A 70,724-nucleotide genomic window follows, 5' to 3' on the forward strand; every position below is an offset into this window, starting at 1 on the left:
TGGACGAGTCGAGAGGATAACTGGTAGTAGGTCCATTCACTCTTTAACAGTTGTGTTGTCCAAGCACAGATTTCCGGTGTTTGCCATTTTAACATGCTTGGTTTTGGCGTCCCCTGTCAGAATAGCGCCCGGTTCCTTTGTTCCTTTGTCTCTTCTGGATCTCCATCTAGCAGTGGTTTCGGGGCTGTTTCTCTTGCTTCGATTAGCCTCATTGCTGTTGGTGTAATTACCAGTTTCCACATACTTAGTGTCTTCGCACACTTCGCTCTGAGTCGGTGGCTCGTACCTGGTGTTCAGAGTTCCAGTGGTGGAGTGAGCGTTGGAGCTGTGTTCTTCATGTGTTCCTCATATGTTCTTCATGTGTTCCTCATGTGTTCTTCATGTGTTCCTCATATGTTCTTCATGTGTTCCTCATGTGTTCTTCATGTGTTCCTCATGTGTTCCTCATGTGTTCCTCATGTGTTCCTCATGTGTTCTTCATGTGTTCCTCATGTGTTCTTCATGTGTTCTTCATGTGTTCTTCATGTGTTCCTCATATGTTCTTCATGTGTTCCTCATGTGTTCTTCATGTGTTCTTCATGTGTTCTTCATGTGTTCCTCGTGTTCTTCATGTGTTCCTCATGTGTTCTTCATGTGTTCCTCATGTGTTCCTCATGTGTTCTTCATGTGTTCCTCATATGTTCCTCATGTGTTCCTCATGTGTTCCTCATGTGTTCCTCATGTGTTCCTCATGTGTTCTTCATGTGTTCCTCATGTGTTCCTCATGTGTTCCTCATGTGTTCTTCATGTGTTCATGTGTTCTTCATGTGTCATGTGTTCTTCATGTGTTCTTCATGTGTTCTTCATGTGTTCTTCATGTGTTCCTCATGTGTTCTTCATGTGTTCCTCATGTGTTCTTCATGTGTTCCTCATGTGTTCCTCATGTGTTCCTCATGTGTTCCTCATGTGTTCTTCATGTGTTCCTCATGTGTTCTTCATGTGTTCCTCATGTGTTCTTCATGTGTTCCTTATGTGTTCCTCATGTGTTCTTCATGTGTTCCTCATGTGTTCCTCATGTGTTCTTCATGTGTTCTTCATGTGTTCCTCATGTGTTCTTCATGTGTTCTTCATGTGTTCTTCATGTGTTCCTCATGTGTTCCTCATATGTTCTTCATGTGTTCCTCATGTGTTCCTCATGTGTTCTTCATGTGTTCCTCATGTGTTCCTCATGTGTTCTTCATGTGTTCCTCGTGTGTTCCTCATGTGTTCCTCGTGTTCCTCATGTGTTCCTCATGTGTTCCTCGTGTTCCTCATGTGTTCCTCATATGTTCCTCATGTATTCCTCGTGTTCCTCATGTGTTCCTCGTGTTCCTCATGTGTTCCTCGTGTGTTCCTCGTGTGTTCCTCGTGTGTTCCTCATGTGTTCCTCGTGTGTTCCTCGTGTGTTCCTCGTGTGTTCCTCATGTGTTCCTCATGTGTTCCTCGTGTTCTTCATGTGTTCCTCATGTATTCCTCATGTTTTCTTCATCTGTTCTCATGCATCTAATTTCTTTTCTATATTTTTAAATGTTCTTTATATCTTGTTTTTATGTCAAACACTGCATGTCTTGCTGTATGAAAGGTGCTATAAAAATAAAATGTATTAATATTATTATTATTATTATTATGAATATGTGACTGATGATGTTACTGTGGTTCCCGTCGTTGCAGCTGTGGGATGACAATGGCCTGGATGTCACTCCGTTGCCGCTGCATCCCGTGGAGCCACCAGAAATCCAGGCCATACCAGACAGATATTTTTTGGTTGACATGTTCTCCAGCACACTATCGGACAACCTGTCATCCACTTCAAGCTTTAGTTTGCACTCTTCCAGGTATCATTCTCACACACTGGCTGATTTGATCAAACAGCAGGTCTGGAACTGATTTACGAAGGGATGAGTGTAAGACGTGCGACCTGTTTGTAGCGTCACAACTTTGTGATTGGGATAGGGATGATGGCAAGGGAAATAATAAATATATGATGTGTGTGTGTGTGTGTGTGTGTTTTTGCAGCTTGTTTATCGATAGCCCCCGTCCATCCAGCCTGTACATCAAAGACACATGGAACAAGAAGACCGAGGATAGTTTTGCTGAGAGGGACATAAACCTTTCAGCTCTATGTAGTTATTATTCATTTTTCAAATTCACATTCGCATTATGTTTATCATTAAAACCTTCGCCTCCTGAAGGATGTACTACGAAGCGAGATTAGTGTGTTGGCGAGGTATGTTGAGACTAAAGCCAGGATTCTCAATGTCACGAAGGTGGCTCTCTTTTAACCTGGCTAGATCACCGCGGCAACTGACTGAAGCACTAAAGCATTGCACTTCTTATACTCATAAGATATGATGTAACCGCTTTGAATTATGCTTTTATATTCATTATGATTTGCTCCTCAGTCCGTTTGACACCTCCGGAGTTTAACTTCCTCATATTTTGAGAAAATGATAATGTGCTCCTTGTTTGTAAAATAAGTCGCTTTGCCGCCACTACACTTGTCCATGCTTGTGATTGGTCAGAGGCTATGAACACCTCCCCCTTTTATGTAAACGCACTCAGAAACTAAAAGTTGAAGACCACCGTCGTAGTAGCGATTATCTCCGTGAGTTTCCGCTTTGTTGATCCAGCTCAGACAAAGAACGCCTGGGTGTGTTGAACTTGCTTCGTGGTACACCCTTCTACTGATCATTATTTTTCATATGAAAGAGTATGATAAATCATCTACATTATAGATTTTCATTCCATTCTTGCGTGGTATTTTACATGTGCATATCTTGTACCTTTCTTTTTTGCGTTTTGTTAACTGCCAGACATGCCGAAGAAAACACATGACGTGAAACAACGTGTGACAGACCGGACGCTGGATGAGGCCGGATGCATCTTGCTTGAGACGGATGCCATTTTACTGCTGGACATGCCCTGCACCCTCATAGCAGAGGATGCCGAGGATGCAGAAGCAACTAGGTGAGTGAGTGGCTCTGCTGACAGGTTAACGGTTGTCGTAAGAGGCTGTTGAGATGTTTCACCTTCTTGCAGAGAGAGAAACCTCCACTATGTTGATCTTTGCAAGAACCGGATGGGCAATGAAAAGTATGTAGAGAGATCGATGCAGACGTTCAATGGAGTACCAAAGACCAAACAGATCCAGAGTGACAAATTAATCATGATTGATAAAGGTAAGGCTTCATTTTCCACAGCTGGTGTCACATGATAATGTTTCCGTGAAGAGTCAGTCCAAACTTCACAAACATGATAATCAATGGTGATCAGTTCAGTCGAAGTTATGTTGTTGCCCCTCAAACTTAACCCCAACAGACAGCCAGTGCATGCAGGAGAAACATTATTCTGAAATGACATCCGATTACTCAGTTATATCTGCGTAGAGGTCTGTGTCTATCTCCACACCTGCTCATGTTTTGAACTACTCCTCATTGCACAGCTATCAGCTTGGTAATGATGTTGGTCGCTTATTTGTTGAAATATTTGCATTATTAAGATATCTTAAGTAAAAGTCCTCCTATTTTCACGCTCCTGTTTCTTGGTTGATTAAAGTCCTGATCGCTTCACATTGTACCGTATATCACAACGAACAGCAGAACTGACCCTTTCTGATGATACTAGTTGTTTCTGTGTGCGATAAAGCATTGTCAAGTAGTGTAAGTACACCAATTCACACAAACACATGGGGATGAGGCAAATGCAAGAACTTAACACCTGAACATTAGTAGGAATACGAGGTGGAGGCAGCGGAAAACAAACGCAGCGAAAAGCAGAGTCAAAAAAACAAAGTATAGATTCCAGGAAATAAGACTTGAACCGATTACTTAACAGAGTTTAAATTACAAGCCGGGAAAGAGTGTGGACACACTGAGAAAATATAAACTGAGTAGCTGGTTACTGAGTGAGTGCAGGTGGAGGTGGTCAGGACCCAGGAAGAGGTGAAGTGGGTGGAAGATGGCAAGAATGCAGCCCAGGGAAACTCGTGAGCTCGTAGATACGACACAACACATGTTTTGTGCACCGTATGCTTGGCGTTCAAGTGGTTAAGTTGTAAGCACATTGTTGCTGGGCAACAGCAACATGGACGGTGTGTAAAAGCCACAGAGGCTAACAGTTTAACAAAATAACAGGCAGGCAACCTAATTCAGGAAATGCAAAGGCACAGAGAGGAAAAAAATGAGGTCAGACGTAGGCGATTATTATAGTTATGAAGAAAAACTCTCCGTGACTAAAATTACTATATATTAGCTCCACGTTCAACAACAAATGAACTTTCATGGCCTTCTGCCATTTTAGTTAATGTCAGCCAACACATCCCAACTCGTGAACGTATAAAAAACACACAGGGAACCTCTGGTGGGTGGGGAGTGATGCAAAAATAAAGGAAAATAAGACCAAAACCATGACATTTAAAGACTAATATAAGACATTTTCAAGTATTATTATATGAAATGATGGGAGATCTGAATAGCCCAGACTGTTCTGGAAAAAAAAAGAAGAAAATACAGCATGTATGGCTCACCATCATAATGACCAAGATGAGAGCTAAAGTAACCGAGGTCTAAAACTATTTCTCACAATCCATCACTTTTGGTACACTATCTAAATATTAGCTAAAGTGTGATGCTTTTTTGTTGTTGTTGTTTGCAGTTTTTAAAAGTGAACGGTTGAAATTGTCTCATGTCCACAGACACATTGGCTTCTGTGAGGGACATGTACGAGTCGTTCTGTCAGCAGGATGAAACCACTGAAAGAAAGAAAGCTGAACAGGCACAGCTTTCCATGAGCGCCGGGAAACAAAAAAGAAAAGAGAAGAGCATGAGCAGCTTCACAGGTAACAGCACCTGCAGAATCTGAAGTCCTGCCGACTGGAGAATTAACGTCTGTTGTCAAACAGATTTGAACTATTTGTGCTGTTTGCGAAGAACAACTTTGAAACAGTTATCGTGTATCGTTTTGTCCCGGTTCATTTCTCCAGGAAGTACCGTCAGCTCGTTAGACATGGAGATGTTGGGCATCAGCTTAAATGCGGAGCCAGACTTGCAGGAAATCCTGCAGTTGGAGTCGTTCAAGAACAGCTTGTTAGTAACAGAGAGGAGCCTTGTGGCCAACATGTTCCAGCCCAAGCTGGCTGCTTACAGGGAGCTGCCCGTACTGGAAGGTAAACTCACTTCGTCACGGCTTTCTCCGGTGGTCCACTTTAGTTTAAAGCCTGTGGATTTAAACTCCTGCTTCTTTTTCTTCTTCTTTCAACTACAGCTACAAATGTGATCAGTAAAATTTCTTATTGCTGCGTTGTGTAATAATGTCGCTTGTGTCAGACCCTGACAGCACAGCGAAGCCTGACTTTGAGGAACCGAGCGAGGAGGACAAGGAGAGCTCTTTAACTCCACATCTGGAATGTCTCTGGGTGTTCAGTTGCGAGCTCACCAAAGGATACAGCGTTACCTGCATGACCTGGAACAAGGAGAACCCGGTAACACGAGACAAAAACCATGAACCAAAAACTCAAACGGCAGCTGCGGCTTGGGAGCAAAAGAGTTTCTGCACACCAGCATTATTCTCATTTTTACGGTTGTTGTTTTTTGTTCTGAAGCTTCTTCCCAAGCAACATTTGACACATATTTTTATAATGTTACTTTTACTTTTCCAAGCGTATCGAGACTTTGTGAAGGATTGCAGAAGTGGTAGCGCTGTACCATTTAGAGTTAGAGTGGGTAAACATTTACTTTGTTGAATGAATGCTTCTTGTACAGGAGACAAGACTCACGCTTTAACCACTGTTTGTGCTGTGTAAGGATTACCTGGCAGTAGGCTACCGTGACTGCGACTCTGGTTTGATCTGCTACTGGTCCCTCAACAACGTCACGGTACGTTAATACATTGTGTGCTTCATCTTATGTTGCAGCCATCATCTTCCTCTGTCCTATCGTCTCTCAACTCACTTGCAAAACAACAATTGTGTGTTAATCCTCTTTTCCACTGCCAGCAATGACTCAGCTCAACTTTACATGCTTTTTTTGTGACTTTCAGTTGGGAAAAAGTTTTGTATAGCACTTGGCAGTATTTTTGCTCTGCTTCCAAGGGAGCCGAGCCGACACTGAAAGGTGCCGCATTTGATCAAATTCACTGGACTACTCGATCAATGGCAGCCCTCTAAATCACACCGTGGTCAATTGAGGAGGTGTGCCGTTGCTGACAAACAAATTCTGCGAGTGTGTGTTTCGCCTTGAAGTCGACGTCACGGCGGTTTCATGCCGCGTCGCTTCAGTAACGAAGCCGCATTGATGTGCCACCATCTGCAGCGGAAAACGAAATCCGGAGAAGCACCTGGTTCCAAAGAGAGTAGAGCCGAGTGGAGCAGAGAGTGGAACTGGACTGGGAGTGGAAAAGGGACTTTAAAAAGGCACATCTAAAATGATTTTGCCTGTCTTATGTGTTCTGAGTAAATTTTGAATTTAAAGGGCAGGTTTAACTTAGTTTCATTGTTCCTGTCACTATGACGGTGCTGGGAGTAAAGCGATATGCAAAGTAAGTCCGTTTAAATCTGTGTCCTCTGTTCAGTTGCCGCAGCGCGTCTTCCACTGTCATGACATTGTGACGTCCTTGGATTTCTCTGCCAACAAGCCCGACCAGCTGGCTGTGGGGATGCGCGATGGCACCATCGCCATCTACAACGTCCAGTTTCAAGGCAGCGCTGCGCTGCTCGCCAACAACAGGTGAGCACTACACACCGCGCACACGCGTGTGTGTGTGTGTGTGTGTGTGTGTGTGTGTGTGTGTGTGTGTGTGTGTGTGTGTGTGTGTGTGTGTGTGTGTGTGTGTGTGTGTGTGGACGGAGGAGCTTGGAAATAAGCTGTCACATCATATTTTCAGAAAAAAGTTTCAACACTCTGCTTTCTCATTGTTTTTGTTTTGTAGTAATTGTACCAAAAAGCACGTGCGCCCGGTGTGGCAGATCACCTGGACTAAACAAGAGCTGAGATCAGTTTGGGAGGACAGAGATGAAGTGCTCATCTCTGTGTCAGCAGATGGCAGGGTTACCAAGTGGTTCTTCGCCAGCTTCAGCAACAGTCTTGACTGTTTGGGTAACGTAGTCTGCAGCAGCCTTTGGTTTTAACCCTGTAATTACAACATAATGATAAAGTCTCTTAAAGAGTGAAGCTAGATAAAACATCTTTGATCATTTCAGAGCAAAACATGTTAAGAAGATCAACCTTTGAGTTACTTCACCTTAAAGATAATTGAATCACTTGATACCAATTAATGTATCATTTTTATATCATAACTTATTCAATAGGGGTGGAATGGTTCACAAAATTTACAGTTTGGTTCATATAATGGTTTTGTGGCCAGTTTTTGGTTCAGTTTGGTAAATTTTATGGTTGTGGGGGCGATTTGATTTCATAGTCAATTCTTAATTAAAGGAATACAAATGGCCACATTAAACACACAAAGAGCACCAACATTAAGTGCATCACAGGGATGCTTGCTTGTGTGTGTTTCTTGAGAGAGGTGTGTCTGCAAAATGGATCTTGTTTTCTCCCACTCTGAAGTGATGCAGTGAACTTTCAGCAGCCCTGCAGGTCCATCTGTCTGCAGTCAGAGCTGTGAAGGCGGTGTTGGACAATTCTTTAACAATTCCTCATCTAGTGTGTTCCTAAAGTACAATAATTACTGTGCATCTGAAGTGTCTTGGGGAGGGGGGTTACTTTAGCATGTACTTCATCATATGTTGATCCTGCATCCTCCACAACAGCATGTGGCCACTTATCTTCTGCTATAAACACCCACAGTGCTTTAGATCTGGAGTTGCCTTGTGTGAACCAGCATGGAGAGGATGTTTAAATGCTGCAGGAAGTAGGAGTTGCTCTTTCCTACCCGACTCCCTCCTCCTCTCACTGTCGGGAATACACCGTGGTGACACGTGATGAACAGTGCTTACACACAGTTGCCGTTTTATCCACCACTATTTCCATTATCGTCAGAGGCAACACTAAACCTGTAACGCTCCCAGACAGCAGACCGAAACGATGCAGGTGGATGTTTCACTGTTTTATTGGTGTAAGGCTTGTTTTTTTTCTAATAACTATCTGATTTTTTTTGTTTTTTTCGGCGTATGGCTCACAGCCTATTTCAAACAAACAAAACAATACAAACATGACCCGAACCGTGACCGGCGACTCTTAACGTTCCACCCTTTTGATCCAACAATTTAAAAAGATGGAAATTGTTTCATACCTCTTTGGAATTTTAAAGGTAGTTGGGAACACATAATACCTCTCTGTAAATTATTTACAGGCTGACCTGTACACAGTAGCGCTTTAACACAAAAATAATAATCATCATGATATCTGTATGCTCTCTAAAATCACGTGTTCTTAGACCTGATGAAGCTAAAGAGGGTTAAAGAACAAAAGAAGAAGACTGAATGGAACAAGAAGAAGAATGTCATGTCAAAAGTGACTCCGGTTCTTTGTGTGGACTTCCATCCAACAGTAAGTTTGTCCCCAGAAAATGAAAGTGTGCCAAGTCCTTGGGCTGAAAAATGTCTGTCCATGGAAATCAGATTTTGTTTTTCCTTTCATCAAGACAGTCGGGATTCAAAATGACAATTCTTCAGATTGTGTTGCTCTCAAAATGACTTTGAAACACTTGTTTTGCAGGACTCAGGTATCTATCTGGTTGGCACATGGGAGGGCTCCATCCACAAGTGCCACTATTCCAACAATCAGCGTGTTCTGGAAACGTACCAAAAACACTTTGTAAGTCTGTTCGGGTAAAACCTTTGACTCTGTCATATTGGAAATGTGAGTACAGCAGTTTTTAGCATCATATGTAAGACAGAAAAGACTAGAAGCTGCAGCAGCAAGATAACAAGCGATGTCTTATCGCATTACAGACTCTTCAGTCTCATGGAAGACGCTTTAACTTCCAGCTTTAGACCAAACCTGCGATGATCATGATAAATACGAGAACTGCTCCGCACTTGTCTTGTTGTCTTTGATGCTGTTTTACTACCACTTATACTGTAATTCAAAAGAATTGTAAAAAGAGAGCGATAGATCAGTTGCTGCATCATTCTGCCTCCACACCATATCTCGCTCTCCCTCAGTGCCCCGTGAACCACGTTGAATGGTCACCATTTAGTCCAGATGTGTTCCTGAGCTGCTCCTCCGACTGGACCGTCCAGCTGTGGAAGCAGGACAGCTCTAACCCTGTGTTGAGCTTCACATCGATCAAGAGCGACGTGTACACCGCCACGTGGTCCCCTAAATGGCCCACAGTGTTTGGAGTCATTAACAGACAACAGGTGGAGATCTGGGACCTGAATTCGAGCATGTGAGTCACCCTATCTGGTTCGAGCTCTGTCTCGTTCACCATCACTTACTGGTTTTTTTTTTCGAGCCAGAAATAACCCAGTAGCTATACACCTCTCCTTTCAGCGTGCTCCCAACCATCGTCCACCACACTATGCCTTTTGTGAAGCTGACGTGCCTGCTGTTTGCCAAAGGGACAGACTGCATCTTGGTAGGAGACACTAGCGGCCAAGTGTCCGTCTACAAGCTCAACAACCTCAATGTGGGAGAAGGCAATAAGGTAAAACTATTCTACATGTAGAACGGGACGGGACTTTCAAGGAAAAATACTCTTCAAAATTTGCTCCAAACTATGAGATTATTTATTGACTATTGTCCCCTCCCCTTTTCCCCCGTCCCCACCCGGCCATGAATACACACACACACACACACACACACACACACACACACACACACACACACACACACACACACACACACACACACAATGAGAAGGAGATTCACTTGCGCTGTTAACTCAGGCTCAACAAATGTCATCCAACACTCTCCCCCTCTAAACTGCTGACAGCTAAAGATTGTAACCATAATGTGTAATGTCATTGTCTTTTTCTTAGAATGGATTTCAGAAAATTGGTTGAGAATAAAGTATTGATCAGGAATCAGTATTGAAGTCAAGGTATCAGTACTAGTATTGAGAATGTTTGGAAAATTGCCGGCCTTATTATTAAGCCAGTCTTGTTACAGTGAGTTCGGTATTAGATTTGTAGTTAGATTTAGAGATGAATGAAGAGCCGTGTGAAACATGTAGGACACTGAATGAGATCAAACCACCTCTGGGCTTTTTTTTTCTTTCAGGTGGACAGTCTGGATGACATCATTCAATCTGCAGTTGCCAGGTGTATTTAGAGTTGAAAAACCACAGTGTCACAGTTTTAATCTATTTTAATGTGTCAAAGATTTTGTTCTCGTAAAAGTTTCAAGTCTGGCTTCTGTTTCAGAGTCACTTTATGTTTGTGTTACCACAGTTTGTACTCTGAAGTTCATTTAATGTTCGCCAAGAAAATGTTGAAAAGCATGAAATAAAGATTTTATTCACTGTTCCATGCAGTGTAGTTTATCTTTATTAGGAAAACAGATCAAGAAATGCAAAAGATAAAAGATAATCCATGTTAAAAGCTAGTGGGAAAGGGAGAGGCGATCTCAGCATTTCACAGATTTTGTGCTTCATGTCTTGATTGAGTTTCTCAGGAGCATCAATTCAAGTCGAACACTTTCCAAAATGAACTTTCTGAAAAGGTTCTGCGACACAGACAGGAAGTCCGTGCACGGTAATGAGTACATGAAATATCACTAAGCTTCAACTAATACCATCAGCGAAATCACAGCACAAAGAGAACCGACTGGAGCAATAAAATATCATTAAGTCATAAAACCTGTGGACATGTGTTACTTCTGTGTTGCTTTTCTTTCAAACAAACGCTTAAAACGGTGTAAACAAATCTGTAAACAGTTCAAATGAAGTACTGTTTCATAGTGTTACTGCATATTTATTTCATTTTGGATAACTATTTTGCTATTTTCAGATGTGGATGAGTTGTGGATGACCTACAGTGACCTGCAGGTTGCAGCAGTAAACAGCTTTCGGTCCGTCAGTGTGAAGACCTCCAGAATGCGTCAGCTAACACAGTTATTCTGGATGACAGTGCTTTCTTTCATTCACTCACTGGTTCCGACAAATTGCATCACGCTCCCAAGACCAGCTGGTATGTATATCAGCGACGGACTCCAGTCTGTCAAGTTGTGCAGACTCGCCTTCACATTGCAGCACAAAGACTTTCAAAGGGGAGAATTTAAATGTCAAAATACATGCATGTACAACTTTTTCAAGATCAATTTACAACTTTAATTTATGCCGCAATCCGCCTGAAAGAGTTTATAGCAACCGATATTTTATTAAGTTTAAGTTGTGGCATTTCCCGATACGAGTTAATGTGTGAAAATCTTTAACATTATATATTTAACATTATTTAAATATATGATAAATGTAAAAGCTATAAATTATTTTGAGTGTGAGAACTAGAATCCTCCTTACTGAGGTTGCAAGATGATTAATCAGATAGGAAAGCAGTAAGAAATATTTAGATTAAACAAAGAAAAAAAAATCTAAATTTAATCTAAGTATTACTGAGAATATTGTAACACTGGTGTGGCGAAACTGACCACGACTCAGACTGGAAGTTCAATAAAACAGAGTGTCTGCTCAACAGGTGGTTGGTACACAAGAGGTCTGGCAGGTTAGAGACAAACTCTGATACAGAGGGAGAGACACAGACTAAATACTGGACACTACAAGGTGAAGGCTGACGAGACACAGGTGGAACACATCAAGGCCGGGCAGGTAATCACCGGGACAGGGAACACACGAGGGCAGCGAGTGAAGACTCTGAAACAACAAAATAAAAATCCAAACAGGCTAAAAAAGGAGTGAAGCAGACAGGCAGGCCAAAACAGGAAGTCTAGAGTCTGGTGAAGCAAGGTAGAATACTCAGTTGGTAAAGAAAAGTACAGGGAGGAAATGGTTGTATCTTTACGAAACGTTCCTCCAGTAAATCATTTGTGGAAGCACCTTGTTATGATCCATATTCATTTTATTGTGCGGCCATCTCTAGCTGTCATGTGAGACTGCGTCAGTCGTTTTAGCAAAAATGCCAATTGACATGTTCAGGTGACATCGCCCTCTAGTGGCCATAATAATGATCACAGGATCAAACGATGTGAGGTGTTGAGTTAAAGGTTGTTGGCAGTCTGCTTAGGGAGGAGGTTGGGGTGGATGGATGGGTCGACAAAACATCACACTGTTCAGGTCCATTTCAAAGTGAAAGTCAGCGTTGTCCCTTTCAACCATGACTTTAACTAAAAGTTTAGTGCTGTAACCATGACGATGAAGGTCCTCTAAGTTTGAACCCAAATCACAGTCTTTCCCAGAACTCAACCAACTTATTTTTGTGCCTAAATTGAACAGAACCGTTACCACAGCTTTGTCACATAGTTGTGTTGTTTCGTGGACCATATCAGAGGGTGGGGACGAACAGAATATGTTGGTGTCTAGGTTGTTGAGAGTATTATAGTATTGATATTCTCATCTCGCTCTACAGTGAAAGAGTGTATTTCCCCACACTATTAATTTCATTAAACATCACCCAGTTTCTAACCTAACATAGCATTTCAAAATAGATCAATTATACTCACAACTCTTTACACTTTTTTTTATTGTGTGTAAAATTCTCTCTTTAACTCTTATCGAATCTAAAATAAGTAGAAGAAAAGGCACCCAACAGCGTCAAAATGTTTTTAATGAGAATTTTAATGAGTTTTTAATTATGTCTTATAATCCAGCAAGAGAATCATGAAAATTGTTTCCATGCATTAGGATCAAAATAGAAATGAATTAGGCTTTAGATGTCAAGTGAATGTGGTGTTACAGCTGAAATGACTAACTTCCTTTTTGTTAATGTGTATCTGCTGACACTGCAAGTTAAGGCACAATGAGTGTTCACCAGCAGGGCAAAGACTCACATGAGCCGTAGTAAAACACTGATAACAGTCAGACGAGCAAATCGCTGTTATATTTTTACCCTGCTGTGGTCTGTGACTGTAAGGTCACATATCCTCGCACGGGGTTGCTGAAGTCAGCTCTTCTGCCTGCTTAAATTAAAACATAGTGAGCAACAACAGGGATGGGAAGAAATAAATCCCATGACGACAGGTCAAAGGCAGAGCGAGCATGTGAGTCTGGTGGAGATCAGCTATCTGTCCGTGGTGGAAAAACAGCTGAGAATTGTCTTTCATTTCAGCACGTTGTGGAAAAAGTGGTTTCAGGGTGCAACTTGGTGCCTTTCATTTGAGTTTTCCCACATTTAACAAAGTCTGGTTTAAAGGTTTGGGTCGTGATCCTCAGAGGATGTGAGTACATTTGAGTGATATGTGGTCTGGGCTTACATCCCTTTTAAAGGGCTTACATCCCAGTTGTTTTACTTTTTCTTTCAAGCACAACAGGAACTGAAGCTGAATTTAAAAGTGACGTGAAGGCTGTTGAGTCAATCCAGTGTTACACCCAGAAAATGCAATGTGCCCACCTCCAGGCTGTTATTAAAGTGATTCGTATCAGATAAACTAAAGTTTAATGTGAATGGAAAAAACATTTTGTGTAAAAGTTTGACAAAAATGTTTTTAACTCAAGCTCCTCTTACTGACTTTTACCAGTTAAACCACAGACAAACTCTCATGTATCCTCCCAGAGATTTACTGAGGGTTTTATGTCCGCCAACTTTACTGGTCTTATTTTTTCACTCATAAAGCTTTCCTCTGTCCTATTTACTGCAAATAAATACGCAGATGTTTTCAGCCCCCCAAAAATCTCTGAAAACACTGCAGGCTTCCCGCTCAGCCCCAAATGGCTGACAGATACAAGTTAGAGAATAGCTGGAAATGTGTGCAACTGGCAGTCACTGCTTCTTTCGGGAGTTTGTGGAGACCAAAACAGAGCGAGTGGGGGGGAGTGAAATTTTGATGTACATTCACCAGAAACAAAACTGCTCTGAACAGCGTGTGAATAGACAACTGCATGCTAAATCAGGATTGTGTTTTGTGGCTTTTTATGATGAATCCAGTTGGGCAAAACCTCAGTGAATAAAGCTTTATTGGTTACTTTGCAGATTTAAATTTAACATAAAAAGCTCAAATAAAATGTGGTTAAGCTACACAGAAATGTTGAAGGAGCCACAGCTGGGCCTCCTGCAGGACTATCTTAGAATACAGCCAATAAGCACTTAGCTGAAGCTAATGCAGTCCGATGTAACAGACCTGCTGTTAATCCTGCCTTCATCAACGCAATGACCTTCAGGTTTTTTGTTTAAACTGTTGATTTAGCTGCAGGTCTGTTGACTTTTTTCACAGCAGACATTTTGACTTGCCACAGTAGTGTAGTAATGTTGGCTGAGTTCCATTAAGTGTCCCAGTAAAACATGAAATAGAACCAAAATTAATAAATCAAGAATGGAAACGCATCCATTATTAATACACTTGTGTTTTTCCCACAATGGCAGATCAAAACCTGCCGTGGAAAAGGTTTATCTGCAGATGTACAGAGAGGTGTTACTATTATTTTGCCTAACCCACATATATTAATGAAGGTAATACCTTTCTTTATAACCCAACAGCAGAACAAACTACATCCTCCGAAATGATCATGATCAAAAGGATCTCTCTAAAACGTGTGCCTATTAAATAAAAGTGGAGAACAGTGTGGAAATGTACTGTACTCATGCTTCTGTACCAAAGTACATTGTATGCATAACTTTTAAATGTATAGAGGGGAAATTTCACATATCAACAGCTGTCAATGGTAACAGTAGGCCACAATAGACTATAAAGTAGTGATAAATACATAAATGTATTAAATTAATTATGAAGACAAAAGATCAAAGGTGGTTTAATAGGACTTGTGGGGGTCATTATTTGTCTCCTATTTTATTTTTGATTTTTTTTACTGCAGTGGGTTCTCAGTTTATTGGCGCATTACGCTTTTAAAATCTTGTTTCTTTAAAACGTTTTAACACGTTTCCAACATTGTTAAAGACAAAATATGTGACTGCAAATAAGCAGTAAAAACCAAGCGCCGCATCAGCGTGTGTGGAAGTCACGCTGTATGCCAACTGAACGCCCTTTGTATTGTGATTAACTAGCAGTCACGATATTTTCTGCAGCAGTGACAGAAGTCCAAGCTGCTGCTCAGGTGTCTTTCCCAAATGTTGGACTGCACCTTTAATGTGCCTGGATGCGCTGGCGGCTGGGCTTGTCCAATTAGTCCGTAGGTGGGGCGCAGGAGGAAACCGAGCGGAGAACAACACACACACGGACACGGGTTGTTTTTTTTTGTGTGTTTTTTTCAGTTCCCGGATGCGGAGAAAAGCGTGTGAAGTTATCTAACAGCCGCTGAAGAAAGTAAATCTGCCAGCTGAAGAGTTTGATGGTGCTGCAGGAAGATTTCACCATGATTGAAGTGTCGATACCATCGATGGAGAGGGAGGTGGATGAGTCGGGAAAGTCCAGAAAGGTGAGGACGCCGCTGTTTTATCCACTCGGTATAACCCTTGTCTTGTTTTTCCCACGCCACTGTAAATGCGCTGTAATACGTTATTTATACTCAAGTAGGCTCTACGGGGGTTTCGGTCGTTTTAATTACCAAAACGTTGTTGTCCGGTAGTGAAGACCGGCGACGCCAGGTGAGCCCGGTTACCTGCGTGAAGTGAAAGTGAGTCCCGCGCAGGCTCTCCGCTTCTATCACAGGTTGCCAGAAGTACTTCGATCCCGAGTCCTACTTTTAAATTTGACTCCCAAAAATTAAAGTAGATACTTCAAGTAAAAGTAGTTGGTATAAGTTAGAGAATGTATTCGGATCATGTACAAAGTAAAAGTAGGAAATAAATTACAAATAAAATCCCTGCATTTCAAAATGTATTCACGTGAAACGGGCTACTGACAACAACATGTGCTTAAAGTACTCCGTGACAGTGTTACAGTCTAACATGACGTCATGTTTTTAACTTTAACCTGACATTTAATGTTTTGGTTTGTTGAGGTGGAGTTACTGTTACCAGCTTTATATGCTCTTGCATATAAACTATAAACTCTTCCAAGCTCATGCCTTGTGACTAAAATTGAAACCCCAAATTAAGGAGGCCGATATAGTTTTAAGAAAGTGGCGTAGTAAGAAGTAGAATTCTTCTTATTTTCCTCTGAAATGTGGAGCAGTAAAGCTGCTATGTTTGCTTAATCTGAAGTGTGTTTGCTTTTCACCTGCAGGACCTCAATTATACTCACTCACTTCACCTCAGCTGAGCAGCTCTCAAAAGTCTTAACATGTGGTGGAAGAAGTATTCTTTTTCTTAATACAGCAGTTTTAAAATACCCAGTTACTAGTAGAAGTACTGCATGGTGAGAAGAAGAGTATGTGTTATGCAGACATACAGGACAGTAGCTATATTATTTCACTGGATTAATGTAACCGATGGTTCAATGTGGAGGCAGCATTGTACCGTTGTAGCTGTTCGAAGTCGTCCTAATTGTCACGTTGGCTGGTTTAATTTATAAGTCTGCATCATAGTTGATTAACTGAAGCTGCATAATAAGTGTGGCGGAGTTAAAGTATAAAAGAGCATAAAATGGACGATCTTAAGTGAAGTACAAGTACTTCAACATTGTATTTAAGCACAGAACTTGAGTAAATGTACTTCCATGGTCTCAACCTGAAGGAGCTACTTTCATGTTGTCGGTCAGATTAATTCAACACTGAGCCACATGAAATGAGCTCATGGTGTGTTGAAACCCTCATAAGGAAAGTAGCACAACCACCGAATCATTCTTTGTCATCAAACACTGAGTAGCAAAGATGAATGAAACATTCAGATCCTTTATTTAACTCAAAGTAACACAACCTAACTCTAAAAATACTCCTTCACAATAAAGGTCTTGAATTAAAAATGATACAGTCAAAGTAGGTCAGCATTCATATCAAAATGCTCTTAAAGTATTAAAATTAAAAAGAGCTCAGCGCAGAAAAATGGCCTCTCTGGGTGTTGCACATTATACATCTTATTATTCCTGATGTGTTTGTGTGAATGTAGCATTTTACTGTTGTTGTTAGTTAAAGCTGAATCGAATCACTTTGGGATCTAGTTTAAACTGAGATGAGATATTACAAAAACTTTAGATGACCTTAGATAGATATTATAGCAGATATTATAGTAACTATAGGTGTCAAACAAATGTAATGGGCTGAAAAATATATTTCCATCTGAATTATGGTGAAGTATAAAGCAGCCTACACAAAAAAATAAAATCATTGAAGAAGCACTGTGTAGGATTTATTGGCATCTAGTGGTGAGGTTGCAGATTGTAAGCAACTGTACACCCTTCCTTCACTCTCGCCTTACAAGCCTGCAGGAGAATGGTGGTCATGAAAAATGGTTAAAGGCCCTCTCTAGAGCCTCCTTTATGTTTGTCCCTTCTGGGCTACTGTAGTAACATGGCGGGGCAACATGGCGCACTGTGATTAGGAGGACCAGCTCGCTAGATATGAGGGGCTCACTCTAAGCTAATGAAAACGCAACTACTCTTAGTTTCAAGGGAAAATGCAGTAATTAAAACATATTCAAATTCTTCCAATAGACGCCCCCCCCTGAACCCTAAACACTGGACCTTTAAGCTGCAGTCCCTCAGTAAATCACAGGCTAGGAGGGAAAAATGAGCACACAGAATCTGTTATCTCTGTATACGTGTTACTAAACGTGAACTCAGATGGGCTGAAGTGAGACTTGGAGTTGAACAGATTTGCAGTCATGTAGTTGAGAATTCGTAATAAATCAAAGTCACACCTGCGTTTTAAAATGGTCAAAACTGACACTAGTCTGTGGAATTTGCTCCACCAGACACACAGTGAAGCAGATGAGCTGAACTTACACGTAACATCTTTTTATTTCTTCAAATCACATTACTCGCTGCAAATGCTTTTTTTATTTGCACTTCTCAGTTTTGATTCCAAATGGCTTTAGATTATAAAACCTCCTCTAGAAATGCCCTGCAACACGTTTTGTCATCCAATGAATTCACTTTCAGCACAATATATGTCTGATGTTCTCACAGCTGCCTTTTAACTTTAGATCTGCTTTAATGCATCGTTACATCACTGTGTAATATCGGGCTTATTGTTTGGCCTGAAACCATTTTCTTTATCAGTATAAATGTACAGTTCTGTTGAAAGAAATGTGTCTGGAGAAATACTTCACTATCATATCCTTTAGTTATCCAGATACTGAACTATAAAGACAAGGATCTATCTAATTTAATCACTCAGTTCAAAATCCCAGATGTTGCATATTCATTTCTGATGAATCTACATCACGGTGTTTAGTGAGTGTATCTTTTATGTGTACAGCTGCATTAAACAGACAATGCTCATCTAATCTGATGACATGCAATCGGAAGCTCTGCCCCTCTTCCTGGTGGAGAAGGAAAGTTTAAAGTGGATCTCAGGATTACAAAATTTGACTGTAAAAATTGAGCACCCTGTATCACGTTGTATTTTTCGGCAGCCATTACCTGATCATCCTTTTAAAAATCACCACAAATTTGCTGCTCTTAACTAAACCTCTATCAGTTCGCTCAAAACTGCCCGAGTGACTCAGTGAATGATTTATGAATGAATCTTGTGTGTGTCTTTTGTTTGCAGCTTTTCAGAGTTGAGGTCTTATTCAATGAGAGGAAACATTATGTGCTCCGGAGAAACAGCGAATTCCAGACTCTCCACAGAAAAGTATGTACAGCCAACCTGCCATCTCAGACTCACACACTCACACACTCACACACTCACAGCTGCTGTTCATGTGATGATACTGAGCTGAATGTAGTCTTCTATGTTGTGCTTTTGAGTGTATAATGTATTTGTTACAGTTTACATTCAGCAGTGAACTGAAACTCATAATCAGTGATGGTCTCCTGCTTCTGTACACGTGTTTACTGGGGTTTAAATCAGTAAAGGAAACTTTCCAAAGACTCTTCGGCTGAAAGAAAATGAATTTTCTTCACCTGGTTTGTAAAGTTGGATTGATTTGAGACAGTTGATGTGAGGGTTCTTGTTGTGTCTTGCGCTACCTGCAGCTCAGGAAGATCATCCAGACTCCAGATTTGCCGAGCAAAAGGAACCAACATCTGAGGACCAAACCTCTGGAGCAGAGGAGGCAGGAGCTGGAGGACTACATCCAGGTATCACCAGACACTCATTTGGAGGAATTTGCCCTCAGCTGTTGAAGTGCACATGTGCAAGTCAGATCTTCTAAGAATCTCTGTGTTTTCAAGGAAGTGATATGTGAAGCTGTTATTATTTCCTTTTTTTTTTTTTTTTTACCTTATTAAGAAATCCATCATATGTATTTGACGTTTTTAAACTGGAAGTTAAAGGTTCCCTGTAGAGACCTGCGGTAGTACCACGGAGCTGTTGCACACATTCCTGCCAAAGGCTTCACACTAGTTCTGTGGAAGCGAACGATCATATCACACATATGAATATAAAAATTAATAGTTTTATATTTATTTTACGTAGTTACTACCAAATGTTTTAATCTGCCACATGATTATTTTATCATATTGTTTCCTGATGAAACTTGGAAATGTACATTTTAAAATGAATTTTACTTTAATTCGTTTGACTTTGATTAAAGACAAATGTGCCAAATTTGTTTTAAAAAAAAATCCATCTAGACTACTATTTATCAATAAACTTTAACCAGAAGCTCACTTTTATGCTCTACAAGGTGTTTTGCCCTCTCTTATTGTTTCAAATAAAATGTTTTTTCCTGTTATTCGTTGGCCAGGATATCATCTATCAAAATGAGGACGTGCCGCAGGTGCTGCTGGACTTCCTCCACGTTAAACATTTCCACACAGGGATCAAGGTCAGCAGTATCGAGTAAGTTCTTCAGGCCACCCTCCTCTGCCTGCACCCACAGATGTTGGACACGTTGCTGTATTTAGGACCTCTATTTTTAGATTCGGGGGCAATGCAGCAACATAATAAAACTTCAGAAACATTTTTCGCAGTGGTGTGGAGCAGCAGCGCTGACTACCTCCCAAAATAGAAAATGATCAAGGGCAGGGGAATGTTCAAATTCCTGTAGTCAGACTCACTTTAGTTTTAGCTCCATTGTATTTATATATTCTATATTAATCATAAAGACTAGTGTCCTGTATGTTGGAGAGTTAAATCATTCTCCTTATAAACATATTGTACATTTATAAGTGAGAGGAAGTTACTTTCTGTGTCATAGAGCAGCGCACGTAATCTGTCTTTTAAAATCGCCAACACAAATATGAACCTATATTTTGTCAGTGTTCTTGCAGGAAATAACTAATAGTTATGTGTGCTATTTTCAGATCACTCGAAGAATTGGACAGTCAGGATTTCAAGTAAGATCTTTACTAGTATTTCATATTTACCAGTATTTGTGTTATGCATCAGACAGAAGGTGTTACCCAGATTCTCAGTGTGAATATATAAGTCTGGCCGAGCTTTCAGTTGTGACCTTCTACTGGGCACAGACTCCTTTTGAAACTATTGGAGCAGCCTTTAACCAATCACTACTGACCCACCTATGACGTATGTTGTTTACCAGAACTCACCAAGACGCTCCGCCAGTGTGATCAGAGTGTAGCTCCATGTCAGTAAATGACCATTGAAGACTTTTTTTTTTCTCAATTTTAGACATTGTTTTTTTTCTAGCTTTAATTCCTCCATATTTGCTAGCGTTGTTTGACATCAAAATCATCATACTTGGCCACGCCCACCGGTCGCTGGGCATTTTTTGCTTTATTCCTTTGTAATTGTGAGGTTCCATCCAAACAAATGTTAAAAGTCGTGTGTGAAATAAACACCAAATAAAATCACTGTAAAGAGCAAGACATGCAGTAAATCACCAGCATTTAGTTTTTTATATATGTAAGTACATATGCAACTGATTGTTATGATTTGTAATGCTCTGTATCATTTGTTAATGACTTTATCTTAACACATGTACAGTCAAATCATTTTATCTTGTTTGTAATTAGGGAGAGATGAAAATAGCAGATAAAAAAAACCCGAGTTGGAGGCAGGGAGATGATTGATTCTGGCCTATTCTGCCATGTGTTCATTCATCCACATTCACCATATAGATGATCTAATTTACTCAGATTTCGGTTTGATTTTAGCACTAGAACGCTTCCTTATTAAGATGCTATCATACCAAAGTGGTGTATTGCAGATAAAATCACAACAACGTCTGACAGAATGAACAAAAGTACAGATTCATGAAAGCAGTTTGGCTACTTATGTTTAAAATGCGTGACGACGGTGGAAGTTAGAGGCACAAAAGGTTGTCGTGTTCAACTGTAGACACAAAGCTTCTCAATAGGCTGCGATGTGTGTCGTTGTGCCGTAAAACACCTCTCTAGTATGTCAGCAAACGTGACTGCTGAAGAATAGAAATGTCCTCCTGAGAGGTTTGCAGTCATGTGGAGTTTTGGCTGGGAAATGATGCTTATCAAATGATGCCAGGCTGAGCAATACGGCCGGTGTGTGACACACTTAAGGGCCACTCTTCAGCTCAGGGCCATGCGTTGACTCCACTCCTCCCTGAAGGCTTGTCCCTGTTTTTATCAGAAAAAATGTCCATGCTTCTGGCACATCCAAACATGTTGCAACAGCACGGTTATACAGATAGAAATTTACAGTGTGTTTCACTCAAATGATGAAAGTTAATATTGGTTCACACTTATTTAGATGTTTGAAGAACTAAATCCGTTGCACGAGTTCGATCGATTATGTTTTACTTTTGTGTCCTCAGCTATCAGTTTTCTCATCAGCGAGTGTTGGGATTCTTTCATGATCCATATCTCTCCAACTGCACATCAGGTAGGAAAGAACAGACACTGAGAACACAACTTCATTTTGTAGATCAGTACTGAATTTCAATTTGAAAAGCGTTAAAAAGCACCACATCCTTAATGGCACCGAATAAACCCTGAGCTCTGTCTTGCAGGTCTCCCAGATGTTGTTGTTGATGGGGTTCTTCAGGGTTTTTACCCCCGGGACGTACACGTCAGCTTTACTGCCCCCACCCCCTCTGTGCCCGACCCCACCCCTTCTACAGAGGCCTGAAGTATTGTGCATTCAAATCCACAACACTGGCAAACATATCAGTGAAAAAGCCATGAGCATACAACGAGCTGACAAAAAGGACAGTTTTGTATGGTTGACCCAGAGGAAGTGAAACCGATCATCCAGGCTTTGTTTCTGCGGTGCTCCACTCTTTGTGCTTCTAGCATTATGAAGATCCTCTATTTACACCAAGTACAACAAAACATCTTGAAACTCAGCTGTTTTGAAGCAGTCGGACTCACTCTGTGTTTTTAGCAATGTAGAAGACAATCAGATCTTTATCAAGATGTGACATTATTATGTTGCCAAAAGCAAACATGAATCCGTACTTAATGTCTGTTATTCATCTCAGTGGTTCAATCCTAGATGTGAGTTCATTTTAAAATAAAGGGCTAGTGACAGAGATTTAACTGTAGATATAAAGTGCGGACACTTGTATTTTTATGATATTCTTGGGAAGTTTTTATTTGTCAGGGTAAATGTTTGACCAATAGAGCAGTTTGGAAATGGGCCAAAAAAATTTAAGCTGCTTTGACCTTCAGCGTACAGTTTCTAATATACAGATTTCTGAAGCAATTTTTAGCATCGTTAAATGTTTTTTCTACACTGTACAAGTGCTTTTGTATCAGGTTGTTTATATTAAAATGATAATAAAGAGTCAAACTGGACTTGGCGTGCGTCAACTTTCTATATAAACCTGAGCTATTAAATAAGAAATATGAATTCTTCTGTTTGAAAAATCAGGAAGAGATACTGTTGGTATGCAATAGTGTCACTGATCGTGCAGTACGTTTCTGCTTACCATCATGAAATGAGTTCCCACATTGAATGAGGAGATGTGATTATAACAAGCGTTAGAAGTGTTTCATGTTGGCTATTTCAGACCTTATAAACCAAAAGAAATGAATGGATTCATCACCCATCTGTAAAAAGACATAGTGTTTCACTGCTTTTCCAGTTCTCCCCACAGCTGCCACACCTCACTTTAGCTCAGACCAAAATAGTTGACAAGCAGCTACAAGCAGGTCAGGCAGGGCATATGTGCTTACTTGCCTTTAGGAGAAAAGAGAGGAAAGAGGAGTTTTGTCTTTAATTATGTTATTTAGTTGTGGTTCTATTGTCCTCCTGTTTGGTTAATTACAAGTTGTGGCTGGAGCGTCCAACCTGAATGGATGGAACAATGGAATAAAGTCAGAAAAGTACCTTTTCTTTGTGCTGTGCGAGGAACTCGAAGTAGCTTCTTGTTTCAATGGAAAGGTCCGAGTTTATCATTTGTATCTTCACAAGGGGATTACTACCTAATATGTATACCATCCAATGTACCTGCACACTGCACTGGTGGGAGTTTCAACATGTCATTGCAGGGAAATCACAGGTGTTTGTAATAATATTAAAAATGATCCTGCAATTAACAGCACTAGCATGCATAGAAACTACTCAGTAATATCAAACTTGTTGACTTGTTTTTGCAGGAAAACACGGATAAAAACCAATTTGTTACTGATAACTTCCATCAAGTGTCCCACTGAACCATCCCAGTGAGCCGGCATGCACAGGAACCTGAAACTGGCTCGGCAAATGGAACAGTTATATTTAATGTTATCAATTACACCTGTAATTTTCCTGCAAAGGCAAAATGTCTACTCTGAAAAAGGTCTAGACTAGGACCCTAAAACTGGTGCAGCTAAAAGGAATTCAGTCCTTGGAGTGAAGACTTGAAGTGTTGCATTTATATTTTTGTTGGGTGTGCTTTATTATGTCCCAAAGCAAACAGGATCAACTTTACAAGAGGAAGGTCAGGACTGACCTAAATGAAACACAGACCTTGTATCTACCTGCCCTGTTAGCACAATGTAGCTGAGGTTGCTAAAGGACCAGCCAGTGTTCCCAGTAAATTAATGTTCGCTCAGATTACAAGTAGTGGAGCTCAAACCAATAGGAGGGGAAAGTACACGTGAATGAGTGCTGAAGTCCAGTGCATCAGTGTTAGGACCCTAATCTAGACTCTTTTTTTTTTTTTTTTTAAATCATTGACGTGTTCGCTTTGCAGGAAAATCACGGGTGCAATCGACAACATTAAAATCACGCCTGTCCCATTTAGGTGAGCCAGTTTCAGATTCCTGTGCAAGCTGGCTCATGATATGGCACTGGGCCACCGTTTGCAAAATGTGTTTAACCTCTGTTTGTCTTTCTATGACAGCTCAAAATGTGTGTAACAGTGAGCCACATGGGGACAGGATCCTGTTCTTCACAGTTTGTACCAGAAATATTGCTGTGTTCACGTCTTATTGTTAAAAACCGAATTTACGGTAAGGCGTGAAGGATAAAGAGTTCACATCAGCCTACGGCTTGAACCGGTTCGGTAATCCCGGGCAGGGCAGCAGAATGGCTGCAAATGCACCACTGCTGGCAGTTATATCAACATAAAATCACATATCAACATTATTACAATCAACAGGAGCTGTACAGAGAGTGTGTCTGGTTTAACTTGCTAATGAACAACGGGATAAAGTAATTGACCCAAGACTTTTTTTTTTTATCAGGTGTGACTACAAGGTTTGTACAAAGCACTCAACGTGCAGTAACGCGTGAAGGTGAACACTCCCAAATCGGAATCGCGCTTGTTTTCCCTGCGATTCCCATTTTACGGCCAACCCGTGAATGCGCCACGCACCCTGGAGTTAGCGCATGCGCAAGGCGGTAGAAGACGGAAGCCGCTGGCGGTCTGGAGGTGCTGATGTCTTTCCCAACCAAGGCTCCTTCAATGACTTGTACCGACGCCTGACTCCTGCTGACTCTCCCTCCGACCAGCGACCCGCTCGGTGTGTGGTTGGACCCGGAAACAGGACTCCTGTTCTCCCGGACCGACCCAACGTGAAGCCTGCACGTTATCGGTACGTGCCGCTCAAACTAACTGAAGCTTTGGCTGCTTGGCTCGTCACCGAAGCGCTTATCAAAGTGAGGAGTTTACCGCGCACCGGCCGCCCCGGTCCGCCGGTCCGCCGGTCTCCACCGTTAAACCGGACCGGCTGAAGCTATTTGCTGCTGTCAGATTAGCTGTGAAAAGTGGAGCCGGAAGTGCACTCAGCGGGCTGGTGCTAGCGGGTTAGCCGAGGGGTCAGCGTGTCCACGTTAGCAGTAACTTAAGCCGTGTATACCGTCCCGTAACGTGCAGCACGGAGCTGCAGCTTAAAGGGCCGGTGCTCCCGGTGCTCCCGGTGCTCTCCCTCCCGGTGCTCCCGGTGCTCCCGGTGCTCTCCCTCCCGGTGCTCTCCCTCCCGGTGCTCCCGGTGCTCTCCCTCCCGGTGCATATCGCTGTTCAGCTCAGTATGGTTAACACGCAGACTAAAGTTTGGACCTGCACTGTCATCCTGTCGTGAGTGTCCTCATCAGCTGTCTCACTATTTAATGATGCAACATTTTATTTTATGATCTTGGGTTGCTGTGGGGTTGCTTTTATTTCATGATGTCATCCTCCGTTATTCATCTGGTAATGGAGCATGCAACAACTAGTTTCATTCATGATTGCTCTGACAATTTTTGTTTTGTTTTGGTCTGTGAATAGCTCGATCTATAAAATGTGAGAAAATAGTCAAAAGTGCCATCACAGTTTTTATCTGTGCTCAAATCTTCAGATTGCTTGTTTTGTCTGACCAACACTTGTGGATTTAAATTGCTAAGATATTACATTTCTTATCGCATTAGGCCAGTTATTGAAATAAGTGACATTTTGGCTTCTTTTTTTTTTTTAAAGACATTGAAACAGTCATCAAAATAGGTGCTGGTTATTTTCTTTTAATAGATTCATTTGCCTATTTTTCTTCCTAGGTTTATGTGCATCTCCTAATTTTACACCATCACTTGAGGTCGAGTGGTATAATGTTATACTGCATGTCACTATAAGATTTTTCCATATTGCATTTGTTTGTAGTTAATATTGGACATATTGGAGTTTTTAGTATGACTTTAGCATGATTGAATTTGTGTAGGGCTGCAGCTTGCAATTATTTTTTTATTAATAATCAATCTGTCGATTCCTTTCTTGAGTAATCGATCAGTTTTTTTTTTAAATGTCAGAAAATGGTGAAATGTAGCCCACCCTAAGTCACGTCACTAAAATGTCTTGTTTTGTCCCGACCGACTGTCCACAACCCACAGATGTTCGGTTTATTATCATGGAGGACAAAAGGAAGCAGGAAATATTTGACATAGAAGAAACTGGAATCATAGAATAATAATAATAATTTAAAAAAAAAAAAAGAGACTCAAAACCGTTATCAAAATAGTTGGCGTTTGATTTTCTGTCGATCAACTAATAGACTAACCGTTGTAGCTCCGGCATCTTGGTCCACCAGGTTCTTAATTTGCTGGATTATCCAACAGCAGTTAACATCAAATGTTAATGTATTTGAACCCTGGTCACAGCAGGGCCCTGCGATAACATGGACGACTTCTTTAAGTGAGTGGTATTCAGCTTCTTAGACACCAGCAGCTCCGTGTGGTTGATATGAGAGCGAAGGACTGACCGACCGACTCCCTTTGTTGCAGGAGTGTGTGGGAGCATCATGTGGAGGAAGGCTTCAGCGGCGGCCCTGCTGGCGTTAGCTGTCGGCTATTTCTACTGCGGCAGCCCGGACCTACCGGAGCAGATTCTGCAGTACATCAGCCTGCCGGGCTTCCAGACATCAACCGGGAGCCTGAACAGTCAGCGCAGCATGGAGCAGGTGATCTCCGCTGCCTGGGACGTTCTGATAACTTTACCAACCCGACAGTGGAGCAAAGTGGCCGTAGGGTGAGTAACGGAAGTAAACTGTTGCACAGCTTACTTTAAGAAATGGATGCACGTCTCTGTTTGGTCCTAAAGCCGTCAGCCGAAGATGATATTTAATACTGCATCTGCAGCTCTGCTGTGCCCTGTGCGCATGTTGAGAGGCTGCAGTCAGCTCTGCTAGTGGGAAGGAATGTGTTGTCATGAGTCGGCTCCAGCTCAGATCGCCCGGCCCAAAAAAGCATCAGTGAAATATACTGTATGACGGCCTATACCACGTTTATAGCCTTTAGCCTGCTTCAGAATAGCCAACAAAGTGGATCGGTGTTCAGGTGGCGGATGATGATGATTGGCTGGAGCTCACGGACCACCCACCACAGGGATGATCACGCTGCTTCTACAAAACACAGGAGTCAAGGGAAAACCTTTTAGTCCACCTGAAGTTACAGTGAAGTGGTCATCTGACAGCATCTTTATCCTCCATGATGCCAAATATTCCAAATTTGATTGGTCTTCGTGATTCAGAGCTGTGAAGGACCGATGGTCTCCGCCTGTATTAATAGATCAGAAGTTGCAGATTTTAAACTGATAAAATAGACGTCAACCTCTGACCCCATTATGTGTTGTCATTTTCACATCACATTTGATTAAATACATTCATGTGTATGTCCCCAAGATGAATATGAATTAGTTACAAATCTTTTAAAATGGTACAGGAAGAGAAAATAGCCAAAGAATTTTGAAATATATTTGACAGGTGACAGAACAAGGTCAAAGGTTAAGGACTTGTGCTTTTTATTTCACTTTCAGTGTGTCTCTAAACCAACTGTTGACTTATGAGCCCTGATGTTCCACACACAAAATAGAGAAATTTCTAATTTACCCCGAGCATCTTTTTCCGCTTTATATCCTTAAAAAAAAAAAAGTATATCGGCCATCATATGTGCCGATATCGTTACGCGATAGACCGATATATCAGCCGATAGAATATCCGGCTGATATATCGGTCCGACTTTACACCAAACTGGTTTGATTCGCGGCCTTTTAACAGAAGTTCACATCTTCAACATTTGCAGTTTTGCTTCATCCTCAGGCAACACGTGAACTGTACACTTATACTCAGGATCTGTTAAGAGAAAGCCAGAATACAGTGAGAATGAAGTTATTTACTCGTGCTCCTCTTTTGAAGAGTGAACGCCTGCGTCGACGTGGTCGTCTCCGGAGTGGGACTGCTGCAGGCGCTGGCTGTGGATCCTGGCACCGGTCTGAATCACGAAGTGTTACACTCCAAAGAGGACTTGAGGGAAGCCTTCATCCATTACATGGGACACGGAGCAGCGGCCGAGCGCTTCTTCAGCGACAAGGAGGTCTTTCAGCGGATCGCTCGGGCAGCAGCCGAGTACCCCGGCGCGAAGGCAAGGCGGCCTCCCTCCTCGCACCTCCTCGGAGAACAACTTCTGCTTGTTGTGTCCAGTCACTCTTCCAATGATCCTCCTGATGATCAACTTTGCTTGTCTTCTTCCAGCTGTATGTGGGAGGAAACGCTGCCCTCATCGGTCAGAAGCTCGCCACCTACCCTGATCTGATGGTACACCGCCATGTTTATATTTCTGTCTTCAACTCTTGTACAACATTTCATGAGGATGAATTTTTATAAAATAAAAGAGTGCTTTGGCAGCCTTCAGTATTATAGTGTAAATAAGCATTCTTCTATCTATTAAAGGACATTTCTGTCACACATCCATATGCTGTTTATAGATATGTTATATAGTAAAAAAAATTTTTTTTTTTTTTTTTAAATAAGCCAAAAATGCAATTTGTCTACTAACTGCCAGCCTAATGCAGAGCAGCATTTGAAGACGAGTGTACCAGTATCAGGATGAAGTGCTCCTATATTTTTTTTTTCCTCCCACAGGTTTTGTTATGTGGTCCAGTTGGTCCCAAACTTCATGAGATGCTGGATGAGCAGATAGTTGTTCCCCCGGAGTCTCTCCAGGAGACGGACGAGTATCACCTCATTCTGGAGTATAAAGCAGGTGAACAGAAAGAAGCAGCTGCACTTTAAAACGCCTCCTTCAGTCGCGGTGAGTCATGTAGCCGTTGTGATCGGTCGTCCTCTCGCTCTGCAGGTGAACAGTGGGGTTCAACTCGGGCACCTCAAGCCAACCGCTTCATCTTCTCCCACGACGTGTCCAACGGGGAGATGAGCTCGCTGGAGACGTTCGTGGCGAGTCTGGAGGAGTTCCAGCCGGAGCTGGTCGTCCTGTCGGGGCTCCACATGATGGAGGGTCAGGGCAGAGAGCTCTGGGAGGAGCGACTGAAGGAGGTCGGTGCCTTTTAGGGAGACTTTAACGGTTTCTCCGCCTGTTCGTTGTCATCAGTAAAGCCGAGTGTCGTCGCAGTTTATCGTCACTACATTACTGCAGATATCATCTACAGCAGTGAAACGTTTCACGGGATCTTTTTTGCTTCACGTCCAATACAATGGTGCATGATATGGACTTCCAATGGTGCAAGCTCAAATAAAGTTGATATGAATTCTTCATCATAAAACATATTTGGCTGTTCCCTGTATGTATGCATGGTTACGTGGCAACAATTTAAATGATGTGAATTATATATATATAATTTTGGAGTACTTGTTTCCCGTTGGCAGGCAGTCTCAGCCATATCTGACATTCGTAAAGATATTCCCATCCACCTGGAGCTGGCAAGCATGACCGACCGAGACTACATGAACAGCATCATGCAGGAGGTACATGTGGGGAAGAGTTGTGACAAAGTCTTTCTCAGAGAAAAGAGGAATGTGCTCAAACTTCACAGGTCCCTCAGGATTTCTGTGTATTTAATTAAAGTTGTCTTTCTGTTTCCTGTTAGCAGGTTCTGCCTATTGTCAGCTCCATTGGGCTGAACGAGCAGGAGCTGCTCTTCCTCTCTCAGGCCGGAGACGGGCCTCACGCAGACCTGGCCGCCTGGAAAGGCATCGCGGACGTGGGTCAGGTCAGCGACATCCTCCTCTGGATCCTGGAGCAGCACGGCCGCAGCGACCCCTCGTCAGAGGCAGATCTCACCCGCATTCACTTCCACACGCTGGCCTACCACGTCCTGGCCACGGTGGACGGTTACTGGGGGAACCAGGCGGCCGCCGTGATGGCTGGAGCGCGGGTGGCCAGCAGCCAGGCCTGTGGCGTCCAGTCTGTCGACGTGAGCAAAGTGGAGCTCAAAGCCCCGCTGCAGTTCTTCAGCTCTCACAGCGAGCCGCGAGAGCAGCTGTCCCTGAACGCAGCGCAGCCCGTCTCTGTGTGGCGCCGCGGAAACGTCACCTTCCACCTCACTCCAGTGCTGGTCTGCAAACGGCCGCTGCGGACAGTAGGGCTCGGGGACGCCATCTCAGCAGAGGGACTCGTATACTCGGAGTTAAAGACCCAGCAGCCCTTCTGAGGTTTCGCCTCAATCTGACGCTGTGGAAAACGTTGATGGGAGGAGCTGAGAAGACGTCTCACCTGCAGCTGGTGGTTTCTGAACCAGGTCAAACCTCCGGGTCCTGGTTCAGTCTTCTTTCCCAAAAGCTGAGTTTAAGAATGTGATGGATGGTGACAGTTTTTAAATCCTGCCTGACGACTCCTCCAGCCTGCTCCGGCATCCTCTGTTGCTCCTCCTTTTTTTATTTGCTCCAGCAGACACAGAAACTGAGGCGGAACTTTAGAGAACCGAGCTGTGAGGTGGTCTGACTCTATGCACGGGGCACAGCTCAAAGCCATCTTCACAAACTCCAAAGAGTTTCTGTAGGCTCAGCTAATTTACTTTGACCTGCATATCTTTAGTATGCTGTGCCTTGAGAAGAAAATACAAGAAACGTTATTATGAAATATTTTCTTCGTATTTCAGAGCCAAACAAACACATAGGTCACCTTCTGACACACGTACAGTAGAACGTGGAAACTTATGTGGTAGAATCGAAGTGGTAATCTGGATGTTCTTTGTTTCTTCAACTTTTGGTGTATTCACATCAAATAGTCACTAGAACACTTGAAGAGTAATCCTAGCGTAGTAACCAAACATTTCTCAGTGTCTTATGTGTAATAACTGTTATCTAGAAAAACTTGACACTTTTCTTATTTGTACTGCGAGGATGCAAATACTAGACTATGACAGCCGAAACACTCCCGCTATAAAGATCTTTTAAGTTTGGAAACTCCAGAGCAGCATCCCTATTTTTTTTTTTTTTTTTTTTCACATAATATTATGCTACACTTGTAAAAGCCAAGTTGGAAGCAGGTCCTTCTTTATGCAGTAACGCTCAGTTTACAAACAGATGCTGGCTAAATATCATAAATGTTATAAATAAATCAAGATGTAGGTCAAATTGAAATGTCAAATGGGATGTGGGTCTTATGTTTTCAGAGTTATTGTACTGTTTGGTTTTTTTTTTTTTTTTACTTTTTTTTTTATGAAATGTAATTCTGAAACACGATTGGCTGGAAATTGTAAAATCTGGCCAGTGGAACAAACTGATGCCCACTCTAGCATAGAAGTAAATCATGCTTCCTCATGGGTTGTTTGCTGTTGTTATTTGTGAACTCACTTGACACACCTGCATCGTGTCAGACGGACAGTATGAAGCCGTCAGAACAACGTGTTTGTATACCTCAGATGGCCGCTATAGGCATGCAATAAAAAGTCTTAATGCAAACATACAACAAAAATATATACGGCATCGTGTTGAACAGAACTGATTCTTTGCACTAGTTGAAGTGGCAGGTGTGGCCGCAAAAAGGTGAATGTACCCTTAACTCCGAACCCCCTTTCTGTTTTTAGCAAGTACAATCTGTTCAATCAATGAGTTTGTGTCTTGTGTTTTTAACATTTGTAAGTGTCATTAAGTTTCATTTACATGTAGTTTGTCATTAAAATGTGTACAGTGTGTTTAGGCTTGCAGATTATTTTTGTCAATGGGAAAACGGATGACAATGAAGGCTGAAATGAGTAGTTTGTAAGCAGACAGAACATTAACCACCAAAACTTTGCTGTAACAACAAGCATTGTTAAACATTTGGTGGCTCTATAATCAATTCAAAGGTAATAAATAGATTCATGATCCTACTTTGAGTAATTTGCATTTATAGCAAATCGTTTTGAGTCTCCCTGGTTTTTAACTTAATAATAATAATAATAATAATTAGACTGTCTCTTGAATTATGTCATCAAAAGGCATTTAACATCTCCATTTTGTAGCGATAGCTCTGTTGGGTGAGATGGAGGGAACATCAGAACACGCTGGGTGACACATTCCTGAGAAAACGACTGGATCCGTCACAAATCGGTTACGCGTCTGCAGCTGATAGGCTTAACGGCTCCGGTACGTGACCCAATCAGAGCGCCGTGCGTCCCAGCGCTCGGGCACAAGCCCCGCCCCCCGCGTCCCGGAGCCCGTGCAGCGGCCGCCACCACGCCGTCCTCCCCCTCCCCTCCGGCTCGTACATAGGCAGCACGACTCACAGGCCTTCCCCGGGCTGTTCATTTGCTTCTTGTTGATGGTTAGGCTGTGCGAGAGAAGGATGAAGTTCCTTGTGGCTGTCACGGTCATTGTGGGGTCGTTGATTTTTCTCGCTTTTCCAAATGGCTCATCTGCTGACGAGAAGAAGAAAGGCCCCAAAGTATCGGCGAAGGTGGGTGTCAGCGCGCCGGCGGCCCGCTAGCGGCCCGCTCGGGGATCACACACACACACACACGAATCAAAGCTCTTCCTCGATGCTAACCTTTCATGCTAGCCGGAGCTGCGGCTCGTAAAGCCACGTCACACGCGAGTTGGTCTTCAACCTTCGTTTAAAGACGGAACTTCAGGAGCTAAAGTGACGCACGTCATCGGATCAGAGCCAAACTGAACGAGACGTTCACACATTTACTCCCACTTACATTTAATGTCGGGAGTGCTCGCGGTCGTGGTCGGTGCTTTGGCCTGGTTGTCTCCAGATGCATTGATTTTTTTTTTTTTTTTTTAAATTGTCCTTCACCCCTTCGAGCTGCAGTAAACGTCGCAGGATGAACGTGTCGACGAAGCCCTGCTTTATCAAACTGGACACGCATGTCTGCAGCTCGGGGAGGCTCAGATATCTGGGGAGGCTCGGATATCTGGTCTGGCCATGTTGTGTCTGAGCTGCAGGTTTGTCCACGTCCACAGTTACAAAGGAAGCTCCGAAGTGGTCAGCAGCTGATCCACGGGCATCATGTGGGGACAGACGGGCCTACTCCGTATTAAACCTACATTTACTCTTCTCTTTATGAATAAAACGTGTCTATTAAACATGTCCATTTAACTTTGTAATGTAGTGTAAATAATAGATTATTGTTACACACGTCCTCTGTTTGTAACTACACCGATCCAACACTCTGGGTTCCTTCAAGTCTTCACTGTTAATTTGATATTTCCCTGAGTTTATTGTCTCACTTTCTCTTGGATGCATGACTCATCAAGACCAGTTCCTTGTACGTATGAGCTGAGATCCAAAAAGCTGAACATGGAAGTGGCTGGACTACTTAACCTTTTAAAACTATGAAATGAGCACATTGGACTGCTGCATATAATTGTGAAAATACGAAACAAAAATGGCTTGATGTGTTTGTCATGAGATATTGGTGTGAATAATTCCCTGACTCTCACTTCTCCAACAGGTGTTCTTCGACATTAGAATTGGAGACGAAGATGTTGGAAGGGTTGTCATCGGGGTGTTTGGAAAAACTGTTCCCAAAACGGTTGACAACTTTGTCGCCCTGGCAACAGGAGAGGTGAGAAATACGGAGCCCTTTTGTCTGTCTGTCACAGATTGAACGTAAGCTGTGCCCAAAAATCGACGGGTCTGCAGTGATGCGTTTGGCCGAGTTCTCACTGAATTCATTTCTGTGCTCTGAAAGTGTCTCTGAAACACCCGGCAGCTGACATCACTTACTGTGTTTCGAGCATTTTGTTTATGTTGTTTTTCTGTTGTTGTTTTTTTTTCTTGTCTGACAGAAAGGATTTGGTTACAAGGGCAGCAAATTCCACAGAGTCATCAAGCAGTTCATGATCCAGGGCGGAGACTTCACCAGAGGAGACGGCACCGGAGGTACGATGTCCGCCGACGGCACGTCTCCACCTTCACTTTGTACAGATTCGTCTCCGCACGAATGACCGTCTGTGTTACACGTTCAGTCATGTGAGGGATGGTTCGGCCTTCTATGTCAGGAAAAATGCTCAATTTAAACTGCATTGAATTAAAGATTCATTCTGTTGTCTTCTGCATTTATGACCCAACGGTTACATTCGAGCTATTTGACATCTGCGGAGGTGTCCGAGTGACACGAGGTGCTGGCCAGTGTTCACGAATGAGGAAATGTCATCAGATAAAGTGAAGCTACATGTTTGGTGGCACTTAGGGCATGCAAACAAGGTGCAACGGTTCCTACATGAACTAAGATATAAATGCTACAAATATATATATATATATTTATTCTTCCCTTCTCCACTTGAAGGCAAGAGCATCTACGGAGACCGTTTCCCCGACGAGAACTTCAAGCTGAAGCACTACGGCCCCGGCTGGCTCAGCATGGCCAACGCCGGCAAGGACACCAACGGCTCCCAGTTCTTCATCACCACAGTTCAGACGCCGTGGCTGGACGGCAAGCACGTCGTCTTTGGGAAAGTTCTGGAGGGCATGGTGAGCGTCAGACAGCGGTCCCGTACCAGATCATATTTGTTTTATATTTATAAAGCCCAGTGTCACAGATATGCCCCGACAGGCTTTTTACAATCTGAAGTATGCATCAAACCGGTATCCAGAAGCTCATCTTAGTCTCGCCAGATTCCTGCCGTCTTCCTCCTCAGGTTCGCTATAAATAGAGATCACAGGCAGCTTTAATTAACATTTTGTCAGTGGCACTTTCCTAAAGGCACATGACAACCAACTTTCAGCTAGTCAGCAGACCGACTCCCTCGGAATAGAAATTGTCTCCTAAATTGTAAATGCAGCCGTTCTGTCCTGCAGATCTCCGAGATGTCACGTTAATACGGATTCAGTTCCACCAGTGAGAAACCAGAACGTGTTCGAGCAGTCGAGCACCGTCATGTATGATTATTATATAGCATCATATTTGATAACGACAAAATTGAGGCTGAACCGCAGCAGTTGACACAGCAGTGCAGTTTGAAGTGATCATGTGATGTGATATGAGAGTGTCATGATAGATTTTGGATGTCGTAATATCATTATATGGCATTAGTGATGTCTGTTCCTGATATTAGGCCGCAATCACGGAAAAGTGAAGTCAGACTGTTGCAGCTGTTCTATTATTTAGCTTTATCGACTTAGTCATCATACTCACATTACTGATGAGTATTTAGAAAAAAACCCTCTGTCAATATTTAGTGAACGCGCCAATCGTCATCCCTACAGTAGTGTTGAAATATTTACATCGGGGAATTTGGGCCGAGATATGGTGATATTTGATTTTGTATTAATGTTGGAAACTCACCAGTTTGACAAGTGGTGGAAAGTAACTAAGTACATTTACTCAAGTACTATTGTACTCGTTCCACTACATTTTAGGGAGAAATATAACTTTTTACTCCATTACAATTATTTGACAGCAGAAGTCACTTAAGTGGACTTTGCAGCTTAAAATTGTACAAATGATTAAAAAGAGTGATTGGTCTTTGAAATTACAAGTTTTTACATAATAAATAACAAATAAATAAGTTTAAATGTTCCCCTCTCAGACCAAATCCAAAATTTCTAATTAAAAAGATGCCCGTACATTTATAGCATCATAATTGAACATTGATTGTGGGGTCAGTCTGTAGTTTTGGTTTACCTGCTAGCAGCTAATCAAAGTGATACTATCATAATTGTTTTGTACAAATGGCTTTTTGTTTGCCAGAGAAGTACATTTATATCTATTTTTTTTTTATATATATATACTGGTAGATAAACCTGCTATTTTTAAAATTGCTAGTTTATTAAATTTTTTGAATGCAGTTTTGTCATCGCTGACTCATTCTAACAGCCTCCATTATTTTTAATTTTTTTTTTTTTTTAATCTCCCAGGATGTCGTTTTGAAGATCGAGAACACGAAGACAGACGGCCGCGACAAACCTCTTAAAGACGTCACCATCCACGACTGTGGCAAAATCGAGGTGGAGAAGCCATTCGCCATTGCCAAGGAGTAGAGAGCAAGAAAGAGCTGCAGGGGACGGGGGAGGGGAGGGGAGGGATGTCGGGGAGAAATCGTGCAGGCCACCTTGTTTTAATCACTAACAGCCCCGCAGTCCCGGAGAAGAGGGCGTCGGGTCATTCTTTGCCGGTGGCTGCCGTCTTTACGCACCAGGCGAGCATTAATGTTGTGCAATCATGACGACACTCTGGGTCCATTTACCAACGAGCATTCCAAGGTGTACTTTACTGGTCATTGTTGGGTTTTTTGTAAAAAAAAAAAGAAAGAAAAAGGAATCTAAAATAAAGGTTTCTTGTTTTGTTAAACTGCCGTGTACATTTTATTACTGCTTTACTGGAGAGAAAGAGAGACCGATCACTTTCATTTCATGTATTTTGACAGAAAATGTTAAAAGTGAATTTCAATCCCTCCGTCCGTCATAGTTGCACTTTTTAGGACGGTTCTTTTGGTGATAAAACATCATTGCCTATTAGGAGCGATTGCACCCAAATAATATGTCGCAGCTCTCAAGATACAAAGCAACCTGCGCAAGCTGTGAAGATATGAAGCGGATGTATCCTGTTAAAGGAAACCTTTTATTTTGAGTTCTGTATTTTAGAAACCTGGAACTGCAGACATATCTGGATTTCATGCACTTTTCATCTCCGGTCAACTTACTCACATCTAGTCACAGCCGGGTTGTATAATGGGTCAGTTCACTCAGTTTACAAAGAAAAAAAAGCAACCATATTTCACTATCTGCTATAACATAAAAACACCTAAAGTGTTACCAGCTACCAAAACCATGCTTGGGATCCACGGGGGTGGGGTCAAAGTTCACTGACCAGGAGACCAGGACCTCAAGGCTTGTCTGGAGAAAGATCAAGTATCCGGCAAGTAACATCCAACAACATCTTACAAACAGGGGCATCGACGGGGGGTCATAATCCTTCGACCCTGTCAGCAGGACATCACAAGGAGTAAGAAACACGCATGCTTTTTTTTTGCAGTTTGGGTGAATTGATCCTTCAATCTTGCAAATTCACCTTGTGTATATCAAAATAGACACATCATTCACCACGTGATTGAAACCAGTTCAAACACAGACTTTGCTATGTGACCAGCAGAGGGCTCCCTCACTCCAGACACGAGCTTCCACTACAACAAGAGTCAGTCCATGTTTCTGCTTTCACATGTGATTTTAGTGCAGTAAAACAACCAACTGCGCATTTCTGTGGTTCTCTGTCTATTCATGATTGTGGAGGAGATAAAAAAAGAAAAAAAAACTCAAACAAAGGCCCCTCTGGCTTCGCAGTTGTTTGTTCCACTTCAATCACACGTTATCTGGAAGAGGGGGGAGGAGGAGGAGGAGCGTGGCTTGTTTGAGCTGACAGAATGAGTGGGATTGGTTTTCATCCCTCTGCTACCGCTCGGTGGGCCGACTGTGCTGCACCAGGACAGAAGAGAAAGTGGACGTTTGACGCACCTTCCTGTGATTGTCTAATTCTTCCTGATCCTCAGTTTCAAGCAAGTTAAAACAAAGACTTTGCAGACAGGTTCACATCCGGCTCATTGTCATGTCTGTACAGGGTGTTCTTCTTCTGTGGGTGTTGTTGTTTGAGCGATGACTTGGTTGGATTACAGTGACTGTTCCATCTGTTCGGCTGTCAGATGTCCCGTAATAACAAACAGGTTTCAGATCAGATTGGTCTGTTTTTTTCACCTTGAATCAGCATAAAGATTTGCAAGACACTGACAGAATGAGCTGCATATGTATTATTGGTATACATATATCTGTGGATTTACAATATATGTAGCCATATGGGAATAAATTACAAGTATTATATCGCTGTAAAATAATAGTAAGAGCTCTAACACCGTAATATGAATCACTTACTACCAGCGGTGAAAAGTAACTAAGTATATTTTCTGTACTGTACTTATGTACAATTTCGAGGTACTTGGACGTATTTTCATTTGATGCTACTTCATACATTAACTTCCACTCCACTTCAAAGGGAAATATTGTGACAAGCTTTTAAACTACCAAACATTGTTAAAAATGAAACTAATGATTTCCACCCCGTTTGTCGTACAAAAAGTGTGTTGTCAGAGTAACATTTCAGATGTCCATGAGTTGTTAACAGCTCCACCAAATAGTGATTCTTTTTTCCTATGAACTCGCTCCTGGTTTCATTTTACTAAATGTTCAAATGATCCAACATCTCACTAAATGTCAAAGTTTAGAGGAAAAAGCTCAAAAAGTGGAAACAGATTTGTGGCTCGGCATGTTGTTTTTTCTTCTTTCCTCTCCAGTAATCATCTGATGACCCCTCACGTTTATCTGCTGTCTCTGACAGGTGTAAAAGAGTGTTTGCCCTCTTCCTGATTTCTTATTTTTTTGCGTGTCTGTCACACTTAAATGTTTCAGATCATCAAACAAATTTAAATGTTAGTCAAAGATAACACAAGTAAACACAAAATGCAGTTTTTAAATGAAGGTTTTTATTATTAAGGGAGAAAAAAGATCCAAACCCACATGGCCCTGTGTGAAAAAGAGTTTGCCCCCTAAACCTAATAACTGGTTGGACCACCCTTAGCAGCAACAACTGCAATCAAGCGTTTGCGATAACTTGCAACGAGTCTTTTACAGCTGTGGAGGAATTTTGGCCGACTCATCTTTACAGAGTTGTTGTAATTCAGCCACATTGGAGGGTTTTCCAGCACCAACCTCCTTTTTAAGGTCATGCCACAGCATCTCAGTAGGATTCAGGTCAGGACTTTGACTAGGCCACTCCAAAGTCTTCATTTTGTTTTTCTTCAGCCATTCAGAGGTGGACTTGCTGGTGTGTTTTGGATCATTGTCCTGCTGCAGAACCCAAGTTGGCTTCAGCTTGAGGTCACGAACAGATGGCCGGACATTCTCCTTCAGGATGTTTTGGTAGACGGTAGAATTCATGGTTCCATTTATCACAGCAAGTCTTCCAGGTCCTGAAGCAGCAAAACAGCCCCAGACCATCACACTACCACCACCATATTTTACTGTTGGTATGATGTTCTTGTTCTGAAATGCGGCGTTACTTTTACGCCAGATGTAACGGGACACACACTTTCCAAAAAGTTCAACTTTTGTCTCGTCAGTCCACAGAGTATTTTCCCAAAAGTTTTGGGGATCATCAAGATGTTTTCTGGCAAAAATAAGACGAGCCTTAATGTTCTTTTTGCTCAGCGGTGGTTTTGGTCTTGGAACTTTGCCATGCAGCCATTTCTGCCCAGTCTCTTTCTTATGGTGGAGTCATGAACACTGACCTTAACTGAGGCAAGTGAGGCCTGCAGTTCTTTGGATGTTGTTGTGGGGCCTTTTGTGAGTCATCGCTGCGCTCTTGAAGTAATTTTGTTCGGCCGGCCACTCCTTGGAAGGTTCACCACTGTTCCATGTTTTCTCCATTTGTGGATAATGGCTCTCACTGTGGTTCTCTGGAGTCCCAAAGCTTTAGAAATGGCTTTAGAACCTTTTCCAAACTGATAGATCTCAATTACTTTCTTTCTCATTTGTTCCTGAATTTCTTTGGATCTCGGCATGATGTCTATCTTTTGAGGATCTTCTGGTCTACTTCACTTTGTCAGGCAGGTCCTATTGAAGTGATTTCTTGATTGAGAACAGGTGTGTCAGTAATCAGGCCTGGGTGTGGCTAGAGAAATTAAACTCAGGTGTGATAAACCACAGTTAAGTTATGTTTTAACAGGAGGGGCAAACACTTTTTCACACAGGGCCATGTGGGTTTGGCTTGTTTTTCTCCCTTAATAATAAAAACCTTCATTTAAAAACTGCATTTTGTGTTTACTTGTGTTGTCTTTGACTAATATTTAAATTTGTTTGATGATCTGAAACATTTAAGTGTGACAGACATGCAAAAAAATTGGAAATCAGGAAGAGGGCAAACACTTTTTCACACCACTGTAGATGCCATGGGAACAGAGCTGGGTGAGGGAAAGGTGAGAATTTTACACTCATATGTTTGTCTAAAGACAGTTTTCTGTATTTCCATTCTTTGGTGGAAATGTAAAGCGTCAAAACGTCATCTGCTTAAAATCTTCAAGGCAGATGTTTGCCTTTTGGCATGAGCCCAAAAGGCAGGAGTTTTTCTTCTCTGTAAATTCCTAATCAGCAGCTGTGCACTTGAGTCCACCTGAAACTTAACTGAAGTCTGCTGTCAGTACTAAGACTTGACCTGATCCTTCACTACTAATTTGCGAAAGTAAAAAGAAACTCAAAAAGTCCACGGGAGTCAATAGTCAGTAGTCTTTGGACGTCACCTCCTGCCGGATTACGGAGAAGACGTCACTGAACCGTGTGACGCCACAGACACCCTTCTCGTTTAGTTCGTAATACTGCAAAAGCTTTCATTGTGAGCCGCAGGTTTAATCACCGTCATCTCATTCGGCGGCAAAATGAATTAACAGAGTTTTTGTTCCATGAAAATCTTCAAGACTATTACTTTAAGTTTACCAGGTACCAGTGACTGTGGTTTGTGACATGGTGTCATTGTATTTCTGGAATGACCCATGTTTTGTCTATATTGAACTTTACTGAAATCTACTGGATTTTAAGATACATCGCATTTAGTTGGCCAAATGCCCATCACACTGTTCTTGAAAGTGAAAAATAATTTGTGGATACACAACATTATTCGGATTCGCTTCTAAATGTCATGGGCCATGACCATGGGCCAATGCCCCAAGGTTTATACAAATCGGTCTGCTAATTTTTTGTAATCCTGCTGACAAACAGACAAACCAAACAAAAACATAATCTTTTTGTTAACACATTAAGTCTAGTTTATAAAATCTGTACAAAAAACAGAGGGTATCATTTATTTATATGTTATTCATTCAAGTATTCATTTATTATTTATCAGCAAAGGCAGTTGTGTTTCTGTTCAGGTGCAGCCACGTTCAATCAAAACTCAGCCATCTGAGACAAAAACAAATTCCATAAATGTGCATCATCATTTCACTCAGGCATTAAATATGATTTGTTTGTTGAACGGTTTCGATGTTCCTGTAATACTGCAGCTACACACCCTGACAGAAAACACTCCCCACTACCGGGAAAGTCCGTCTTCGACGTGGTTTGGTGTGAGCTTGTATAATTACAGGGAAGTGGGGAAAGGCTCGGATTGGAGTATCATTTAGAAAGATTATCTCACTATAATGTGAAATTATAAAGTCCACTTTTACTGTGATGAGCTCTGATTTAAGATTGCAAGGACATTAAAGTAGTTAAAAATAGAGCCTTATCTGCCCTTCAAAGCACAATATCCAATGTTCTGTCTTTGTGATGAGTGTTCTTCTTTTATTAAAAGGCTGTTAACAACCCTGCCAAGAAAAATTAGTTTTGAAGAGGTACAGAAAGGAGATCCGTGCCCTGCAGTCCTTGTTTTGCCCAGATTCACTCAGGCATCGAATGACTCACCAGAAGCAAAATATGGAAAGAATTCCGTGGAGTCGGCACAAACGCGGTCTTGGTTAAACCCTCTGTTGTTCGGTTTGGCCTTGTTTGTGGCGTTTGGGGATTGTCCAGTCAAACTGTGTTATTCTTCACTTACTGGCCTTGCTGGAAAAGCCATGACGGGCCGGACATATCTGGCATAGCTTCCTGCAAGAGGCTTTGTTAAAGAGATTAATGGAACACTGGAGAGAATCACAACAAGAAGCATGGAGGCATTCTGTCACGCCGGAGGACCAAATGTCCACATCCTGCCCGACGGCCACTGACCGATGTTTGTCTCCTCACTATCACAGTTTGAAAGCAGCAAATATAGAACCAGTGTATTTGCTCCACTTTGATAGGAGGCATCCCAACACAACATCATTTACTTACTCAGTTGGAACATGGTTTTACCAATGCTCTGAAAAAGCTTGTCTTTGCACCTGATGGAACAGTCCTGTTACTAAAATACGTGGTTTCAGGATTCAGACTCTTCCTTCCATCTTGTTTTCCCTGTTAGATTAAAGCTGCTCTAATCAATAATTTTGTTTTAACAATGGGCCAAATGGTTATGTGAAATGTAAAAAGCAAAACTCGTAGCTGAACTGAGAATTTAAAAAAAACTCTTGTTCCCTGAAGCTCCTCTCAGCTCGCATTGCTTTGAGCTATCTGGTAAACGTTAGCAGCTAAAGAGATATTTCTCTCAGGAGAGGGTAACGACTGCAAACATCACTAAAAGAGAAGCGAGTAAATATTGTGTTTAACATGTGAATATTAGAGTTGACTTGTGGCCAGAAAGACAACTTCAAACGATTGCTAATGTAGTGGCAGTAGAACAGAGGCCAATGAATATCTTTTATCACCAGGTGACCAGAAACACAACTTTACACACAAAAAAACATTTCTGAATATGTAAATAGCCAAACAACTTTATAATGCCATATATGTCATACGTGTGTGTGATTTTCAGCTAGCTCTTAAGTATCAACAGTGAATGAAAAATAATATTGCTGCTTTAAAGTACATTAAATGTATCTTTTCCTTTTGAATCCATTCAAAAAAACCTGTAAAGATAATTCACGTTTTATAATATTTACAAAAAGAATTGCCTAAAATTGTTGTATTCCCAGTAAGCGCATTAATGTAGCAACAACATCTATTCAAGATCACATCTGCAGTTGGTCGCGTTAAATGTTGAGATGTCCTGTGTTGATCATCTGAATATTTTAACAATCCCTGTGTGGATTATGTTCTGTCATCATGTTTTGAGTGAATGAAGTGTTAGATTTTATGTACCGTTGAATGTGAGCGCAGACTACAAGGTTTGTATCTTGACTCCCATCTGTGGTTCAGTTCAGGAAATAAAAGTTCAGTGGTTAGTGTCAGAGAAAGATTGTGATTTTGGTGAAATGTTATATGTCACTGTGGACGTTTTCTGTATTTAACCTGACCATAATTCTTCCCATTTTTGAACTATGCCTGGCATAACCCGGTGTAATAATTGTGCAGTCATTTAGCACATTTTTGCGTATTTTAGCAGAAAGTAAATTGATAACAGTGGCAGAGAACATTTCACTGCTGTGTTTAGTATTAACATTTTTCTGATTTACCAGATTTACTAATTGACATTCTTCATATCATGTTTGTAATCCAGCCAGTGTGTATTTATGTAGTAAAATTAGTTCTTTGTATTTCCAGGATTAACAAGTTTGCAGATTAACAAAGATGTCAAATGCAAATTTTACATTTGCATTCAGGTGGTTGAATATACAGTATCTATTGAAGCATCAGTAGGCCTGGTTCCTCTTGGTTACAGTATGTCTCTTTAGGTTTCAAACCAGTTATTTCTCTCAGATTAAATTGTGGGCTTCTGCTGTACAAACAAGAGATTTTCTAATCTGAACACTGTCTGGGGATCCCTCAGGACACTCAGAGACTTGTCCTGAAGCCACTCCAGTGTTGACTTTCTTTGTGTTGTGCATCATTGTTGTACAGAAATTTGAATCTTCTCTTCAGTCTGAGGTAACATGTGGCCTTGTTTCTTTGAGCCACTCTCTGGCTCTCTGTATAAAGCATTGAATAGACTGCAGTCATTACCTTTTGGGGCTGTCTATCTTCAGGAAGGAGCTCCTGAGGGCCTTGCCAGTGCCTTTGTATTTTATTATCCAAACACGTCCAAATAAACTTCAAATTTTGTCATTGTTAAATATTCTGTTTATATTTAGAACAAAATATACATCGAATTCTTAACAAATTCCATAAAAAGACCACAACTCTGCTTGAAAGACCAAAAATGAGTCCGAAATATGTTTTATTTTTCCAAAAACTTTTCTATAATTCAATAAAAACAGCTAAGCCAACTGAGTTTTAAACAAATTACACTCAAACAGAAGCAAGATCTGCACACGACAATTTGCAGGTGTGGATTAACACACATTTGGTGCACTGACAGAAATGAATATATTGTCACCCAATGCAACTGCATGTTTTAATCATTTTAGTACAACAATTGAGTTCAGTGTCACATAAAATAAAACACATCAGGCCTTAGATATACAGCAATCCTTGGATCAATTCATTGTTGGATTTGGTCTTTTCATCAGATTTACTAACATATCATAAAAATATCATTATACAGTCCTAGTCTTAAGGCCTTTACGTATCTTTCACACCACAAATAAAGGCATCAACCGATCACATCGCATTTCTGGTATTGTGACATGCATAGTTTCCACTGTAGTGAATATTCATTGGGATGCTGCACAAGAAGCACACATGCAGCGGGATCTGCAGGCCACCTTAAAGCATTTGTGTGTCAGTCTAAAAGAAAAAGGAGCTTATGTTTACAACAGAATCGACATTTTCACACACAAAGATATACTTTAATTTTAAAAATATATTTTTGCCATTTTGAATCCGTTTTTGCTGAAGAATGAGCTGGTGTGAATCTATTTGGACCTTTTTTGAACAACTTTCGCAATCGTATCGGTGAATAGTTTTGATACCAGCATTTTCACATTTTCGTGTCATTTATTCAAAATGCTTTCAGTGTGTAAGGACCCTTTAACTTTTACCATTTAACTTAAAACACCAGCAATAAGAAGCTAACCTGATACCTTTAAGCAGGTCTGATAAACCTGTTGGAAAGGACATGAAAATGACTTGGACTGTGATGCATTATGACCTTGCTGTGGATAGCTGGCTGTAGTTTCTGACTGAATTTCTAATGTTTTAATGTTCTAAAAAGCCAGGTGTTGTAAGGCAAAGGATTGTTTAAAAAGCCTGTCTTTCTGTTCCCCACTTTATTGCTCTTTTTCTGCCGGGACACTCAGATACCAACAACTTACAATAACAGAAATCTCTGCAGCCAAGAGGCCTGAATAAAGCCGAGATCAAGTTCAAAATAACAACAGCAGAAGCACGTCCACAAAGATAAGGAAAGACAAACATGCAGTGTACCAGTCAGAGGGGAAACAGTTCAACAGTTCGAAGTATAAATATACAATACGAGCAGCAGCGTGGGAAAGGTCACTGTGGGAACTGGGGCTTGTTTTTTGTCAATGAGTTTTAGAAAGCCTGGCTCTAACTCCAGTACAACAGACTTTTGGGTTCCCACCCAAACCTATGTCCGAGCAGTAGTGTCACATCCATTCCTTCATTGTTCTCCAGCTTCCTCTCTGGTTTCTTTACCCCTCCTTTGCAGCTTGCAGAGTTTGTCACGTTCTCTGGAAGGAGCTTTCTTCAGGACGTGGCCCAGGCTGCGGTGACACGCCGGTTCCCACGATCTCCTGCCCTTCCTCCAGAGTTACTGCTTGCTCACGGCTCTGCACAGGAAGACGGTGCAACAAGGCCACTGAGAGTGAGCGCTAATTTAGGAAAGGCTCTGCAGGGTTTCCATTGTCTTACATGGGAATTACGTGAAAGACCGTGATCCTGTGTCTTCTCTGAAGCTCATCACCCGTAAATCTTGAGTTAGGCACATGCGTTAAGCTTTTGAGACTCAAATGCCCCCACAAAGATGGAGGGGTGGAAAAAAAATCTGGGAAACTAGTGAGGACGTTCCCAGAAGAGTTGGACCAGGGTTAGCGGTCAGAGCTTTGAACAGTGAAAACATGATACGGTACCTTCACACCATGTTTATATTGTCATTGATAGCATAGTATCACTGATGTTAGCATTTCACAACCTCGGTACATGCTTGTGTGTTTTCTTATGAAATGTTGGATAGGTCAGCATTTTACCTTTATTTAGAAGAGATCCACAGGAAATGTGGGGAAAGAGAGCAGGAGAACGGCCTGCAGGAAACACAAAACCCGATATCTTGCCAAAGAATGTAAAACACCCGTCAGTCCTCTTTTGGATATCGTGTCAGTGTCACGGTTTTGCCTCACCTTAAGTTTAGGTACCAGAAACCACAAGTTTAGGGTTAGAAACAGATCATGGTTTAGCTTAAAACAAGTAATGTTACATAATTAATGTTACATACGTCTAATAACTTATCTAACAGAAGTCAAATACGGGACATAACCGACTTAAAAGAAATCTCTTGTCCTAACAAGTCCTGACTTTGTTCCATCCAGTCACCTCTCCAACATAAATGGACTTTTATGTGTACTTTGTCACATGACCTCCTTTTTCGAGCCTGGTTATACATACGAATGCTTTTCATGCCTAGGCGAGACGAAACGTGACACTGACACAGTACCCTTTCGTGGACTAACGGGTGACACACTTTGGTGTGGGAGGGCCAAACCAGGGACCGCTGAGAGCCTCTGAACACATGATGTATTCACCCTAATCACCCAGTCATTAGGTCGCCCAGAAACATTGGATAGTTTTTCCTCTTTGTTTGAACACATTGACAAATAGGCCTACAACCAAACACAAAGGCTACTTAGCCATTGTGTTATTTCATGAGGACGCAAGGCAAAACAAATCTAGTTTCCACTGTATCATTTTTTTTTACAATTTGCTTCTCAGATCTTTTTCAAGCTGAGGATTTAGAGCTAGAAATGCTTATTTTTAATCATAACAAAATCATTACTTATTAAACAGCTGGTCTACTTCTCTCTTGCCGTTTCTTTAGTAATTATTTCTTGTTGTCGTATATTGTAGATTAAAGGAACACTGTAGCGTATCCTGTAAGTAGCTCTTATGTGTACTGCATGCTTCTGATCTACACTGTGAAGTATTCTCTCATACGTTGTTGAGCCACAAGAAGAACAAATTCAAAGTTTCATTGCCCTGCATTTTTTCCCCACGTTTCCATCATTTGATAAATTATCTTGAGGTTTAATAATCCATCTTTACCTCATCTTCTCTTCACCACCTCCATCTCAGCCTCAGGATAAAAATGAAATGTAGTTAATAAGTGAAATCATGGGAGATAATGTTCTCCACTTTCTCTGCAATAGACCAGGTGTCCTTAATGTTCTGTATGCTCAGTACAGGGTACTCAGCTAATTAAAGCCACATCCCCCCCCCCCTTCCAGCCTGGGTGCATATTTCTGGGGACGTGATAAAACGATAAAGCTGGGGCAAAGGGACACTGTTAAGTGCTCTACTAGATACAATAAAAGTGTTCCTGCATTCCTGCTCGTCTCATGTTGTTGGGTCATAGCAGTTTCTTTGGGTTATGCTGAATAGCTAGCTGGGTGGATTGTGTAAGAACATGAAATATTTATCTTACTGTAGTTCTTCAGGGAATCGACCTGGTGCCAGATTTGATAAGTTATTTGATATGCATGCATGCAGTGTGAAAGTAAGTGCATGCATTTTAATTCAATATTTATGGGCCCACATACAGAAGTGAGGAACTGGAACTTGTGATGTTTGCACTGAAAGTCTTCTCGGCCGTTCCAGGTTGTGTTGTACATGCAGCATGGCTGTGTGGAAGTGGGACAGCAGGACTTATGCAATAAATCACAGAGCTGAGGGGCAAGATAGGCTTCTTTTAGAAAGAGCAGCTCTGTTGGCACTTCAGGCGATGGCATGCCCAGTCGATACGGAGCCTGTCGAGAGATTACCCATTTACACAGTTCCTGCAGACTGAGCCCTGACACAACAATAATCCTGCAGTCCAGCTACTGCTCTGAGGCGCCGCTGCTTTTAGAAAACTGAAAACAAATGAGTAGGAGGGTCTTGTTGTTCATGTTTTTATTTCGATTTCATTGTTTCTTGCTAAAAGGTAAGTTGCTTTAGTTTTCAGGTTGTCCGTCAGTCCGTGCAGCCGTTCAGCTGTATGCATGTGTGTAACATTCTTGTGACTGCAATATCGCAACGAATGTTTGAGGGAATTTCTTCACACTCGGCACACACTGTCAGTTGTTTCCAAGGACGAACCGATTAGATTTACGAGGCCAAAGATCACTGGGATCTTGAATGTGATCTCTTTGATGGAATGTCTTCAGATTTGGCACAAACAAAGGAGTTTGATGGCCAAAGGTCAAAGGCCACTTCGACCTCACAATAAACTGTATTGGCCATAACTCAAGAATTAAATAAGTGGATTAAATGTTGAAGTGATGACATATTACATCTAAAAGGTCAAAGGTCAACTTCACTGTGACATCAAAATGTTCTGCAAAAATATTATTTTTTTCTGGTAATTATTCAGCACCATAACTCAGGAACAGGAGGGGATATTATTACCATATTCAACACCTGATCAGATACTGAATTAATCTTTGGTGTCCACCTTGAAACTTGTAATTGTTTTAGATATTCTGTGCTGTCAGGTTTAAGATGAGTGTGTAGCGTCCACATTTCAGGATTTGTAGCGGCTTTGTGGCAACATCCACATTTAAAGCAGTGTCTACTCTTAATCATCTTTATTCATCAAGCATGTGAACAAACTTTATAAACTGCTGTAACTGCTGTAAACTGCAAAGTGCAACTAGACTGGTTGGTGGAGGTAAATAACCAGGTGGTGGTAATTCTAGTTTGATGTTTTTCCCTTTATTTGACACAAACAAAGCACCTTCGGAAAACCCTCCAGTTCTATTTAGATCTGTCATTAGGTCTGTTTGTGTTGTGGAAAAAGATTGTCATCATTACTGTTTCTGTAAATGTTTTCTCCCTGTTTAATGCTCTTTAAAGAACTGGTCGAGAAAAAGCGTAAGAAGAAATATTTGTGTCTGACAAAGAGATGTCCCCTGTATGATGGTCAGTCAGCCGAGTCTCTGATCCTGCTCATGTCATTCTGTTATTTCAAGGGAACAGCCTCACTTAGATCTCCGACCTGCTCGGAACCGATAAGCGCTGCAGCTGACAAACTGTTACTAATTCCTTATTAATTGATATGGTGAGACTAAGAGTACACTGTCTGAAGATCAGATGAGCTGCAGGGCATGCCGACAACTCTACTTGGAAATGCTGAGACACTCCTACACAATTGCATCACAGCGAGACAATCATCTTATAAAGGTGGAGTGTGACAGAACAGCGAGGCTCTCTGATGTGAGCAGTGCACATGGTGAGAGTGTGTTTTGTCACGTGAAGGCAACTTCTTGAAGTTCCAGTCTGACATTAATTAAACAACCAGTTAAAAGAGGTTTTAAGTAATATGAATTCATAATAAGTTAACAGTATTTCTCACAAAAGTTTGATTTTTGTTCCCTCCTCATATGAAAGAAGCTGGTTGTGATTCAGTCACATGACAATAGCAATGTTCATATAAATACTAATATAAATTCAGTCACAGGATACTATATTTAAACAGTTTAATAATAAATATTATATTTTTTTCTTGCTAATTTCACACTGAAAGGTTACTCACAATTATCTAACACTTATTGGCATGAAAGTTTGTATAAACAATTTATGATCATCTCACTTTTCATCTAATTCAGCAGCCAAAATAAAATGTTCTACAATACACCCTGATGTGCTTTGTGCGACGGCATCCGGCATGTGATTTTCAGAAAGTAGGCTACATTATGGAAACATCATCACAAAAACAAAAGGAGACAACTTCAGCTTCCTGCGGACGCCTAACCGCTCCACTCCATTGTTGACGAGGACTTCGCCAACTTCAATCACTATCATCATAACTTCCACTGATGATTTGACAAAGAGCAGCAAGCCCTTCTCCAAACTCAGAGACACGTTTATAACACTGTAGCAAGATCACAAGAACCGCAGACCAAAGCTGTGTTTAAAAAAAAAAAAAATCGGAAAAACAATTTGAACATGAACTTCTGGGTGTTGTGTTTGTTGTGATTACCTCCTACAGTAAATCAAAATCTCCCTGCACGAAATGTAGGACACTGCCAAAGAGAAACAATGGAAACTTGAATTAGATCAAGAGTTTGTTCAGGGATTGTCATGGCACACTTGCAGGCCTGTGTGTCCAAATATAAAACATCCACATAAAGAAGCAGACGCATTAGCCCTGGTCCCAATTGTTTTCTTTCTTGAACTTTGTAATACATACAGTTAAACTAGAGATATGAAACCTGAAGTGAGTATATTAATTCAAGCCAGTAGCCCAGTTCTGATGTTTTCTCTCCAAACAATGTACACGAGGAAGCATGATCTTTGTGTTTCTCATCAGTAGGAGGATGTTTTTTTTTAAAACCTGATCTGACTTGAAACAGGCTCTTGCAGGTTGTGCTGATAAATAAATAAATAAAAAAGACAACCCATGTCACATGTAAAAAACAGGCCGTACCCTGGATGCAGTGGCCAAAACAACAATAACAACAACAACAACAACAGTCAAAAGTAAACTAAATAAACACTGAGCTAAACTAAACTAAATAAACAACAAAAATGTAGTTATTTATTTTTGATTAAGATTTTAACACAAACCCTAGGTACCATGTGAGTGCATTTAAATGTTGCTGAATCCTGATTGGTTCACGGTGGCATGTGACATCTTTGTGTTCCAACAAAGCCACGCCCACTTTCAACCGTTAAGAAAAGCTCAATTGGAAAAAAACAGAAATTCTTGTCAGACATAACAAAAACCTTCTGGGGAAAAAGAATTGTTTTCAATTGAGTCCATAAAAATGACTTCAGTGTGCTCTGTGGCAGTGGCAGCAGTTTTCGTACTTTAACTGATAGACAACGTTGACGAAGTGGCTGTCGAGAAAAATCTTTGAACATCTAATGGAGGTATTGCAGTTAAGGGTTGATGTGGTATTTTATAAGTGTTTCTTTGCACTTTCCATATTTACTGAGCACAAGAAAGAAAAGAAAAAGAGTTAGACGATGTCTCATGCAGACCTGCTCCACAAGGGTGGACGCTTCAGCCACAATAACACCACTGATTCGGCCCGTTTCCGTTACCAAGCTTCAGCATCTGTCAACAGGAGGAACCTCCTCTGTAGCTTCAGTTTTCAGTCCTCGTTCCCCACCGAGCTCCATCTGAATATTTCATCCACATAGCAGAGATATATTGTCCCGTGCCATTCACACGATCTGCCTTTTGTCTTCAGTGTGAGGAGCAAAATATCAAGTGAGCGGTGTCGGTCTCAAACAGCATCGAGGCGACAGGTTGAAACATGAGAGACGTTTTGGTTCAGCCGGCGTCTCATGTGTGACTCTGTGATGCTGCGCTGGAGTTCATGGAGGGCAGCTGAGGGACAGGTTGTCCTGAAAACTAAGATGCTTAGTGTTCCCCTGAGATTCCAACCGGGATCAGATTGCTTTTTGTCTGTGCTGTACATCTGCTGCAGTCGAACACAAGGAATGACTTTTAGGAATTGACACCATAATGACTTCTGGAAATAATGTATTGCGTTTATATTTGATGAGAGAAGATGAGGCTTGTGGTCCCTTGTGGCTCTCACTGGTATTGCATCATGAGGCCCTTCTGCATTGGCTTCACTTGTCAGACCAGGACACAAAGTCCATTTTTATAGACAGCCAATGAGGACATGACAGCTCAAGTGAATTGATCACCCCCTAGTGGCTGGTTGCAGTATCGGTTGTAAAACCCCGCCCTCGACATGTTAGCAAAAGGGACATTATCCAAACTTGATATGAAGTACTTCTAACGAAAATGTTTATTTCAGCTGTACTTCGATGTTAAGTGCTGGCTACGAGTTCTTTAGACTTATTTGCTAATTTTATCATCACATACCGAAAGTACAGCATCGGGAGTAATTTAAGGTGCAATGTCTTGCCCAAGGACACTTAGGCGGGGGGACAGGAGGAGCTGGGGAGGTGCATGTTTTTTTGGGATGTGGGAGGAAGCCGGAGAACCCGGAGAGAACCCACGCAGGCACAGGGAGAACATGCAAACTCCGCACAGAAAGGCCCAGGACAGGATTTGAACCCAGAACCTTTTTGCTGTGAGGCGACAATGCTAACCACTGCACCACCGTGCCGCCCGTTCTATTGTGTTTGTTTTTGATGCTCTTATGTGTGCAGGTTGTCATGATTGACGTGTGATTGACAGCTGCTCCAAGTAAAGTAGCTGTGGACATAAGAATTTTGAAGGACTGGTCCTTTAACCTGATGCACCAGAGGATTGGAGGCATCTCGTCCATCTTTATCTGCATTCAGCGGTCAAAACACACAGTATATAAACAGCTGAAGTTATTATGCTCACATGAATGAAGTATTGATATTAATCATTCTAATCTCTCTTCATGGGTTACTGTATTTCTAATTGTTTGTACTTAAAAATGTTTAGTTTTCACCTGACATAGATAAAGTTGTATTTAATTACACTAAACTGAATCTGTATTGAGGTTTTTTCACTTTCACGCAGTACATTTAAATGAAATTGTAGCACACAGCTACGTGTCTTATTATTCTGCCACGTTCCCAAACCAAGTTCCACAGTTTCTAAGCTCTTCGTGTGGAAACAGCAGCAGGCCACCAGTGTTTGAGACAGAGAACGACACAAACAGGGCAGGGAAACAACATCTCTGCACATTTCTTTGCATTACAAATAATGAGGCCAAGAATTTGACCTGAGCTGCAGCATTTGTTGGCTGTTTCAGTGCGACTGAAATGAAAACGTCTGACAGACTCCTGAAGCAGAAATAAGGTGCCGGTTTACTTGTCTCATTACCGTGGGAACGTGCTAATGAGCGTGACTATTACTGACATCAAAGTTTTGTATTGACTGCTATGTTGCAAAGTTTTATTATTCAAATTTGTATTATAATGATCTTTTTTGTCTTCATAGGACGAAAATAAATTGAATGTCATGAATGTAGTGGTAATAAAACTGAATCAATTCACAAGGAATGACTTTTAGGAATTGACACCATAATGACTTCTGGAAATAATGTATTGCGTTTATATTTGATGAGAGAAGATGAGGCTTGTGGTCCCTTGTGGCTCTCACTGGTATTGCATCATGAGGCCCTTCTGCATTGGCTTCACTTGTCAGACCAGGACACAAAGTCCATTTTTATAGACAGCCAATGAGGACATGACAGCTCAAGTGAATTGATCACCCCCTAGTGGCTGGTTGCAGTATCGGTTGTAAAACCCCGCCCTCGACATGTTAGCAAAAGGGACATTATCCAAACTTGATATGAAGTACTTCTAACGAAAATGTTTATTTCAGCTGTACTTCGATGTTAAGTGCTGGCTACGAGTTCTTTAGACTTATTTGCTAATTTTATCATCACATACCGAAAGTACAGCATCGGGAACACTTTAAGGTGCAATGTCTTGCCCAAGGACACTTAGGCGGGGGGACAGGAGGAGCTGGGGAGGTGCATGTTTTTTTGGGATGTGGGAGGAAGCCGGAGAACCCGGAGAGAACCCACGCAGGCACAGGGAGAACATGCAAACTCCGCACAGAAAGGCCCAGGACAGGATTTGAACCCAGAACCTTTTTGCTGTGAGGCGACAATGCTAACCACTGCACCACCGTGCCGCCCGTTCTGATGTGTTTGTTTTTGATGCTCTTATGTGTGCAGGTTGTCATGATTGACGTGTGATTGACAGCTGCTCCAAGTAAAGTAGCTGTGGACATAAGAATTTTGAAGGACTGGTCCTTTAACCTGATGCACCAGAGGATTGGAGGCATCTCGTCCATCTTTATCTGCATTCAGCGGTCAAAACACACAGTATATAAACAGCTGAAGTTATTATGCTCACATGAATGAAGTATTGATATTAATCATTCTAATCTCTCTTCATGGGTTACTGTATTTCTAATTGTTTGTACTTAAAAATGTTTAGTTTTCACCTGACATAGATAAAGTTGTATTTAATTAAACTAAACTGAATCTGTACTGAGGTTTTTTCACTTTCACGCAGTACATTTAAATGAAATTGCAGCACACAGCTACGTGTCTTATTATTCTGCCACGTTCCCAAACCAAGTTCCACAGTTTCTAAGCTCTTCGTGTGGAAACAGCAGCAGGCCACCAGTGTTTGAGACAGAGAACGACACAAACAGGGCAGGGAAACAACATCTCTGCACATTTCTTTGCATTACAAATAATGAGGCCAAGAATTTGACCTGAGCTGCAGCATTTGTTGGCTGTTTCAGTGCGACTGAAATGAAAACGTCTGACAGACTCCTGAAGCAGAAATAAGGTGCCGGTTTACTTGTCTCATTACCGTGGGAACGTGCTAATGAGCGTGACTATTACTGACATCAAAGTTTTGTATTGACTGCTATGTTGCAAAGTTTTATTATTCAAATTTGTATTATAATGATGTTTTTTGTCTTCACAAGACAAAAACAAATTGAATGTCATGAATGTAGTGGTAATAAAACTGAATCAATTCACAAGGAATGACTTTTAGGAATTGACACCATAATGACTTCTGGAAATAATGTATTGCGTTTATATTTGATGAGAGAAGATGAGGCTTGTGGTCCCTTGTGGCTCTCACTGGTATTGCATCATGAGGCCCTTCTGCATTGGCTTCACTTGTCAGACCAGGACACAAAGTCCATTTTTATAGACAGCCAATGAGGACATGACAGCTCAAGTGAATTGATCACCCCCTAGTGGCTGGTTGCAGTATCGGTTGTAAAACCCCGCCCTCGACATGTTAGCAAAAGGGACATTATCCAAACTTGATATGAAGTACTTCTAACGAAAATGTTTATTTCAGCTGTACTTCGGTTTATCTTTAAGTGCGGGATACGAGTTCTTTAGACTTAGTTGCTAATTTTATCATCACATACCGAAAGTACAGCATCGGGAGTAATTTAAGGTGCAGTGTCTTGCCCAAGGACACTTAGGCGGGGGGAACGGTGGAGCTGGGGAGGTGCATGTTTTTTTGGGATGTGGGAGGAAGCCGGAGAACCCGGAGAGAACCCACGCAGGCACAGGGAGAACATGCAAACTCCGCACAGAAAGGCCCAGGACAGGATTTGAACCCAGAACCTTTTTGCTGTGAGGCGACAATGCTAACCACTGCACCACCGTGCCGCCCGTTCTATTGTGTTTGTTTTTGATGCTCTTATGTGTGCAGGTTGTCATGATTGACGTGTGATTGACAGCTGCTCCAAGTAAAGTAGCTGTGGACATAAGAATTTTGAAGGACTGGTCCTTTAACCTGATGCACCAGAGGATTGGAGGCATCTCGTCCATCTTTATCTGCATTCAGCGGTCAAAACACACAGTATATAAACAGCTGAAGTTATTATGCTCACATGAATGAAGTATTGATATTAATCATTCTAATCTCTCTTCATGGGTTACTGTATTTCTAATTGTTTGTACTTAAAAATGTTTAGTTTTCACCTGACATAGATAAAGTTGTATTTAATTAAACTAAACTGAATCTGTACTGAGGTTTTTTCACTTTCACGCAGTACATTTAAATGAAATTGTAGCACACAGCTACGTGTCTTATTATTCTGCCACGTTCCCAAACCAAGTTCCACAGTTTCTAAGCTCTTCGTGTGGAAACAGCAGCAGGCCACCAGTGTTTGAGACAGAGAACGACACAAACAGGGCAGGGAAACAACATCTCTGCACATTTCTTTGCATTACAAATAATGAGGCCAAGAATTTGACCTGAGCTGCAGCATTTGTTGGCTGTTTCAGTGCGACTGAAATGAAAACGTCTGACAGACTCCTGAAGCAGAAATAAGGTGCCGGTTTACTTGTCTCATTACCGTGGGAACGTGCTAATGAGCGTGACTATTACTGACATCAAAGTTTTGTATTGACTGCTATGTTGCAAAGTTTTATTATTCAAATTTGTATTATAATGATGTTTTTTGTCTTCATAGGACGAAAATAAATTGAATGTCATTAATGTAGTGGTAATAAAACTGAATCAATTTGGAAATTCACCGAAATTACATTTAGAATTTTCTGCACAAAGGCCGTATTTTCATTTAAGTGAAGGTGGAGCAACAGAACAGTTGTCCTGTTTGAAGGGCGCAGCTTGACACGTGGCTTTGCCGTTTCTTTGCTCAGCTTTTAGAAAGGTTAAGAAAATACCACTATTGTTTACGGATATTACTGTAAAAACATATTAACACAAGACCTTTTTTGTCTTCTTTATAAAATACCACCGTGAGCTCAATGAATGATACATCCTCTCCCAAATCCAATTCATTCATCCCTTTAAGACTTCTTTGTTAGGCTCTCATCCTTGCATAATTGTTTTTGGACAGTGTCTCCTCTCATGATGCGCTCTGAGGTGGCAACTCCTGGAAACAAACATTGTCCTTCATTAGTAGCTCATAGAGAGATAGGTTGTATTTGGGATGTGGATTATGCAGTGTAAGTGTCTTCCAACTCAGTTTGATTCAGACTTTCATGATATTCAGATTTCGTGTACATTTTTTGGCATGTTTATTGAGAAAATTGGGAGACTACGAAATAATGTTATTCTACCAATAAACCTAAATGTTCTGGATACTATGTCCATCAGGTACCTGGTTCCCTCAGTGAGTTTCACACACCGTTACATCACTAAGGAGCTGCTCCATGCTGGCTGGCAGGCAGCAGTGACCCCCATGTCCTCTGCTTAACCAGGCAAGCTCGACCTCCAACATTAACGGTGTGGTGTGCCAGGATCAAGTAGCCCGGCTGCTATCTTGTTACTGATCTCGTAATCTGTTTGGCACAGGGGCTCTTTTCCATTCCTCCTTACATAACTATGTTCAGAAGGTCTGACACTCAGGGTCTAAGCCAAGCGGACCACTGTGAGGGACAGATGGACACTTTTTAAAGAGAGAAGTGTCGAGAACTTTATGGCCACTTGTAGGGGCTGATTTCAACTTGTTTGTACAACTCTTTCCTCCTACATAGGTTTTTCTTCTGATGGGTCAGAGGTCAAAGTCAGCCATAATGTACATCTGTGAAGTACTTGTCAGGGTCTTTATCTCAGCCAATGATGGGTGGGTGCCACCTTAAAAAACAGCTCCAGAGATCTGGAGCCCTGATGAACCAGAGTATCTTCCCTTTATCCCACTGTACCATGTAGCTCTGCCCACTCTGGACCTAAAGCTTTTATCTACCCACAATCATTGCTTGAGACGTGACAGTACTGTATTTTTGGATGATATCTTGTCAGCAACTTTAGTCTTTCCTGTATTAATCTTGCGACACAAGTTTCTCCACTCTGACTGGGCCTCCCTCTTCTCCAATTTTTACCAGACATCTTTTGCAATCACACCGCAAAAGTACCAACAGCAGCCGCTGCTTACAAAAACAAGTCAAACCAGTGTTACCATGGAAACTGTGACACTGTAAGATAATACTCTTAGTAAAAACCTGAGTATTTTCAGTTGTTTATCTCATGAATACATTTCAGTGCAAAGCAGAAAACATCAATGAGGCCCCAAATAAAATAATCCTGGTAAGCACGGATTCAGAAAAAAACAACAACAGCAACAACAAAAAATAAAGAAGAAAGAAGTATCCACAACGTAAGCTTAAGTAAAAGTAGAAACACCACCACCTTTGAAAACCATTTCAAATATTATGCATTTTGTTTTGCTGGCCCCTATTTTGCACAGGCAGCTAAATCTAATGTAGTGTAACCTGTGATAATTTGCTTTCAAAGCAGGTGTCCAGTATAAAGTGGGCTGCATCATTTTCTTCAGAAGCACATACTGGTTAAAATTAACCTATGTACAACCGTACACTTTGGAGCTGATATGATAGCTCATACTGATAGATTTTAGAGAGAATTTGTGTTGTAATTTTGTCATTATAATTCAAAGGCATGCTTTTTGTTTATTTGTTTGTTTCTGCAGTTCAGAAAAACAGTAATATATAAGCTAGAAATGTTTTGGTTTATCAAATTTCACCTTCACAGAAATACATTTTGCAACAAAAATCTTTATTTTAAAGCAAAAAAAAAAACTCTGACTACAATGTAAATTATATGATTGTTTCAACTGATGAAACCTTTTGTTGTTGTTGTTTGTTTTATTTACCCCTTAAACTCACATTGCGGGTTATTGCACTGTTTTGCAAAAGAAAAACACTTAATGGAATTGTACAGTAATTAAAAAGTGTAAAAAGTGACAGCACATGTTATAAAAAGTCATAACATGTTTAATGTGATTACTTTTATAGTGTGTAAGTTTTAATTCGTTTATTTTCAGTTTGTTTACTTTGTCTTTTTCCTGAAGAAGGGAAAAAAAAAAAAAAAAAAAAAAAAAAAAATCGCCTGAGGTGGATTACCCATAATGCCGTGCTGCTGCAGCTATAAATCCCCGTCTTGTCAGGGAGAAGCGCAGAAATCCGCTGCTGCAGCGTGGTGCGTTCACGGTGAAAGTCGCTCGCTTCCACAGACAGTCGCACCGAAGACTTGAACCAAAACCTGGTATCGTTTTCATTTACGGATGGTGAACATATCTGTGGAAGTTTTGTTAAATAGTAATTCTTTTGGTTGTTCAAAAGGACGTCAAGAGCCGTGTTTCCTCGAAGCTGTCATGCTGAACACCGAGGAAAGGTAGGAGGATGTTCGTATCTGGCTGGAAACTCTGAAAACAGACGGCGGCTGCTGCTGCTGGAGTCAGGTGGTCTTGTTTGTTGACTTCAGTCGGTCAACTTTAGAAATGTTAAGCTGCTTAAAGTAGTTTGACTTGCAAAGTAACAGGGAAACATAGCGGTGAGAAGAAGAAGGAAAAAAAAAAGGGGGAACTGGTACAGTGAGAGATAATAACTACAGCTGTAAACACATGACGCCACAAGAGCTGATAGTTTCATGTTTGCAGACGGACAGTAAGCTATAAAACACTGTTTGTTGTTATTTTACTGCCTTTATTTATACACCGTTGGATGCTGTGGACAAGTTCAGACAATCTTGTCAGTGTAAAGCATTCAGTGTCCTTGTGAAGACTGCAAATGAATTCTTAAACATGTAGGCTATAAATAGTATTGACTATAATGTAATAAAATATAACCTGTTTTCTGGGTGGATGTGAAGCTTTTTGAAGCCATTGAAGCTCTTCAGACCACTTTTTTTTAGTTTCTTCCGGGATTCTGCAAGCTGCTTCTTGTTTACCCAAATACTGCAGAGATGTCGGTCTCCGCCTGTTCATCTGCCGATGCATCTTTTAACCGACTAATCATTTGGGCTATAAAGTGCCTACTACAGGTAGAAAGAAACTTCTTTGCATTGTTTGTTTTGTTTAAATACCAGTCTAAGCCCCGAAGGTTCTTTGTTTGTGAGAGCAAAGATATGGATTACAGACAAATAACATATTCTCAATTGGAGAAGAAAATGTCTTTAATTTTCTGTTGGTAAATTTACCTTTTTTTTTGTTGCTTTTAAAGAAATTAATTCATATTGAATTCACGACGAACTGTAAAAGTGCACTTTTTAGCACTTGTGCAGAAATGAATAATTGACTAGTGGATGATTTGATGGACAGAAAGTCATCAGTCAGTCATGAAAGCCATTTATTGAGCAAAAATGTCAAACGTGAGCGCTCCAGGTCATTGAATGCTTTGGATGAATCACTTTCTTTTTTCATACCGCTGCAAATTGAGTCACAAAGTCTCATAAGTGTTGCCCGGATACCAGATTTTATTGGCAAAATCTGATCTGTGTTGGAAAGCTGAAAGAAATCTCGTAATGATATGTTGGATAGTATTTATTATTTTTTCATAAATACATACCCCATTTATTTTATTTTTTTGAGAAGGGTCCCTGCTTGTGAAATAATTGGAACCAGCTATTTTACAGTTAAGAAATAAAGTTGTCAGTGCTCTCTGGTGGGCGAGATGTGTAATGGAGACACCGTTTCCATGTGACCTTAAACGTCTCTCTGGCTTCTCTGCACTACAATTTGTTGTTCATAAGCCAACACGCTGATATTGCTTGACCTGAGTTGAACTAAAATCCACCAACATATCAACACATTTATTAGTCACGCATACTGTACTGAATTGTTTTGTACTATTGTAGAGATTTTGTAGTGACCGTACAGTGACTGACGGTGTTGTATTTTGCACCGGATGTTCCTCATATTGCATCACCACAGTAGCCTTTTAAGAGGTTTGGTGTCGCTGCGGTAGTAAAATGTCTTTTATTACGCAGCACTTGCTTATTTTTCTCTGTAAGAACTGATGGGATGCGAAACCCCAAGATAAACATTTGACCGAAGATGACTTGTTTTTTTTTTTGGAGCATCTGCCTGGTTAAACTGCAGCTTGGTCTGCCACCGCAGTCGAGCAGAGGCATCAGCCTTGTTTTTGTCCTCCTGTGGGTTTATCATCCTGCACACAGAGAGGGGAGAGGGGAGAGGGAGAGGTCTATTGATGCTGTGAGCCGGAGCAGTGACTATATTAGCTCTCTGACTGCTATGGCCCTGTCAGCTGAAGGCATCAGCTGGCCTACATCGGGCAGGTTGCATAACGCCGTCCCTTCGACTCGTTCACTTCTCAAGCGTCGATGGGATCGGCATATGGGGAGAGACCGGGGGGGGGGGGGGGTACATCCACTCAGAAACAGATGGATTATTTAACCACAGCTACCCGAGTGACCTTTTAATTGACTGGCAGATTGTGTCTTCAGTGGTCGCTGGACGGTTCGGGATCAGAGAGTTCTGTTGAATTTTCTCATAACGAAACCAAAACATGAACATGTGCGAAGTTTCATCTGACGTGGACTTATCACCTCCAGCTGTTTCTGAGTCATCTGCAGGCCGGCCTGTGATACAAACATCACTGTTCACTGAAGCCCAAGTTGACGTACAAATGAATTGTTTTTGAGCACTTTCGAGCTGAAATGATCAGTCAATCAATCAGTTAGGGAAAACGGCTTTTTTTGATAATTGATTAGTTAAGTCTTTTCTAAAGGAAACCTTCCATCGTTTTCTCATTTCCACCTCTCGGACGCGATGATTTGGTGAAGTCACACAAACGTTGTCAAGCTAACAAGTTTTGCACTGTTGGCCGGACAAAACAAGATATTTTAAGGCTCTCGATTTTTAGGAGGTCGGATAAATCCCCGTTTGCTCGGTTTCGATCAGTTTATTATACAATCAAAAGGTGACGAAGTTCGGGCACGCGAAGAAAAGTACATGTTTTTGTTGTAGCGCTCTAATAAAGCTGTTATTTCTTCTGTCAGCCTGCTGGCACCGTTTACCTCTTTGATGAGATTTGCTTCGGCTGCGCGGGCCTGATACGACAGATTCACTTTCTATATCTATTCTGCAGTGAACGCAAACGGCCGTCTGAGCAGCTGCCGGCGTCATCCGCCGAAATACCGGCAGAATGCCAGACACCGGATGCGGTGCACCATCCGAAGCACCAACGCCACCACACATAGTTTTGTGCCCGACACGCCCTCTTCGCTGTTACATAAACACGGTGACGTCGTTTCTTGCCAAAGCTAATGTTTTCACATCAGGCACCAGACATGTAGACGCATCACTCTGCTGTCCGGGCTCATCCCTCGAGTTTTGTGTTGTATTTGTCATCAAATGTTTTTGCCACAGGCGATCCAAGGTGTGCCTGTGCGGAATAAAAACAGTGCTGGTGTGAGATTTCACTCAAACTATAGCCGGTTTATTGGTTGGAGCAAATCTCTGTTTCAGTGGTGATCTTGAAAGTGCTGCCTCTTTGCACAGATTGCTGGATTTACTTTAGTTTATGTCCTGCAATATTAATACTCGGGAACCTGAGGACGTTCTTGTACTCCTTGTAATGCTGACATTTTAACACCGGGGCGGTGACCACGGTAAACATATCGGCTCCAAACGCAGCTCTGCCCGGGCACAGTATCACCGCGTGACCGTAGACCTTTAATGTAAACGCTGACAGGCACATTGTACATTTTGAGGAAAAAAAAAAAACTCATCACTTGACTGATCTCCGCTTGACAAACTGTGACCCTGATTTAAAATGATCTTCAAACACATACTGAGCATTTATGTTCTGTAATCTCTGCCCCGAAGCATGAATACCAATTTATCTGCGATAAACTAAAGTCGGATGTATCTTGGTCGACTCTTTGGAGAAAATCTGCAGGGTCAATGTTGATCCTGAATAAAAACTTGTAGAGCAACAAAAGGAACAGCCAGAGTTTGGGTCGGAGCAACGTGGTTTGTTAGGAATGCGTCCCGTCGCGCTCGGGGTTCAGAGCACATGTGCATTTCCTGTTTCTGTCTCGACATCTTTTCCGACACGTTGCTCGCCCAAACTTCCAGAGGTCAGCGGAGGTCCGAGGACTCTCCCGTTTACTTCCTTCCTTGCTCGCGTACAGCTACTTGTTGTTTATGTGTTAAACCTCAATGCCTTTTGTTTTGGGGGGGGCCAATAAGCTTGTTTATGTTCACAGGCAGGGTTTGAGCTACGTCTTTTTTCCATTACTAAGCTGGTAATTACAGTGTCAGAAGTTGGTTTGGTGTGTCTCTGTCTTCCAGGAGGACTTGCCAGAGCACTTCCTGTTTTGGTTTGAGTTGTGTGTTTTTTGGCTTTTGGCCAAACTCTGCCTCAGCAGCCAGCCAATGCAGGCCATTCATCCCCCCCCCCCCCTCCCGCCCCGAAACAATTCACCTAAATCAGTTCTCATAACAACTCCCGGCTAAGGAAGACGAACTGGCAGTGGATGTGTCCATCCTTAAAAGCAAGTGAAAAGAATTTCACTTGCAGACACACACATGCCCTTACCCCTCCTGTCTGGAAGGAACGATGACGCACTTGGCATCTTTGAGTCTCACTGCAACACACCGATGATTAAATCCTCACCAACATATTAATCCTGCCCAGACTCGGCCTACGTGCCGCTCTACGTCCTTTAAAATGTAACCCGCATTCTGTTTTTAGGGTGACCTCGTGACCTATTGGAGGGCTAAAGGCTGCTGGAGTGGCATCATGGGACAGGAGGAAGGGGAGGGTTGCTTGGAGAGTGGCTGAAATGTCAGAGGACCAGAGTGTTGCCTTTCAAAACAAGCTGGCATTCCCATCAAGGACAGACTCTCTGTATCTGAAAGGGAAGATGGAAAAAGAGAAGCAGGTCTTGACATCTCTGCCCGAGTTCTTATCTCTTCCTCCATCTGCGGTCTACCTGTTGTTCCCGGTACTGTAACTATCGGGTTTGGTTCTGTGGGGAAAAAATGAAAAGCAACTCCCATCTGCTTGGACTGTTTTTAATGGTGCACTGTCCTGTATTCAGAGGACATTTTATAACAAGACGTAGGCGGCTGACAGACACTTTTAATATAAGAACTTTTTAAGTCGATCTTTCACATTCAGAATGTTGACAGTAAGTCAGTCGAAGAATGTGACAGTGCTTAAGTACAATCATAAGGGATTTATACTTAAAATAATATATTTAATGCTACTCCATTTTAGAGGGAATTATTGGACTTTTTCTCCATTTTAGTCACCTGACACGTTGTAACTTATAGACGTAAGAAAACAGAAAATGCCCACCACGTTGGAGCACCATGAGATGTCATCAACCCCCCCTCCTCCCCAATATTTACTCCAATGCAGCTCTGACCTTGTTACTTTGGTAAATGGATCTGACAAGATCAAGGAGAAGTCGAGGGTCTGTGCTCTTTTTAATGCATCAGTTCTCACAGTATTCTGTCTGCATAGCTACGAAGTAAGTGATGATGCAGGGGGTCCTGTGCGTGCAGCTGCAGTGTAAACAGGGCCTGGCATAATGACCTTTGTTTTCCACTGCTCACTCTCTTGGCTCGAAGCCCGGTTACCCGTCTGGTCGGCAGGGGATCGGCGGCACCGCTCCGGTCTCTCGCAGAAAGCAGAAACACGGGGCCAATGGTGTTCTGTGGCACATTGACCTGGATATACCGGCGTCTATATGCACCCACGGACCGGGTCGGTCTACCTGGTGCAGTTTCAGGCAGGGGACTGTGGAAACGGGTCAGGTTTCCGAGATGGTACAGGACCGAGCCAGGCAGCGAAGGATACTTTTTCCATCTAAAGGCCAAAGTTTTACAAAACGAGGATCCGAAGTGCACGGCGTCCCGGCCCGTGTCTCCAGCCGCGTCGGCTGTCTGGTTTGAGATCCACGACTGTAACTCAAAACGCAGAAGACGCGTGTTCCCGAGAGCGAAGGGGCGAAGCTATTTGTAGAGGTGTTTACAGACCGTGTGCTTGTTTATGATGCATCTCCTCCACATGCACAACTCATCAGGAGCTCTTTGAACGCAGCAATAAATCGTAGGCTTTAATTTTGTGTCACGAACAAACAGCCTGTGGAGGAGAGGCGGTGCGCTGAAACTTCGTAACAAGTAATTCAATAGTTAGCAGAGCTCGTACACGTCACACGGTGTTGGCTTTGTTCTTTGTTTGATACATTATGATTCAGATTTATAGAAATTGTGGTCACAGGGTTGGGTAAAACCTGAAATCTATATATAACCAAAAAGACCTGATGAACTGGACTGAACGGGAATCATGGGTTTATTACCGCAGAGTTACTTTCAGTGTGCTACTTCCTCTTATTTATCTGCCACATTCCTTTAAGTTTGAGGCGCACATAATGTTAAACGCACTTTGTTTCATGTTCGAATCGATGTTTGGACAAACTGCAGATCTCGTAAAGGGATCCAACAAATGAGCTGTTTGCTTGTTAGTATAATTATACTAAATCCCTCTGTCCATGTTTGGAGGTGCAGCATGTTTCCACAGGTGCTTTATATTTGCTAATTACAGGGGCGCGCTTAAAGAAGTGTGTGTGTGTGTGTGTGTGTGTGTGTGTGTGTGTGTGTGTGTGTGTGTGTGTGTGTGTGTGTGTGTGTGTGTGTGTGTGTGTGCGTGTCAACAAGCTGAGAGGTTTCAGCAGTGTTTCACTTCTGTCTGTTTGATGACGGCTGAAGTTTGTTGTAAACACATTCTGTTTACATAAAACATTTGTCTAGCAAATTTTTTGAATATTTCAAACTGAAATTATTAATAAGAAATCGCCAGAAAATAATCTGCATCCATTTTGATTACAATCTCAAATGGTTAAAAAAAAAAATGATGCCTCCAACAGCAACAGTTTCCATACAGCTTAGTTTGGCAAGTGAAGTGCAGGAAACATCCTTTTGTGAAACATCCGGAAGAACTGTATTTCATTTTTGATTCGGTGCTTTATAGGTTTTCCACATCATTTTTCTCTGTAAGTGTTGTCACCGCTGTAATCACCGCAGCGCAGAGTTAGTGTTTTTCGAGGCGCTGTCATACGGACTTTTGAGAAGATTGCCAGAAAACGAGAGATGTGTTTGTACACAACAGAAGATGAGAGTCAGCGAGACGATCTGAAACCATAACTAGTTTCTCTTCCTCCCTGCAGTTCCTGGTTAGCGGGTTCCCTCATGTCCAGCTCCATCCCTCAGACACACACACACACTGTCACACACACACTTCACACACACACACACACACACACACACACACACACACACACACACACACACACACACACACACACACACACACACACACACACACACACACACACAAAGAGCTACAGTCCGGCATGGAAGCTTCCTGGTCACGTTTGCAAATGCAACCAAACTTTTAATCACACAGCATCTGAAGCCATAATGCAAAGTGCTGCTGTCCACCAGTGGGAACATGGATGGTGATGTGTTTACATGCAAACATCAGGCTCATAAATGGCACCTTCACTATTTTGTTAAGAAGCAAAACCATCAGCACATTCCCTGTACATGTAAATAAGGTTCCATTTCAAATGGGACTTTAACAAAACAGACTTTGTCCTTGATTGTATTTTAAAGGCTTTGTTTTCATTTCGGATGATGATTGGTTTTTTTTTGGGGGGGGGGATAAAAGCTAAATGGTTTTAAAAGGTTAATAATAGAAGAAAAGAGTCGGCACATGATATAATTCACTGTAAGCGTTTTAGGTAATTTTTGTGTTAGGTGCTTCATCCCTCAGTGCGACTAACCTGCTAACGAGTTGTACCCTCGTTTTGAAAAGTCCCCTTTTTTTTTTTTTTTTTTTAAAGATTAAAAAAAAAAAAAAAGCTTTTAATCTGCCTCCTCCTCATCATCATCTGCAGCTGCAGTGGATTTAATGCAAGAGCTCTTTCATTAACCTGGTTTCATCTTGGCACGCTCAAATTTTCAAATATGATGTCAATCATTTAGTTATGTTGGGATTGAAAGGTTGAAGCACCAGACAGGACATCTGGAATTGAACCTTTTTGTCTTTTATTTTATTATCAGTGTATTTCAAGCAACACACACACACACACACACACACTGTTTGTCCTCCTCTGATTTAAATGTGCATCAAGTTCACCCCAGACATGTGACTGACTGTCCCGGAGGGGGATTAGAGATTTAGGATCAGACAGATCCGTCACAACTGTCATATTAACTTTCTCATCTGTCCTCAGTGAGAAAGAAGTCCTTTCTGCCTTCATCAGTTCAGCAGATTTGGTCACAACTCTGAACACAAGATGTTAAATACACTCTCAAAGACTTTTATTTACTTTTTAGACTGCTGGATGATATCACGCATTGGCAAAATAACTGCCTCAGCAGTCACACTGTCACACAGCTCAGTGTTCACGGCCAACACAACAAGGCAGCGGACCATTATAAACATGGCAACCACCGCAGCACTAATGGAAGTAAAAGGTCGACCTCACACTGGTGTGTGAAAAATGTCTTCTGTCTGTCTCCGTCTGAAATATATCTGAAAACACCACACGCTTGTCAGGATCATGAAGAAGACGGAGGGGGTTTGTTAGACCCCCACCCCGCCCCCTAATCTGGTACTGTACACAGTCTGTCTGCTATCAACATGTGGCCACAACCACTTCCTCTTTCACTCACTTCACTCCAGAAGTGCTCTCAGAAGAAAAGTAGTAAAAAAAAAAAAAAGGTCTTCAGCTTCATTATTTCATTTTTCATGATCTGATTTTGAAAGTTTAAGGTGCCCAGTGATGTAGTGGCTGAAGATATAATCTGATTCTAATGGAAAAGCATCATAATTCACAACTAAGTGACTGTTTACATGTGCGCTGCTATCCAGTATATGATATTGTTAAAGTTTTGTACATCTTAGCATCTTATTCTGAAAAGCTTTTCATCTAAACCTGTTGCTTTCCCGTCATCTCTCTCTCTCTCTCTCTCTCTCTCTCTCTCTCTCTCGCCCCGTGTGACTCCAGGATGACAAGTTAACAGTGACGCAGGCCACTCCGGTGAGTGGGAACCCCTCTATTCTCCGCTTCCACTACCAGCTGAGTGAGCGCCGCTCGGCCTTCTGGGATACGGCTCTATCAGAAGACAGCCTCTTCCTGGAGATTCCTGCCGGGCCGCTGGTGGACGGGAGCAAGGAAGGGTAAGTCTGAGAGGGCGTTTCCTCCAAAACGCCAGATTGCCATTCAATTACGACCAGATTGCATTTACAGTACACCATAATCCTCAAAAGACAGAGGCAGACTTTAACCGAAGTAACTTCATGGGAGAAACATGCATTTATTTCTAATATACTCAATTTTATAAAAAAAACAAAACAAATTATTTTCGTTTACCGAGAGGCCTTTCTGTTTTCTGATTTATTCTTAGTTTTGATCTGCTGTTGTTGTAAACTCTAAACTCTCCCCGTGTTGATGTGTTTTCTTGGTATAATGAATGTTGCCACAGCACGATGTCCATATGTACAACACTGGTCATGTTATAACTACCTCCCCGTGTCCTCGTAATACAAACAGCACTTTTTATACACTCATTATTTACAGTCGCCTCTGTTTTGTAGTTTTTGGAGCCCGGTTAACTTCCCCTCAGTGAAATGTAACACTTTCTGCCCTAATGTTTCACATTAAAAACCTTCCAGTCACAACTTTCCCACACCCAGTAGAGATTAACTGACATCACACATAAAGTAGAGCAGAAATGACTTGAATTCAGAAGTGACTGAAAGAGAAATGCTGAACAGCAGAGTTGTGAGTATGACATGAATCTGTTGTACTAATGGATTTAGGGATGTGGAAATGTTCAGTAGGCTGAACAAACCATGTTATTCCTGTTCCAGTGCTGGTGGTTCCATCTCTTTGCAATGCTTTTATTCAGGCTTTATTCACAAATAGCTGATGTAGGCCATTCATGCATCCGAGAGTGTATATTAGTGAAACATATCCTTTCTGAATGGTACGTTTTTTTTTTTTTTAATGTTGTTGTTGTTATTGGATCCTCTCTTTAAGTCCTGGCCTGAGTGCAAAAACTAAAGCAGCCATTTCTCATGTTAGGAATCGACCATTCCTCCACAGTATCAGAAATGGCCAAACAAGTTAAAGAGGGTGCTAAAACGTTTCTGTTGTCATTTCCTGGCTCCGTGTTTGGCTGTAATCAATACCAGGACGGGGTAACCTTGCCTGCTGCAGGCGCAGTGCCAGTCCTATGAGCAGCCAGCTTTGCAGCTGCTGCTGCATTGTTATGTAAAGTTGCAGCGCTTATGTAAAAAAAAAAAAAAAAAAAACTCAATGCGTCATCAGCCCCCCTTCACCGACTCTCTCGCTCTCTCTCTCTCTGTGTGTTCTCATCCTCAGGTTAACGGCTCTGCTCGAGTTCGCAGAAGAGAAGCTCAAAGTGAACTACGTCTTCTTGTGGTTCCAGAAAAGCAGAGAGGATCGATGTAAGAGCTCCTGTTATTTTTAAAACCCTGCTGCTGTTTTTGAGGCAGGGTTTGCTTCTGTCAACCGTTTTATATTTATGTGCAGATGCAGAGAGTTTCAACTGCAGTCAATCCTAAGGATTTTTTTTTCACATAATGTTCTACATATACGTAGCTGGAATGTGGAGAGACTGCTGTCGGGTGGCTGTTTGCTGAGCAGGAAGACTGGAGGCAGCTCTCTGGAAAGAAAAACAAAAGAACACGCCAACATAAAAGCTCTTTATTTCTTGTTTGCTTATTGTTTGCACAACAAAGAGCAGACGTTTTTGGACTTTGGAGACAGTCAGGCTGTTTCCACCCTTTGCTTCCAGCTCTGAAACTGTGTTCAAACTGTCAGTAAGAAATTTAAAAAATTAAAATTAAAAATTAAAAAATTAAAAAAAAAATCCTCTTTATGCGCATGTTTAATTAGAATCCAAGTAGCAAGTCTGAACGGCAAAAAAAAAAAAAATCACAAGATCCGAATTTGATTTTAAATCTGTTCTCCGACCACAAATACAATTCAAATTGCATTTTAGAATTTTTTTTGTTTTGTTTTGTTTTACTTCTATGACATGTAAAGTTCATATGTTCATCACACATGTAGAAACATGGTAGTTTGGCGGTGGAGGGAGCCAGTCACACGCTCCAGCTGTATTCATTATGGCTCCGCCGTTCCATTAAGTGTCCCAGTTAGCGATGATCGTGAACCAGCATGCAAAAAAGCAGAACCTATCCTAAATGGAATGCAGCCATCATTAACACACGAGTGCTTTACCTGCTGGGACAAACCTGCCGTGAGAAAGGTCCATAGCAACCAATGCGGATACGACCGAAAACGAGGTTTGCCAACTGGATCGGATTCTGATCACATTGTGATGTAAAAAAAAAAAAAATCTAATTTGGACCGACAGTCTGATCGTAGTCATACATTGATGTCGACCTTCTAGTTGTACTCATGGACATTTTGCTAAAAAGGGAAAAGGTTTGCCCTTTAACAAATGACCAGAACCTGGAGTGGCAGTAAACCTGAAACTTTTTCAGTCCTGGTTTAGTTTTGGTTTTTTTAATAAGAAGTTGTGCCGTTATAATCTCACTATAGAAGCACTGAACGCTCTCGTGTTTCCTCACCAGTGTCCATCATCAAGACGTTCCACTACATGGGCTTTGAGGTGGTGAAGCCGGGTCACCCCATGGTACCAGCCCGGCCTGATCTGGCCTTCATGGCTTATTCTCTGGACAACAGCAGCTCAGATGAGGAGTGACTGCCACCGTGTCCTGACACCTCCCTCTCCCGCCCTCCCCTCCCTCCATATACATTGTTTTTTTTAAGGGGGCTTTTGGGAGCGGTAGGGTTTCTGTGTGACTCGGCCACCGCCCGCCTTCCCCCCTTTTTTTCCTCTTCCCTGAAGATAACTGCAGATTGGAGAAGCCCGGAGAGGCGCAGCTTGAACTAAGTCATCACGTGTGGATATTTCGGGGTTTTTTTTTCCATCTGCCTTCTCTTTTGGCCACATTATTTGTTTGTGTTGTCACAAACAAGACAAACATTTGCTGGACATTCAGGAGGTGTTTTACATTAAAATTCAGCATATCTCTCCTCTGACAGCTTCTACCTTTTATAAGAAGAGACTTTGTATGCTGTATACCATACAAGTTGTGTTGTTAAGGGTAAAACAAAATAGGGTATTATGGGGTGTGCTATGGTCAATAAAATATTGTTTTTCTTTTTATAGATGGGTGAAAGCCTGATCTTTTACATTTAACATTAAAAGCACATGTAAACATTTCTTTCCTCTTCTTCCTGAAATATGTCGAGGCATCATTCCAGTCACTCCCCTTGTTTTATTTGGTGAAAAATATGCCGTTAGTCTCTCCAGACGGGTCAAAGCGAAGACACGGTGTGCGTGTTGAATGTCGGCAACAGTGAGGCCGACGCCTCTTCTGCTCCGCACAGTCATGATCCTGTCAAGCTGACGCTGTGAGTAATTGAAGAGCTGAAGAGGAGGGCCAGCCTCGCTGTTGTTTTGCTTTATATACACACGCACACACACAAGCACACAAGCAGTTTAATTTGTCATGAGCTGAAAAAGTTGTTAGTGTAAGACGACCGGGTTTCAAACAACAACAAGCTCCACTTTGTTATTTTTCATTATAAATTACACGGGTCCATGGAATCGGGAAGCTGCAGCA

The 70,724-nt window shown here is 41.7% G+C and overlaps 5 protein-coding genes across 9 annotated transcripts in view; all 5 read left to right on the forward strand.

The window, feature by feature from the left end:
- The first annotated feature begins 1,662 nt into the window (after positions 1-1,662).
- LOC138619192 (dynein axonemal intermediate chain 4-like) lies at positions 1,663-10,444 on the forward strand. The gene is made up of 15 exons (XM_069695488.1): positions 1,663-1,853; positions 2,649-2,689; positions 2,832-2,985; positions 3,058-3,197; positions 4,712-4,855; positions 5,000-5,182; positions 5,343-5,497; positions 5,820-5,891; positions 6,586-6,740; positions 6,943-7,109; positions 8,407-8,519; positions 8,688-8,786; positions 9,137-9,363; positions 9,468-9,621; positions 10,197-10,444. Exons 1-15 carry the CDS (start codon positions 1,663-1,665, stop codon positions 10,245-10,247), a joined length of 2,046 nt encoding a protein of 681 aa, XP_069551589.1. The 3' UTR covers positions 10,248-10,444.
- A 4,674-nt stretch (positions 10,445-15,118) lies between these two features.
- On the forward strand, positions 15,119-22,754 carry snx22 (sorting nexin 22). Its single transcript, XM_069695108.1, has 7 exons — positions 15,119-15,456; positions 18,631-18,714; positions 19,059-19,163; positions 19,772-19,866; positions 20,331-20,363; positions 21,779-21,846; positions 21,974-22,754. The coding sequence occupies exons 1-7, from the start codon at positions 15,370-15,372 to the stop codon at positions 22,090-22,092; spliced, it is 591 nt and encodes a 196-aa protein (XP_069551209.1). The 5' UTR covers positions 15,119-15,369; the 3' UTR covers positions 22,093-22,754.
- A 2,049-nt stretch (positions 22,755-24,803) lies between these two features.
- Positions 24,804-31,786, forward strand: adpgk (ADP-dependent glucokinase). Of its 5 annotated transcripts, none has more exons than XM_069695385.1 (8): positions 24,804-25,050; positions 26,641-26,884; positions 28,050-28,275; positions 28,386-28,448; positions 28,776-28,896; positions 28,990-29,186; positions 29,517-29,615; positions 29,738-31,786. In XM_069695385.1, the coding sequence occupies exons 2-8, from the start codon at positions 26,658-26,660 to the stop codon at positions 30,299-30,301; spliced, it is 1,497 nt and encodes a 498-aa protein (XP_069551486.1). In that variant the 5' UTR covers positions 24,804-25,050; positions 26,641-26,657; the 3' UTR covers positions 30,302-31,786. The 5 variants fall into 5 exon arrangements, with proteins under 5 accessions (XP_069551486.1, XP_069551485.1, XP_069551490.1 ...); XM_069695384.1 differs by having other exon boundaries at positions 24,804-24,986; XM_069695389.1 differs by having other exon boundaries at positions 24,804-24,986; positions 29,741-31,786.
- A 522-nt stretch (positions 31,787-32,308) lies between these two features.
- ppib (peptidylprolyl isomerase B (cyclophilin B)) lies at positions 32,309-36,373 on the forward strand. The gene is made up of 5 exons (XM_069695390.1): positions 32,309-32,529; positions 33,533-33,646; positions 33,870-33,963; positions 34,370-34,554; positions 35,941-36,373. Exons 1-5 carry the CDS (start codon positions 32,395-32,397, stop codon positions 36,061-36,063), a joined length of 651 nt encoding a protein of 216 aa, XP_069551491.1. The 5' UTR covers positions 32,309-32,394; the 3' UTR covers positions 36,064-36,373.
- A 21,809-nt stretch (positions 36,374-58,182) lies between these two features.
- The window catches only part of oaz2a (ornithine decarboxylase antizyme 2a), a 12,630-nt gene continuing 88 nt past the window's right edge, over positions 58,183-70,724 (forward strand). Inside the window, 5 exon segments of the mRNA XM_069695490.1 lie at positions 58,183-58,392; positions 65,200-65,257; positions 67,027-67,220; positions 68,428-68,513; positions 69,666-70,724. The exon segment at positions 69,666-70,724 is cut by the window's right edge and continues 88 nt beyond it. Coding sequence (XP_069551591.1) covers positions 58,283-58,392; positions 65,200-65,257; positions 67,027-67,220; positions 68,428-68,513; positions 69,666-69,796 — 579 coding nt within the window. The 5' untranslated portion in view covers positions 58,183-58,282 and the 3' untranslated portion in view covers positions 69,797-70,724.

Source organism: Brachyistius frenatus, unplaced genomic scaffold, assembly GCF_029030835.1.
Source record: "Brachyistius frenatus isolate BFR_SWC_R1_liver_20210118 unplaced genomic scaffold, ASM2903083v1 Contig_19, whole genome shotgun sequence".
NCBI classification, from domain to species: Eukaryota; Metazoa; Chordata; class Actinopteri; family Embiotocidae; genus Brachyistius; species Brachyistius frenatus.

Excerpts from the sequence above, each read along its gene's own strand:
- adpgk (XM_069695385.1), top strand. The coding sequence starts at position 26,658 with ATGTGGAGGAAGGCTTCAGCGGCGGCCCTGCTGGCGTTAGCTGTCGGC. Across the intron at positions 28,276-28,385 it reads CCGAGTACCCCGGCGCGAAG|CTGTATGTGGGAGGAAACGC; the intron begins GCAAGGCGGCCT and ends GTCTTCTTCCAG. Across the intron at positions 28,449-28,775 it reads CCACCTACCCTGATCTGATG|GTTTTGTTATGTGGTCCAGT; the intron begins GTACACCGCCAT and ends TTCCTCCCACAG.
- LOC138619192 (XM_069695488.1), top strand. The coding sequence starts at position 1,663 with ATGTTACTGTGGTTCCCGTCGTTGCAGCTGTGGGATGACAATGGCCTG. Across the intron at positions 8,787-9,136 it reads AAACGTACCAAAAACACTTT|TGCCCCGTGAACCACGTTGA; the intron begins GTAAGTCTGTTC and ends GCTCTCCCTCAG. Across the intron at positions 9,622-10,196 it reads ATGTGGGAGAAGGCAATAAG|GTGGACAGTCTGGATGACAT; the intron begins GTAAAACTATTC and ends TTTTTCTTTCAG.
- ppib (XM_069695390.1), top strand. The coding sequence starts at position 32,395 with ATGGTTAGGCTGTGCGAGAGAAGGATGAAGTTCCTTGTGGCTGTCACG. Across the intron at positions 33,647-33,869 it reads TCGCCCTGGCAACAGGAGAG|AAAGGATTTGGTTACAAGGG; the intron begins GTGAGAAATACG and ends CTTGTCTGACAG. Across the intron at positions 33,964-34,369 it reads CAGAGGAGACGGCACCGGAG|GCAAGAGCATCTACGGAGAC; the intron begins GTACGATGTCCG and ends CTCCACTTGAAG.
- snx22 (XM_069695108.1), top strand. The coding sequence starts at position 15,370 with ATGGTGCTGCAGGAAGATTTCACCATGATTGAAGTGTCGATACCATCG. Across the intron at positions 15,457-18,630 it reads AGTCGGGAAAGTCCAGAAAG|CTTTTCAGAGTTGAGGTCTT; the intron begins GTGAGGACGCCG and ends TTTTGTTTGCAG. Across the intron at positions 19,164-19,771 it reads AGCTGGAGGACTACATCCAG|GATATCATCTATCAAAATGA; the intron begins GTATCACCAGAC and ends TTCGTTGGCCAG.